Here is a 72,089-nt window from a genome sequence, read left to right as displayed (position 1 = left end):
GCTTTTGATATGGTTCCACATCAAACTCTTAATCTTTTAAGTTGGAAGTATATGGCTTAAAAGGGTGGACTATTCAGTGGATAAGGAATTTCTTGTACGGTTGCCTGCATTGTGTGCTTGCAGCTCAGAAGACCAACAGTATCCTGAGCTGCATCAAAAGAAGTGTGGCCAGTCATACAGGGAGATAATCTCTGCTCTGACACTGTGAAGGCCCACCAAGATTACTGTGTCCAGGCCTGGGGCCTCAGCACAAGAAAGATGTGGAGCTGCTGGTGTGAGTACAGAAGAGGCCTCGAAGATAATCAGAGTTCTGGAGCACCTCTTTTATGAAAACAGCCTGTGGAAACTACATTTGTTCAGTCTGGAGAAGAGAAGGTTCCAGGGATGCCTCATTGTGACCTGCTACTGCTTAAATGGAGCTTATAAACAGAAGGGAGACCAACATGTCTTGTAGTGTGGATAAGGAGGAATGGTTTTAAACTAAATGAAGATGGACTTAGATGAGATGTGTGAAGGCTGCCCAGAGTAGCTGTGGGTGCCCCAACCCTGGAGGTACTCAGGGCCAGGAAAGGGCCATGGGCAGCTTGAGCTGGTGGGTATCAACTCAGCCCATGGTGGGGGGGTTGAAACTGGATGGTCTTTTCAGGTCCTGTCCAGCCAAACCACCCTATGATTCTGTGATAGAACTAAAGAGGCATTGAAAAATACATAAGTAAATAAATAAGAATAAGGAAACAAACAAAATATAATTTACAGGGCTAGCTGCTTGGAGCTGCCATAAAGGGCCTTTTCCTTTTTAGTCTGAGGTAGATTACAAGGAGCTCAGTTACCGAATACATAATTAAATGAAGGCATTCCAACAGTAGAGTACAAATCAGAATTTCTTTTCATACTTTTCTCCAACAGTTTGAATTTGGCTTTCAGATAACCATTTCAATACAGATAATGCAGACAGAATTCTTTACCTCAGATTATACAAAATCAAGTACTTCTTTGGAAGGAATAAAGACTACATCAGCTGATGTTCTGGTTTGATATTCAGAGCAGACACAAGCACATACATCAAGACAACTAATTAAATCAAATGCACCCATATGAAATTTACAGCCTCCTACACAACTGAGTCTAACAAAAATGTACAGCCTACAAGAAAATTTTAAGTGGAAGGATGATAGACTGTTTAATGTTTTTTGTGAAGTAGTTACCCAAATGCTTTTAAAATTGAGATAGACATTAAAAAAAAAGAAAAAATAAAAGTAAAAATAAAAAAAAATGGATTAGAGGATGAGAAGACTATGTCAGTACATTTCCATTCTGTGAAGCATTCATCTACATGCAAAATACAGTGTACAAAGTTTGCCCCAGAAGTAATGCCCCAAAAATATTTATTTCTATGGAAACTACAACAGACACAATGTGCACATTAACACAATTTGATAGAGGCAGTTCTCTGTTTTTCAGCAGTCACTGCCATTATCTATATATTTTCATCTGCTATGAACAAGAATCTGCTGCCGCAATCATAAAAATCTACACTAATGGTGGTGCTGTCACTGATGAAACACACCACCCACCTCCTAACTGTGCTCACATCCTCTATTGGTCTGCAAAATCATTCAGCAAGTGGTAAATTTCAATGGCTGCCATTTTTTTCACATAGAGGAATTCAGTGATGCACCTTTGTTTCATATGTACTTCCATGTCGGATCCCCTTCTGTTAGACTGCTGCTCTGCTGCCGGCTGTCACACAGCAAGGAGATATCTCAGAATATCGGTGGGAAGGTTCAAGCTCCACTGCCATACCACCAGTATCTGTCTCTGATGCTGTGGGGCAATATAATTAAATAGGAGGCACTACTTTCAGATCAGTTTTCATTTATTTAACATACAGATTGATACCACTTTATTTTTTAAAAATTCATCCTTTTGAGCTTTAGTTTCATGAAAGCAGGTGTTCAGTACAGTGCTAGAAATATGATAACAAATGGGATGAGCACTGCTTATAGAATATTTGTAAAGTTTTTCTCTGATGAAATAAGCAGGAAGTGAGGAAGTAGGACATTGTGTTCTATGATTCATAAAGCATGTCTGCATTGCAGACTGATTGAAAACTGAAAACTAGAACAAATGCACCTGCACAGATCTCCAGTTACATCCTATCTGAGAGCAAAAGTAGTGCATATGGGACTAGCTTAGCTGTCTCCATATTGCTCAGCACTGTGCACTGAGAAGATATTAGAGTCAATGAATTAGATAGCTAGAAAAAGTGTAATGTCACCTTTTTCACTCATGGCAAAGATAGTTGTTTCTCAAATACTGTGCTTAAGAACAGGTTGGTATCAAGTGCTAAAAATCTCCCAGTGAATTAAAATATTATTTGAGTAAATTGTTGCATGAGGTTTAATAAGAACAAGGGAAAGGTGTTATATTCGGGTCAGGGCAATCCTAGACATGTACAGACTGGGAGAAGAACCCATTGACAGCAGCCCTAAAGAGATGGACTTGGGGATGCTGATGGACGATAAGCTCAACATGAGCCAGCACTGTGTGCTTGCAGTGTGGAAGGCCAACTGTATCCTGGACTGCATCAAAGAGGGATGGCCAGCAGGGAGACAGAGGATATTGTTCCTTTGTGCTACGCCTGTGTGAGGCTTCATCTGGACTACTTCATCCAGTCCTGGAGCCCCCAACAAAAGAAAGACACAGAGTTGTTGTAATGGGTCTAGAAGAGGCCATAGAGATTCTCAGAATGCTGGATGAAGAATCCTCTCTTATAAAGACAGTCTGAAGGAGCTAAGATTGTTCAGTCTAGAGAAGAGAAGACTTCAAGTATGCCCTATTGCAGCCTTCAACTACAGAGCTCAGAAACAATATGAAGACAGACTTTTTTATGTGGTCTGACAGTGATAGGGGGAGGGAAAATGGTTTTAAACTAGAAGCAAATAAATTTATATTAGATGTTAGGAGGAAATTCTTTTCTTATAGGTTGATGAGGTACTGGCTCAGACTGCCCAGAGATGTAGATGCCCTGTCCCTGGAGGCATTCAAGGCCAGACTGGATGAAGCCCTGGGCAGTCTGATCTACTGGGTGGCTCTGCCCACAGCAAGAGGGTTGGAAATAGATGACCTTTACTGTCCCTTCCAAGCCATTCTATGATTCCATGTCTTATTTGCTCTTTAGTTTCTTCCTTGGGAAATATTTGTTATTATTATTTTCCATATTACAGTACACCATTTTTCTTTTTTTAATTCAGTTTTGCAAATTTTGATCAGCCTCTTGCAAACTCCTCCAGCATGTCCTTGAAAGAAATATTCTCTCCACTAGATCTGAAACAAATCTGTCCCTGATATGCAAGTGGAGGGAAGAAAATAAGATTTTGGGACAAGTAATGAATAAATACTGTTATACACAATTGAGGCTGCAAGTTAAATTATTGCACTGAGTCATTTTTCAGTGCTGTGGCCAAGGTTGCTTTATCAGTCTGTTGATTTCTACCATTAAGCAGAGTCCTGCTGGGAGTTTTCAAAGCCAAGTAGATTAGGATATGCACTTTACATTTCAAATAAATTGGGTTCCCAAATCACTTAGACGTCTTTGGAAACTACTGCCTGACTAAGCTGACATCTTTTCTTGGGGAAAGCAAGAGTAGGTTTTACCTGGGGGGTGACGTGGGGGGGGGAGCGTGGAGATCATAAAAGATATTTGAATAATTGGGGAATAAAGAAGCACTCCATCACCTGGAGCTGGTGGTATGTAAAGAAGAAAGAGTCACAGAATCATAGAATGGAACCATAGAATCTTCCAGGTTGGAAGAAACCCATTAGGATAACCAAGTCTGACTCCTTGCTCCACACAACCAACCAAAAATCAGACTGCATGACCAGAAGTGTTATTCAGAGGCTCCTTGAACTTCAGCAGCTTGGGGCTGTGCCCACTGCCCCAGGGAGGAAAGTAGTTTGATTATTGGTGTAACAGCTCCAGGAATCATGTCCACATACAACACCACTGTAGAGGACAGTATATATAGTGAATCCAGGTTGAAGAACAGTCAGCTGTGTAATTCAGAATATGTTTATAAGACAATCCCTTTTTGATATCACAGTTTTATTTTCCTGTATCCTGCTTTTTCTTCCCCCCACATAATTGTTTCTTGTTCACTTTACGTTTTTCTAATACAAATATGGCTATTTTCCTGATTTATTATTTTTTTTCTCATGAAAGAGCAGAGGGCTGAGACACCTCAGACAGAAGAGGTCAGAGGGAACAGGGGCAGAGGAGGGCAGTGCGATGTGCTCCTATGTGTAAATTCTCATCTTCTCTACTGTACATACAGGCAACCACCTTAACTATTAATCTTCAAGGAGCTGTTAAGTCCTAATTTGAAAGTCTTTCTAGAAGCTGTGTTTTTGTTTTTAATTGGACATATAACAGTTCAAGTGAGGCAGAATACATTAATAAATAACTAAGCACTCACCAGCACAGAGAATTACATTTTACCTGCAGATGAAGTAGAGAGAAAGAAAAATATAAAATGTTAGGGAAGTACAGGGAAGCAGAGCAAAACAGCTACAAGGGAGCCACAAAGCAGAGCAGCCCTGGAGTTCCCAGTCACAGGGAAAAGGACAAGACTAGGCCACAAGCTAGCACAGAAGTGCTGGGGAACAGCTTGGCCTATGCCATGGGGCAATGTAAGTCTGGGCTTTTAACCCCACGTACTATCCATGGTGAGAAGACAACATAAACATAGCAGTAAGTGGTTCCTCTCTGTAAAGAGCTCCTTAAGAACAAACTGATTAGCTTATATGCAAAATCGAACTCAGTGCCTGTTTGAATAGGATGATGAAATTAGTTAGTATCTTTGGGTATGAAAATATCCTGCTTGCCATGAGCCTTGCTTACTGATCCCTTTTTCCTACACTTTCTTTTTTGTGCACTAACTGCCTCTTTTTCACTTTCATTTCTACTGAATGATCAGAAGAGGATTACTGTACTTCTGTTGAAAATACATGTTCCTGATGAAGCATGAAAGAAAGATAAGGTGATCTCACTAACGTCCAGCAGAGTTCATCTGGTTTTGTCAAGCTGTCATCAATCTGGAACTTCCAATCAAAGATATTGCATTGATTATAAAAAGCCCTTAATATCTACCCAGGTTGAATTTTCATAAGAGGATCCTTCTGTCACACCTTCCCGTATGGTTACTTCAGGACAGATTTCTAGCTCAGTGAACTGTTTACTAAGAAAAGCTATTTAAACATCAGAAATTTTCTTTCTGAGAAAATGACCTATTTTCAGACTGTTTTCAGTCTAAACTTGTCAGGAATAAAAAGTTTTTTCTCAGATTTTTTGAAAAACCTTCATCAAATTCAAAACATTATGTTCCTGTGTTCTTATTCCAACCTTTGTAATATTATTCCTGTTGGGTTAGGGGGGTGGGGGGAGGAGAAGGCAGTATTTTCAAATTATAAGATGAAAAAATTCCAGAGAAATCAAATAGACTGCCCAAAATCTTTCTAAAAGTGAAACTAATTCATTCTTGCCTCTCAACTTCACAAATCTGCTAGAACAAGTGATGGAAGTGCTCACCCATAGCTCCTTTTAAAGTCAGTGAATACACAGGAACATTTAGAGCATGATTTCTCTAGTATAGATGTCTGTTTAAGTTTGAGAATAACTGCCTCCAGCATTTTTTTACTTCCCCCTAAGAATTTTAATAGGAGGTTAAGATTATTACTTTTGCTGTAGACATCTCTGTACTGCAAGGTAGATACTTGCATGGGAGGAAAGCCACTGAACCATACTTCAGAACCACACTGTCATTAGAAGAGCTGAGTAGCCTCACTCAAGTAGCTGTAAGTAGGAAGTGGATTTTGTAATGCCTTTTGGTGCACTGACTGACTTTGGACCAATTATTTTCATGTTGGCTCTCCTACAGTATGTGATTATTTATCTGGCACTCTTTCTTGATGCTTGGGGGGGGGGCTGGAAATAGACAACTACCTGCTAATCACTAAAACACTTAATTGGTTATTGTGAACTTATTCTGACACATGGGAATTAGATTGCCACCATCGGCTACTGCATGTGTCACTCAATGTTTTGTTCAATAGTTTTATTCAATTTATGAATAAAAGGAGATGAGCCCTTTTGCCTCTGTTTCTAACAATCAATCCTGCAAGCTTAAGCTGAAATCTGAAAGTCAAGCCAGGTTTTGCACTGATTAAACATTGTGAATATGTGCTAGATAACCTACCACTAAATTAGTCACTGGTTGTCAGTGGTATGCTTCACATATTCTGCTTTGTGGTAGAAATAATATTAGCACAGAGTTCTCTGCTAATGGCACACAGGACCACAGGGGCCACAGCTTTCTCCTACAGCTGTGTTATTTCCACCAATTTCAGGGCATTAAGAGGAATGAAAATACTAATTGAAGGAGCTCCTAGAGGGAGATCAGGCAGGAAATGCCCGTAAGTCAAATATCCAAACTAATTGTAGAATCATAGAATATGTGGAATATATTTTAAAGACCATCCTGTTCCAACACCCTGTAATGGACTGGTTGCAACCCACCAGATCAGGTTGCCCAGGGCCCCATCCAACCTGGCCATGAGCACCTCCAGGGATGAAGCACCTACTGCTTCTCTGGTCAGCCTGTGCCAGTGCCTCACAACATTCTGAATGAAAATGTGCATCCTAATATCTAATTTAAATCTCTCTTATTTTAGTTTAAAGCTAACACTTGTCCTATCACTGTACTCTCTGGTAAAGTGTCCCTCTCCGGCTTTCCAGTACACTTCATTGTGGTCAGCCCAGAACCTTTTCTTTTCCAGGCTGAATAAGCCCAGCTCCCTCACCTTTTCTTCACAGGGGAGGCTCCAGCCCTCCAATAATCTTTGTGGCCCTCCTCTGGACACTCTCCAACAGTTCCAAATCTTTCTTGTGCTGGGACGCAGCACATCTGGATGCAGTGCTCACAGGAGCAGAGGAAAGGGAGGCAATCATCTCCCTTGCCCTGCTGACTATTCCTTCTCATGTGCAGCCCAAAATGCAGTTGGCCTTCTGTGCTACAAGCACATGCTGCTGAATCATGTTGAGTTTTTCATACACCAGGATATTCAAGTCTTTCTCTTCAGGATTCCTCTCTTTTCACCCATCATCCAGCCTGTGTTCATTCTTGGAATTGCCCTGACCCAGGTGCAGGACCTTGCTCGATGAGGTTTTCTCATACTTTTTAAGATCTCTTTAGATATCATCCCTTCCCTGCAGAGTAACAGGAAAGGTCATTCATTCTGCCAGTACCTCAGTTTGGCCATTCTTTGAAAAGGGATAATACACCTTTCTCCAGAGGAACTGGAAGATTTAAAGAGAAATTTGGGAAATGTATTGATAATATTCTATTTACAGTATCTGCGTTGTTGAGAAATGCATGGAGTGTTTTGGGCTGCAGAAATTTTGCAGCTTTTAGGCAGAGACTGCGCATTAATGATATAGGAAGGGAAGAAGGCACTGCTGTATGGCATAGTAAAATATCATGTGACTCTTTCAGCAGCAGAGACTGCCAGGTCTTTGTTTTGTCAAGAGATCTGATGCAGACCTGGACAATCTACATAAAACCTTCCCCCATAACCATTTGTGTGAGCAACCATGTTGCTTCTTTAAAGTTCTTTAAGCTGTAAGTGCAACCCCTGTGAAACACTGACCCAAATACATTTGGATTGTAGTAAGGTAGGCAAGCTGCTAGTTGGTTCTGTTGGCCACCTTTCACATTAGAAAAGCAGACTCCCAGGTGTTTGCCACAGCAGGTAGAACTGGAAGCAACAACACTTTTATGAGACATATAAAATTTGCAGTTTCACAATGCCCAGGGGAAATGGCAGGCAATATTCACCTCAGATCTGCAGGTTTTCAGTCATCTCTCACTTCTTCTCAATCTACTATAAAACATATTAGGTATGTGTATGTTTTACCTTTATCATCTGTTTCAAGGGTGTCCCTCATCTGCCACCAGATATTTTTTCCATATTCTTTACAATCTTGTAATCTATTTCCCAGGAATTCCTGCTGTACTCTTACCACTGTGTACAGTGAAAACAGTCTATCCTCATTAAACCAGGCCACTCAAGTTCCTGCTGAAAGAACAGATGGGCTTCTGTGTCAAGTTACAATAAGTGAAGAAATATTTTAGAAATAGTTATGTTCAATTATATATTATGCATTCTATGCTCAGAACCTACAGAAAGACCACCAAGATCATCTAGTCCAGCCATCAACCCATCACCAATATACCACTAACTTTGTACCTCAGTGCCACATCTACAATTGCCTTGAATGCATCGAGAGACAATGACTCTACCACCTGCCTGGGCAGCCTTTTCCAATAACATATCACTCTTTCTGAGAAGGATATTTTCCAAATATTCAGGCTGACACCAAACATACAGACTTACCAACTTACAGAGATTCATGTAACAACAATATTATGCTAACTGTAGTGGGATAATTCTTTTCATCCCACCGGAAAGTCAGATTTTGAATTAGGAAAGCCTTTTTCTACCAAAAAAAAAAAAAAAAAAAAAAAAAAAGTGTTTAGAGTATTCTATTTTATTTTTATTTTTATTTTATTTTATTTTATTTTTTTCCCAGTGATTTTACTGTGCCTATGCAGTCTGACACTTGAAAAGTATTCTGTTACATATGCTTTGTCACATTCTCTGTGCAACACTATAATGTCACATATTTTTCATCAGGTAAATTCAAGAACCCCAGTTTCACTGACAGAAAAGATTATATGCTAGAGACTGCATTTTGAGATTGAACAGAGGTGAAAAAAGTCATTTGTTGTTTTTCAGTACCAGTACTGAATCATATCTTTGTTTAGTAGCGTACACTGAATTATAGCACTGAAGTCCTACTTGTCTAGTAGAAAATATATTTCTGATTGGAAGAAGTCACTGTTGTTTAGCGAATTTATTTTGAAGCAAATACTTCAAAGACTGAAAGAAGCCAAAGATTCAGGAACATAGAAAGTATTTTCTTTTAAAGATTAAGGACCTGTTCCACAGGGAAAGCATTAACAATACTTGTACAACAAGGACATAGTTTAATCAAGTCATAGCAACATTAAGCCAATTAGAAATGTAAAGATAAAAATGATTCTAATGTTACTGAGACATGAATGAGGTGGCAGAGTAGAAAGCAACAGACATTTTACCTATTTGCACGTGAGACTAAGATTATTAGTTTACTCTTGATCTTTATTTCACATATCAGTGATGCAGATGGAATTGCAAGTTAGCACTTCAAAGTAGTTCTCCTTGTTAACAATGATTGCATGCTTAATTTGTACATGTGATTTTTTCCATACATACAATTGCCTATATGTATTAGTGGACTGATTGCCTTTGTCATCACTGGTTCCACAATGGTATTAAAGGATCATACAACATCCATTCACAATATGTAATAAACTAATAAGAGATAGATTCAATAAAATCAGTGGTAAAGCCTTTATAGAAAGAAAACTAGATATAATAAACCAGTAGCTTTGTCAGGTAAATTATGAAGATAACCAAAATTTTTTGAAAAAAAAGAAAGGTGAGGAAGCTAGGAAAGGTCTTCACTTTTTCTGCTCTCAGACAGTGATCACCCAGGTGAGAGGTAAATAAATTACATAAAACTACAGAGACCATTTTTCTTTTTATGAAATTAAGGCCTTGAAGAACAACCTGGTCCCTACAATAGTCTTCTGTGGAGCTTACATACTATTTGGGTACAGGGGAAGCAGATGAGGTTTCACAGAAGCGAGTGTAGAGTCTTGCACCTGGGAAGGAATGACCTCATGCAAAAGTACAAGGCGGGACATGACCTGCTGGAGAGGAGCTCTGCAGAGATGGACCTGGGCATCCTGGTGGACATTTGGTCATGAGCCAGCAGTGTGCCCTTGTGGCCAAGAAGACCAATGGGATCCTGGGGTACATTAAAAGGAGCAGGTCAAAGGAGGGGATTCTTGCTCTCTGTAATGCCCTGGTCAGGCCTTACCTGTAGTACTGTGTCCAGTTCTGAGCACCCCACTACAGAAAAAGACAGGAATCTCCTGGAAAAAGTCCAGTGGAGGGCTACAAAAATGATAAAGGGCCTGGAGTATCTCCCCTATGAGGACAGGCTGATTGAGATGGGTCCGTTTAGCCTTAAGACAAGAAGGCTGAGAGAGGATCTGATCAGTGTCTATAAATAGCTACAGTGTAGGAGGCAAAGGGATGAGGTGAGCCTCTTTCCAGAGGTCTGTGGGGACAGGCAAGGGGAAATGGCCACAAACTGGAGAATAGGAAGAAGTTCCATACAAAGATACATAAAAACTTCATGGTAGGGATGACAGAGCCCTGGAACAGGCCATGCAGTGGGATTGTGGTGTCTCCTTCTCCAGAGACATTCAAGACCTGCCTGGACACCTACCTGTGTGACCTGGTCTAGGGAGCCTGCTTTGCAGGGGGTTTGGATTTGATGATCTCTGGAAATCTCTTCCAACCCCTACAATTCTGTGATTCTGTGTGAAAGAAAGAAGAATAAAATGTTGATGATCACTGCAGAACATATGGGGTTATGTATCCCAAATCTGGTGCCTCATCAGCTATGCCACAGGTTCTCCTGCTGCGCAGGGGCAGATAACCAGATAATATATTCAGAAGAACAAAGTTACATCTGCTTTCAAGAAGCTAAAAAAATATGTTGCTGTACTCCCAGGGTGAGGGTTGGGGTTAGGAAAAAGGGGACCTTCTTTTTACGGACCTATCCCTTTTCCATTTTGATAAAGACAGTGCTGTTCCAGCACTGGAATGAGCACTCATTTGCTGTCAGCATCCAGGCTTGCTGCTTCTGATGCCTTCAGGGGCTCCCAAAGGATGCTCCTTTTCCATTTCAGGCCTCCAGTCTGACACTGCTCTTCCTTCTAGGTAAGGTCTGCAGTGCACCAACGTCCACCTGAGCAAGAGCCCAGGGTACAGTCTGTTAGTTAAAGCAAAAAACAGCATGAATGGAAACCAGCTAGCTTTGATAAAGTGTCATTAATTTGGAACAAAATCAGCATCACAGTGAAAACTGCTCAGACAACAATCCCTAGCTCTTCAGGTTAGCTCTGTAGGTCGTTATACAAATTCTGCATTGTGAATGTAAGGCTGAGCTTTCTCAGCCCATCTTTTCACTCTGTCTGCTGCAGAGAGTCATAAATGAATGAGCTATGTCTCTCGTTCTGCTATGGTTGTCTGATCTAGTTCAGTGGCATCAAAAGGATGAAAAACTATAAGATCAGGCTGTTCCTCCTTTTCCTGTCAGAGTAAAATTTAAAATCAGTTGTTTGCCTTGTTTCCGCACAAGAGATTTGCATTAATTACTACCTCAAGATCTCTGGCCTCAGCTACTTACATAAACATAATGTCCATAATGCCAAAACAACTGCCTTTGAATATCGCACCTAGCCTTATTGCCTGTGCAGTTACTGTGAACATTTCACTTGGAAAGAAAGGGAGAAAGGGAGAAAGGGAGAAAGGGAGAAAGAAAGGGAGAAAGAAAGGGAGAAAGGGAGAAAGAAAAGAAGAAAGGGAGAAAGGGAGAAAGAAAAGGAGAAAGGGAGAAAGAAAAGGAGAAAGGGAGAAAGAAAGAGAAAGAGAGAGAGAGGGAAAGAGAGAGAGAGGGAAAGAGAGAGAGAAAGAGAGGAAGGAAGGAAGGAAGGAAGGAAGGAAGGAAGGAAGGAAGGAAGGAAGGAAGGAAGGAAGGAAGGAAGGAAGGAAGGAAGGAAGGAAGGAAGGAAGGAAGGAAGGAAGGAAGGAAGGAAGGAAGGAAGGAAGGAAGGAAGGAAGGAAGGAAGGAAGGAAGGAAGGAAGGAAGGAAGGAAGGAAGGAAGGAAGGAAGGAAGGAAGGAAGGAAGGAATTAAAAAAAGAAAAGAAAAAGAAAAAAAAGGCAAAAGGAAAAAGGAAGTGCAGCCTGTCTCTGATCTTTGCTTAGAAATGGGGACAGAGATTATGTGACTAAGCTGTTCTTCTAACCAAGGCTGCAGCTTTAAGGGGCTCCTCAGTGACAGATGGCAGAGGAATACAGAAGTATCACACTCACAACATCCCCAGCCTCATCTGAAATTTAAATAACCTGACTCATTAAAAGATAATGCACATGAATTTATACAATGTACAAAAACTTTTTAAAAAATTACAGAACAATCTAAATCAATGAAAACAATTTCAGTGCTTAATGTTAGCCAGTGGCAGGTCATTAAAGAATATCAGCTTTGGAAGAGAATAGCATTTCTTGGATAATAGTGACAGAGACAGGGGGTTGTCACAGGCACAAACATTCTCTGCTAAAGCACTGAAAGTGTATGGCCACCACCAGGAATAACATCCCCTAAATGATGCAAGACAGATCCAGAAGAACATTATTTTCAGCAGCCACAGGAATATACACCTGCAGTTTCTTGCTCTTGTCTGCTATGTTCTGATAACACCATACCCAGACACTGCAGCAGCTGAATCTGATAACTGCCATTTAAAATATCTTTCTAGTCACATACTCTCTCTCTGCTTAATGTTCACTTTACTCCTCTTTCAATTCTACCCAGGATTAATAAATTATTTTAATTTAACAAGGCCCAGGGAGTGTTGTTATTTACATACACTTTAATGCACCATAGGAGTCAGTAGCATTTGCCATAGATTGCATTTGGATAACTGACAAACGTAGATATTAAGACACACTGCCTGAATCAGTGTGCCATAATTTATGTTTCTGGCAAATTGAGATAAACAGGATTTTCAGGGCAGGGGAATCATCGCACAGTAAGCAACTCAAGATCCAAATGTTGATTTTATTTTGCTCTGGAAAAGCACAGCAACTTGCTTGTGGTGAACCCAGCCTGGTGGCTGCTCTTCTCTGCAAAGGTGGTGCCTGTGGAAAAAGGAAGGGGTACCGTCCTGTGGAACTGCTGAAGTGTCAAATGCAGGGAGTGACACGGCCAAGTAAAAGTGCACCGGGTTCAAGCAGAGGTGCCCACATCTTTACGAGACCAAGAACATGGGGAAGTGAGGGAGATGGAAAGCAGGCCCTTGCTCCTGTCATGGTACTGTGATAAACATTTCTGAAGGAGACCTCACAGATCAGGGCAGACACACCTTCAAAGCCATTTTCTCAAAACTGCAAAATAAAATTCTAGACACGTTACAATAACAACAATCAATGTTAAAAATATATAAACATCCTTTAAATGAGAAAAGTTATTAGATATGTCAACAACAGGGAAAGAAAAGTACAGAAATTGTACCTGATTTTAAATCCCAGTTTCTACAACTGCCTCTAAGTGATGTTTCCTCCTACACTGAGCTTCCTGCTATTTTTTTCCTCTCTCTTCCTTAGACTATTTTTATTATTAACTCTGATTCAAGAGCCTAATCTAACTGAGTGTTCAGTTCTTCACCATTTCCAGTCTCTGAGGCAGAGTGTGTCATGTCATTACTGCTTCAGAGGAAAGTATCTGTTACAGAAAAGTCATTTATGTTGTTGACGGCTAGAGAAAAGAACAAAGAAGAAAAAAGAAGTCAGAATACTTTCAGGGGCACGTTAGAAATTTACTATCAACGTGTAGGAAATAGTGGGTTGAATGGTATCTTGGCTGTGAGTCATTTAAAATAATGGCCTCAATTTTGTCTGGATTCTGAATTAACAGAAATAAAATTGCATATCACTGCTGACAGATTTCTCAAATCTGATTTCTAGGAGTGGGGGCAAAAGGAAAAAAGAAATATTTCAGTTAGTATCTATAAGGGTTGTTATGGAGCAATATTAGGTAGGTAACATACAAAACAGCACCAAACAACAGGTACAGCGTGTCTTCTTAGGAGGCAAGATGTGTGTGCTCTGCCTCTCCTGACTTACTCTTACAGGCTGTGAGGATGTATTACACATCACAGGTTTGCTGAGACTCTGAAAGAAGAGCAGCTTGTCATCACAGCAAACTTCCTTTGACTTCCATAATTAATTTTCTGTTTGTTCCCTTTTTCATAAAGGACAAAGCCTAGGTCCAATATACACGTAGGTGTTCTTACATATAAGCTACCAGATTTAGCTCAGCTTTTACTCACTACTGGAAAGCTCACCTTCAGAGGTCATTGAAAGCCTTGTGGTACCCAGATGACAAAACACTTTTCTAATCCTGACCTGAATTAGCAGCCAAGAAAAGCAAGTCAGAGGCGTGGTTCTTGTGGCAGATGGCAGGGAGATAAAGTCACAAGCTGCAGGTGCCAGGTGAGTCAGGTAAATCTTGGGTCCCCACGGCCCTGCAGCCTCCTGCACACATACATACCAGCTGAGGGAGAAATCAGAGTGTGCCACAGGAGCCTGTCAGTGAGCAAGCAGGCACCTCAGCTGTTCCAAGCAGAATGAGAACACTGATAAAACAAATTGGAAGCATCCCCTGCATCCAATAGAAAGCACTTAGTGAAACAGGGAGACAGCTTTATTTGTACTTCAGAAAATATTGGATATTACCATACTTTTTCACTGTTCTCCAGCATCTCAAGTAACTGCAAGCACAATTCTGAATTTGAATTCTCTCTCACACACAAAAAAGCATATGTCTTTTCTTCACACACAAAAAACCATATGTCTTTTTTTGAGTGTTTTTTGTTGTTGTTGTTGTTGTTGTTCTTAGTATAAGCCAACTATGGTAAGGCCTCTGAGCACTTAGCTTTTAGCCTGCTGTGTTTATGTGCGTGTGAGGAAAAAGAGCTCCCAACTTAAAGGTTTTTACAGTGATTCATAGCAAACATATGGCTATTTTGCATCCGGGCACACCTGTTTTCTTTCTTCCAGTGTTTGATCAGAGCTATCCTGCTAAGTTTCTAAACAAGGGAAAAAAAAAAAAAAAAAAAAAAAAAAAGCAACAGAATTAGCATATTCTTCTTATCAGTTGGGCAGACACAGCTCATCTGGAATTGAGGAATAACAAGACTACATAAGCATTATTAACTTACATAAGAATTTTAGGTTTAGATACTGTTACATGAGCACAAACTGAATACTGAATACAAAGCCACTTAACTCAGTCTCTCTCTAGACAGGCTTTAAGCACTGAGAGTAGAATATAACAAACAAACAAACAAACAAACAAAACGGAGGGAAAACAACAGACACAGGAAAGAAAAAAAAACACCATGATACGGTTTTCTCCATTCTCACACAGACTTCAGTAACCAGCATTACAGCAAAGTTATTGAAGTAATTGCTAGAACAGTGTTAGAAACCAGACACAACTCTTATGTTCGGAAGGGATGATAGAGAATGAGTACAAGTCATTGTACAATAGTGTAGACTGTAAGTCTTCATTTAGTGTTTACATTCGGTAACAGGACTATCCGTGTTGTCTCTAGGTATATTCTGAATCCCTGCTGGGAACCAAATACATATGTGAATATGGTGCACTTCGACTTATTAGCTTTGTAATGGATTAGACCATGGCTACACTGAATAACTTACCAAATAAAATTTTAGGGAAAGTCAGCATTTCATAGGTAACTTTTCTTTAACTTTCACAGGAACAATATCAATATATTGAATGATTTTATTCACTATCATATTAATCTCTATAGTATTAATCTCACTATCTTGAGAGCATCTCAGCAGAGAAGCACCTGGGGGTCCTGGTGGATGAGAAACTTAACATGAGCCAGCAGTGCGCTCTTGAAGCTCGGAAGGCAAATGGGATCCTGGGCTCCATCAGGAGAGAGGTGGCCAGCAGGGACAGGGAAGTGATTCTCCCTCTTTACTCTGCTCTTGTGAGGCCCCATCTGGAGTACTGTGTCCTGGTGTGGAGCCCTCAGTACAAAAAAGACAGAGAAATGTTGGAAAGGGTCCAGAGGAGGGCCATGAAGATGACTGGGAGCTGGAGCACCTCCTCTATGAAGTCAGGCTGAGGGAGATGGGCTTGTTCAGCCTGGAGGAAAGAAGACTGCGGAGCGGCCTCATTGCAGCCTTCCAGTACATGAAGGGAGCCTATAATCAGGAGGGGAGTAAACTCTTTGAAAGGGCTGATAATAGCAGGACAAGGGAAAATGGTTTTAAGTTGAAAGAGGGAAGATTTAGGTTGGATGTTAGGGGGAAGTTCTTCACTAGGAGAGTGGTGAGGTCCTGGAACAGGCTGCCCAGGGAGGCTGTGGAGGCCCTGTCCCTGGAGGTGTTCAAGGCCAGGATGGATGGGGCCCTGGGCAACCTGATCTAGTAAACGTAGAAGTTTGGTGGCCCTGCCAGGCAAGGGGACTGGAGCTTCATGATCCTTAACGTCCCTTCCAACCCAGGTCATTCTGTGATTCTGTGATATTAAACCAGCAAAATCCAGAATTCAGATCATGTAAAATACAGCATAAGCTGTAATGGAAAAGAAGAAGGAAACAATCACTTCTCTTTCCTTGTTGGCCACCTCTCTTTTGTTGCAGCCCATGATACAGTTGGCCTTCTGAGCTACAAGCACACAGTGCTGTATCATGTCCAGCTTTTCATCCATCAGGACCCACAAGTACTTTTCCACAGGGCTGCTCAACAAGTTCTCTCAGCCTGTACATGTTTTGGATTACACTGATGTAAGTGCAAAACTTTGCACTTGGATTTGTTGGATCTCATTTGGGTAACATGGACCTACTTCTCAAGCCTGTCCAGGTCCTTCTGGACCAACCCTTCTTTCTGCTTTATCAACTGCACCACTCAGATTACTATGATCTGCAAACCTGACGAGGATGCACTCAATCCAATTATCTAGGTCACTGATGTAGTTGTTGAAGAGCACTGGTCCCAAGATTGACCCGTGGGGAACAGCACTCACTACTGGCAACCCCACATACACAGACCCAAATCCTCTGTCTGTGACCATCCAACCAATTCCTTATCCACTTTTGAAGCCATCTCTCTCCAATTTTGAGATAAGGATATAGTGTGGGACCATATCAGAGGCCTTGCAAAAGTCTAGCTTGCTCTTCCTTTGTCCACTGATGCCATCATTTCATCATGGAAAGCCTCCAGATTGGTCAGGCACCATCTGCCTTTGGTGTAGCTGTGCTGACCATATGAGATAACCTCCTTGTCTTGCATGTGCCTTACTACAGTTTCCAGGAGTATCGCCTCAGACAGAGATGTGAGGCTCAGCACCACATAATTTTAAAGGAACAGCACACCTTTAAAATGTAAATTCTAGTAACCTGCCCACTCCCTTCATTTAAGTTAAATGGACACATTTCACAACAAAGAAAGCTAGAAAGTCATGTCTGAAAAGAAATAGAAGTATCTGATTATTCTTAAAGTTACTCCTATTTTCTTATCAAATGCAGATAGTTACCTGAGCAGTCACTTTGCAGTTCTGTTCCTTTGCTGAATGTTGCCTTTTTTCTTTTTTCAAACTCATATATAAAATCCCTTCTTATAGAGGTATGATGGAACTACAGTTTCTTTCATCAGGTTGAACCGAAGCCCGCAATCCACAGCAATTCACCTTTTACTAGGAAGTGTTAGAAGCTGCATATGACCTCAACATTTTATTTTTTTTTTTTTATGTATATATACATATATATAGAGAGAGAGAGATTGCAATTTGTATCTGAACACAGCGTCACTTTGAGAAACAAAATCTTTTTCTTACAACTGAACAATAAATATGATTTAAATGATTCAAAATACGCTTCATTTATTCTTTAAGCACTAGCATTCACAGAAACTCAAAGCAATTCTCTTGATGCTGTCAGTCACGTACTTTATAATCACAGTTATTTTAGCTGCTAACAAAAGTGATTTGCAAATGCTTTTCAAATAAAATTGCCCAGTCGCTTTGCCTTCCTGTGCATGCTTATCACTGTTTATGTTCTTGTGTATTTATTTGGACTGTGGACAAGTGTGAAAAGTGTTCCTGCAGTGTCCCAGCAATATCAAAAATAAAGTTTGTGCTGCATCTTTAGTCAGTTACTCTCTTTTAGCAAGCTTGTCAGGACACAAATTACACTTTACAGAGCTCCACACACAATGGTCCAGATGTAGCCTGGCACTACTTAATGGATCACCCACTCATTGCCAGTTACAGTGGAAGAGTACTATTCACAGTATACTACTTGGATCAGTGTTTTCACTTAAGGTATTCTGTAGGTTCTTAAGGATAAGCAGTATATTTATGCATGGAAAACAAAAGGAGTAAACAAATGACTTGATAAGTAATCAGGACTTGTCAAAAAATACATAGCTGTTACTGCAAGATGTTATTTGTTGATACAGAGAAGAACACATTTCGCTTTTCGGAAAACAAACTGAGTACTCAGAATTGCAGTTCTGATAGATTTCAGTGAAAATCTGACCTTCAGATATGGATTTTTAAAAATTCATTTTTCATTTGCTAACACAGTAGAAACAAAGAGTTTTGCTCAGAGAGAAGCCAAGGAATGACCCTGTATTCTGGCCCATCTAATTCCTTTTTTAATAAAGATGTTAATTTATTGTTAATCTGTTACGATAAACAGCAGGAATTGTCCCTTTTTTTATTTATTTTTAATCTTGTTCAATAATCATGCCTGCTTTATAAAACAGCCCACCAAAGAACTTTGCAAGGTGAGGTTACACCAGTTTCCCACAACTCTCTTCAGTACCTCCGGCACCCTTACCTCCCCTCCGTTGGAGCTGAAGAGCTGCCTCACAGAGGAGGGATTTGCTCTGGTGTCACTGAGGACACACGACAGAGGTAATGGGCTTGCAGGAGTGCAGCTGAGGACAGATTTTTGACCTGCAGAATCTTTCCTACTGGTCATGTTATGTGTGATGGAAAGATCCCAGTCTGGCTCTGACAGATCACACCAGCTTGTCAAGGTTGGCAGCTAAGGAAATAAAACCTTGTTTATTGTAAACCGGGCACATTTTATAAGGATTGATTGAGACATAATGCACACAGAAACCCAGAGCACAGTGTTTAAGAATCGTATCAAACAGCACCTTAATTTAAAAGAAGCATTTGGGCTTATAACCTGCCCTGTTTTTCATTCACCTTCAGTAAACATTTTAATTTGTGTGCCCAGCTTTTAATTGGTACAGCATGTGGAATTAATATAAGCCATTATCAGCTAAATCAGCATGACTTTTCTGTGAATTAAAATATGCCACTGTATGAAGGAACGCCACTCTCTAACCTCTAAATCCGATAGCAAACCAATAGCACACTCGGTACACTGCCATTGGGTTAATGGCATTGAAGTTCAAAAAATTAAGGGAAGAACAAAGCTGCTGGTGGGTGTAGTCTTAATGGTTCTCAGTCCCCTATGGAAATCTATTCACAAGAAGAAAAGAAACAAATACTTTGGGACCCCAGGAGGTTTGAAATGAATTTCTGAAGAGTGGTTATGGACAGAAATGACAGCAAATAAAAATAAAATAGTAATAGTGAAATAATATGAGCTGTATCACAAAGAATGAAATCAAAATACCAAAAATTATAGCACCTTTCTACCCAAAGTTGGGCTTGAAATGTCCTTACAGAGATACTAGGGTGGGTGGTTTTCAGTGAGTGGAGAACAAAACAGTTCAAGACCTCATTTGGGAAATTTCCTGCTTGCCTGTCTTATATAACTAATAAGAGGATTACTTGCTTCAAAGCTGGATTTTTTCATCCTGCTGGGCTGACCAGGGCTGTCAGTTCACTGATGGCTTGGCTGATAAAATGGATTTAGATGTCAGAAACAGATTTTTCATAATATAAAGTAGTTCTGTATTATGAACAATTTATAATTCACAAAACTAACAGCAGTGATTGGCAAAATATGGTAATGTGGAATTCGATAGCTAACTGAAGTAATTTTTTACTTCAATTATAACAGCACCAAGATGCTACAAAAAATAGCTATGGTTTCATAGAATCATAAAATCACTAAGGTAGAAAAAGGCTTAAAATATCATCCAGTCTAACCATTCACCTATGACCAATACCTTCCACTAAACCGTGTCCTTCAACACAACATCCAGTTGCTCCTTGAACACCTCCAAGTACAGTGACTCCACCACCTCCCTGGATTTCATCATATGAAAGCCTCGATTATGATCTACAGCTTCAAACTGCAGGACAAGTGCAAGGTTTTGCACTTGGGCTGGAAGAACCCCAGGCACCTGTACAGACTGGGAGGAGTGATCCTTGAGAGCAGCTCAGCAGAGAAGCACCTGGGGGTCCTGGTGGATGAGAAACTTAACATGACCCAGCAGTGTGCTCTTGAAGCTCGGAAGGCAAATGGGATCCTGGGCTCCATCAGGAGAGAGGTGGCCAGCAGGGACAGAGAACTGATTCTCCCTCTTTACTCTGCTCTTGTGAGGCCCCATCTGGAGTACTGTGTCCTGGTGTGGAGCCCTCAGTACAAGAAAGACAGAGAACTGTTGGAAAGGGTCCAGAAGAGGGCCATGAAGATGACTGGGGGCTGGAGCACCTCCTCTATGAAGTCAGGCTGAGGGAGATGGGCTTGTTCAGCCTGGAGGAAGGAAGGCTGCAGAGCGACCTCATTGCAGCCTTCCAGTACATGAAGGGAGACTGTAATCAGGAGGGGAGTAAACTCTTTGAAAGGGCTGATAATAGCAGGGCAAGGGAAAATAGTTTTAAGTTGAAAGAGGGAAGATTTAGGTTGGATGTTAGGGGGAAGTTCTTTACTAGGAGAGTGGTGAGGTCCTGGAACAGGCTGCCCAGGGAGGCTGTGGATGACCCGTCCCTGGAGGTGTTCAAGGCCAGGATGGATGGGGCCCTGGGCAAACTGATCCAGTAAATGTGGAAGTTTGGTGGCCCTGCCAGGCAAGGGGACTGGAGCTTCATGATCCTTAAGGTCCCTTCTAACCCAGGTCATTCTGTGATTCTGTGATCTGTGACTCCATAAAGCCAGTTATATCTGAAAATAATGCTTTATTAAATAATTTCTCCATTGCATGGATGATGTATTTGCATTTGCAAGGCAAATACATTTGCAACTACACAAGCACAACCAGCCTTATAATATTTTATAGGCACATGGAGGTATGAGATATACTCGGCATTAAATAACAATTTTATTTAAGAAAAATGTGTAATATTTAACAGAAATGAGTTGTTCTTCTTTTCAGCTTTTTAAGCACTTGGATAAGATGATACAAAATGACTTCATTCATATCCACCGTTTTGATAGAGCAGGTATTTATTAGTGCCATGAGTTTTACCACTGTTGAGTGAGGCTGGCATTGAACTTAGTCTACACAAGTACCTTACCACAGTACCACTTCATAAAGGTTAGTCAGGTTATTCCTCTGGAGGTGCTAATCAATTTCAACTCCACAATGTAGATACACGCAGCTTTCTGATAGTAGCTTATCTATATCTACTCTCCTAAGCAGATACAACCAACCTATGCCATTCAGGCAAGTTGTCTCACTGAAGAAGCCATTAACTAATCCAGATTCTAGCTACAGAATAAACTGCCAAAACTGCTCAGGCTAACACTGTTACATGACTCACTTACAGGCAATGCAGTGACTGAGCTGTTATCATGGTCTGCTATTCCTGGAGCTCTCCATCTTTCCCACAGTGAGAAAGGTGATGAGGGTCCAGGCAAGACAAAGATTTTGGTCTATGACTCAGAAGGTCAAGCAGAGGAACGTCCCCATCCCCTCTATTTAAACAGGTGATTTTATCCCCATTGAAAGTTGGGTCATACTATAACTCTTCTAGTGCTTAAAAAAAGTCCCGAACAAACAACCCACAGTATACATGCTCACTCTTTGAAGTTTACTTAGGTAACTATTTTAGAAAATTAAGCTAATTACAGTCTGGAGATTTCAGACTTATCCAGTGTCATCATAACAAACCTCCTAACTCCTTTCTACCCACAATCTCTCTCCCACAGCCCAAATCAGTCAAATTTATGTGCTCAGTAGCTAGAGGTTATCTCACTATTACTCTCTAGCACTAGGCATCTGTGAGGGCATGAAGTCTAAGCTCAGCTCAGGTGGTGCCTGTGCTCATGTCTGAAGTTTTTTGAAGACAGCTTATTATTTTTTAAAAACTTTTCCAAACATTTTCAATATTCAGTTACATTTCTTTTTCTCTTTTCCAGGTAAACAGAAAAAAAATTATCCATTTTACTTTGGAAAAGAAGGTACTTTGACAGTAAGGTAAGTTGCCAAGTTGAGCACTATAAGCCCAGTAGGCTTTCATTGTGGAGAGATTCTTAAAATGTCAGTTTCTCAGAGTTCATATTGTTTTATCTCCAGTTAGATCATATTTATTACTTTTCCTGAGGCTGAAAGATGCATTTTATTTCTTTTCCTTACATATATGAAGCATGGTTGCTAAGGACAGCATCTCTGTTACTTGAAATCTGTGCTTAAACAGGCTCAGGTTTCAAAGTGACTAACTTCCTCCTACAAACCTGTGTCTCCTGTTACTTAGTTGGGTCTGCTGCTGCTGAAGGTATCAGTCCAGTTCTCTCACCTGGGGGACCTCATGCTTCACACCTGGCACAACAGGCCAGGGCTGCTAAGGATATTTTCTGAGCTTTGTGTTTGCCCCACTGTGTTGGTGTCACATTAAATTAGAAACTGTCTTATTAATTACATTTTGCCAACTTGTGTGCTGGATAGTTTCTCACAGGCTGTCAAATCTCACATCTTCCCACAAAGAGTGGAAAGGAAGAAAGGATCACAAATCACAGGCTATGACACTTCCAACTATTGATTAAAACATTAAGTTTAAAATTACATCTTTTTTACCTGTAGCTAGAGTTTTGCAAATTGCAATTCTGTCACAGGATTTAATAGGACAGACTGATGACTAGGGCTGAGGTGGATAGGTTTGAAGCATCAGATAAATGTCTCATCTTTGTCATAGATCTTGCAAGGAGCTGAATTTCCACTGACTTCATCGGAAACAATGTTAGCCTTACGTGTGGGTAGAACAGGTGTTACCTATGAGAGCACATCAAGACTGGCAATACAAACATCCCTGCAAACAACATCCTAGCCTCTGTAGCCTGTGTAAACAGTGCTGCTTTGAGTTTGCTTTCGTGTCACACACTCACTGTTTTAATCCAACATCTATTATCTGTGGAACTGTGGTGAAACTTGTGATCCAGAGATTAGGGACAGTTTGTAATCCCAACAGTGAACTGGAAAGTATTTGTTCTTAACTCCGTAGGGAACTAATGTTCTGTTTGTAGTGTTAGGGAAATCTGATTGTCCAAAGTAAGAACTTCCCTTCATGTTTGGGGCAGAAAATTAAATTTTGAGAGCTATGATCCAAAAGTCCCTTGTATGAGTACACCAGCCAAGCTGTAATTACAAAGCACAGGATTAGGGTTTTGTTTTTCTTTTTTAGTTCTTTTAAACAGAACATATTGGAGATTTTGTCTTGTGCTTTGCAGTAGTATGCTTTTTCCCTGTAATTCCTCTTTGTCACTGAAATGAAGTATTAATATTGGTGTATAAAGCAGGACAGAAGGAAAATTTATAATGTGTCTTTTATGTATGTGCAAGTATACCGTCTTGTTCCAAAGAGCTAAGTGTGAGTCTCCAAAGGCTACAATAATGGACATGTGGTTGAGAATACCCTGATTTTTACTATCTAGAAACAGTAATGGATAACCTCATCTGGTGTGCACCATTTAATTTTGAATTAATCTATGATTAGACAAGCCAAGGAGAACATAAAGACAGCAACAGCTATGAGGCTTGGATTTTTGTAACATTCAGAAAGAGACAAAAGACGGAGATGAGCCATAACAGTAGAGTTCAAAAATGAAGGAAAATGAAAAAAAAAAAAAAAAAAAAAAAAAAAAAAGAGTTCAATTAATTATTCCCTACGCCAACCAATGATAAAACAAAGAGCAATTACTTTAATTTCAAGTACTGAAAACTTGGATAGTGCATTAGGAAAAACACCTTATTCCATCTGGAATTATAATTGAGTTCTGAAACTAATCAATTAGAAATACAGTAGAATCTTCATTGCTGAAAAAATCATTTTTAAGACTTCAAAAGGCAAATGATTCAAGGTATCCTTGATCTTATCTAAATGCTTGGATGAAGACATTCTCAACAACATATGTGCCAAATACTTATTTTTACTTATTTATAAGTACTTATAATACTTATATTTACTTATATGTCTCTTCTAAAAGCTTTCAGAACGGAGGCCAGGATCTTCCAGCAGAGAGTAACTGCTCTGACTAATCAAATCTAGCACAGTCAAGAGGCACAAAGAAAACAAAAACACTTCATGTATTTTAGCAAGAAAATTGGGAGAGGCAGAATTTTTAATTAACTGATCTGTAATATAGTTCCCAGAAGAGGGTGGGAGAGTAACAAGCAAACAAAACATATAAAGATCTTGAAATAAAGTACTTTATAAAATATATGTATATATACATGCTTAAAAAAGATAAACAATGTAAATACACTTTATTGTTTGTTTGTTTGTTTTGGGGGGAGAAATTAATCTTAGTGACTGTTGCCAGGACTTTGACATGTTTTTATCTGATAGTCTTACAATTAAATTGAAAGAGCACAATATAAATGAAACTAATGCAAGCTTTTAGCAAAACAACCTAAAAAGTGGCCTCAAAGATGCATGACTGCTGTCAGTGTAGAGGTGATTCAAACAAGACATGGCAAAAACACATATTTTGGATTCCAAATCCACTAAGTATAGGTTTGGAAGAAAACTGAGTTAGGTGTTGCACAAACTTTCTAATATACACATGGAAATAATGCCAAGAACACAGTGGATTTATCAGCACTGGAATATTTGTGGAACATGACCTAAAAGCCTCAATGAACTGCGATAAGTATGCTTAAGAACAGCAGAGCATTTTGGTTTTTCCCATCTATTCCTATATGTCTGAATGCATTTATCTTTCAGAAAAGAAAAATAATTTTATAGTCATAGACATTTTCTCACATTTTCTGTAGCTTCACCAATCTTCTGTTAAACAAGATGAATTCTAAACTAATTCTAGTAGGAATGACTACTAAAAATGACACCAAAGTTAAGTGGGGTACTTTTGGGAAATTATGTAGTACTACTCCAGATGGACAAAAAACATTAAGAAACTTTTTCTTATAATAAGAAGAAAATATGATAATGAAAGGTTCTGTTAAGTCATTCACTAGAGAAGAAAGATAACTTTTTAACAGAGTTGAACTGAAAATGTAATAATGGATTGATTATAGAATAACGTAGCTTCTAGCAAGACCACAGAGTATAAACAAGACAGCTCTCTTTACTCCAGTCAAATAATTAATTTGGGGTGTATTAAACATAGCTTTTCAAAAATACAGTCAGTGTCTTGAGATTTATAGGAGTCAGGTCTTCTCTGGGCTCTGCCTCTGCTGGCTCACAAGAAACAGTGGCAGCTACTATGATTTCCTGAACACGTGTTTTCTGATGGTTTGTATTTTACTCCAGTTCTCCATTCTTTGTTGGTATACAAAGGACACAGCTAAGGAAGCTGACCATGTTGCTTTTACAATTGTTAACAGTCCCATAAAGTGTTACAGAGTGCAGTGGAGTATTAATACACAGGGATAAACCTGAACTTCAGAGTACCTATTTCATGTTACTATACAGAAGCAAATAAAAAATATATAATAATAATAATTATAATAATTATTATTATAATAATTATAATAATAATAAAAACCTTCACTTTTCTATAGCAAAGCTGAGGCTTTTTTCAAAATTCAATAAATATCAAAGTTTACCAGCATTTCCATGCATATATCAACGCCTGTATTTAACTCTTTCTGTATGCTGCACAGGTTTCTTCAATGCATGGCTTTCATATCTGCATCAGCTTTTGAGCTTGTAAACTGAAGCACGATGGGAACTTCATTAAATACATGCCTGTAGAAAGTAGAAGATACTACTTTGCCACCTCGATAAATTATGGATAACCAAGTACTGTCCAACAATAATATTTTTTGTGCTCCCTCTGATACAGATCAAGAACAGAAGTGCAAGCCAACAGCCATGGAACTGGCAGAAGTGTAGCGTGTTAAACTGACACAACTTTCTACAAGAATGAATGAACGAGAATTCTGCTGTCTATCTCCAAAATATTTGTCAATTTGAAGGCTCATAAGTCTTCAGGAAGAACAGTACAAATACTTTCATATTTTACACATGACAAACTTGTTAATATATTCTCCCATAAAAATATTTGACCTCATTCTTCCATGTACAGGGAAACTTCAGCAGAGAACGTATGTTTATCTTTTGTTCTGTAGCACCATTGCAGTGTATAAGAAATGGAGTAAAGGAAAGCACCTAAACTGACCATCATCGTTTTTTTTGTTCACTGGCAGGGGAAGGAATTTTCTTTCTATTCTACCCGACTAGACAAGAGAAAATAAATTAAAAAGGGAGAGTCAGATGAGGTATATAGTAGAGAATCAGTGTCGTCTTTTTCAGCGTCACATAAGGATGGCCAGATGGAATCTGCAGGAGTTGCTTTAAGGACAACTGACCAGAGGAGAAAAGACAAGTATTAATGTTTATTGTCTTCTATTTTATGTAATGCCCTAGGACTGAAATCTCCTAGGATTGCAAGTTATCCTTTCTAGAGAACATGAAAAGATAAAGACATACGCCATCTGTACTCAATGTATTCTTTCATGAACTTATCAAATTCTCCACGTTCCCTATAGCTGTTGCCCTCTCAAGCAAGACACAGCAGAATCTGAAGCTTGTAATCCTGATATAATGTTCCAGGAATTTCAGATGGGGACAGGATCAGTTGAGCTCTCAGCTTCTCATTGGTTCACTCCCTCAGCTCTCCTGAGGCCATGCCATATCTTTCACAGCTTCTCTGTAGCCTCTGAATCTCTCTGCTTATCTACGTCCACCTTTGACAGGCTATATGCTTCACCCAGACAAAGTGGCACTGATTTTTGTAAAACACTATGATAAAGACAAATCCTTTCAGTTCTTTGCAGTGGAGATGGTTCTATTGCCTGGCCAAGGCTCTGCCAAAAAGCTTGGGAAATCCATTTTGAAGATCATGTAAAATGTCTGGGAGGAGGTTGCTCTCTGCCACAGTCAAAATGAGGCTCATGTCTCTTACAGTCCTCATCATGCATGGATCACACTCACCCCCCACTGCACGCACAGCTTCTTAGGAAATATCTGTATTAGAAGAGATAATACTGACAGCACCTAGCTCTGCCATCACAGTGTTGTTAGTAACTGTACACACTGTTTGTCACAGCTCCTTCTAGTCAGATAAAAAACAAATTCTGACAAGGCTGATGGCTGCAGGCACCTCTGGATAAAAATCCCATCAGACATTAGTGTCCACCACCTCTCTGAAAGGAATGCAGACCTTTCTCGTCCTCACTCTCATAGGCTTTTTGATAAACTCCCAGTAATAAAGTATAATGAAGTAACTGCAAAATTTCAGTTTAATCACTTTGAAGATATAGTGGAGCCTGATACATCTGTCATTCTAACAAGTTTTAATTGCAATATGAAATTTAAAACAAATATTTGACATCTGCTTTCTACATGTGCATGCATTTTTGTTGTTGTAATGGTGGTGTGTTTTCTTTTTTACTAAAGTATTACCATTTCATTAGTTACTATGTTCATATTACTCATATTATTTTCCTCCTATTAAACTAAAATCAAAATTCTCCTTCACTCCAAAGAACAAAGTGTAGTGCATAGATTTCCGCTTGGACTGACAAGGCAAAAGATGAAGCAGTTCATCTGCAGCAGTCCTGTTTTTATGTTTACTTTTCCCTTTTTTGACATTTCATTACATATGTAGAAGTAATAATTTGTTTACAATGAAAGCATTTCATGGGCTACAAAACTTGCAGAAGGGAAGCCAACCATTCCCCCCCCCCCCCCCTTTTTTTTTTCTCATATAGGCAACATCTTTTCAGAATATAAGCTTCCTAAAAGAAGGAAGGTTTTAAGTAGGAATATTTCCTTCACTTCAACCCTAAACACGCACATGTAAGACAGTACAAACACATTTTCTCAGTTAACATTTTCCTACAAGGACTCGTCACAAGTTGATGATCCTCAAAGGAAAACAGTGAAGAGACAGCATCCAAACGGAATTCTCTGCAGATAAATCTGGAGCAGAAATAGTTCAGACATCTCATGATCTGAGAAGGATGGGAGTGGAATTTGCTACTCAGAGCCTCTCCTCGGACTGTTCCCACAGTTCAGAGATCAGCCACAGCCACCCACCAGTCTCTCACACTCAGAGAGGAATTTCTAGTTGTCAGAGCTGTGCTGAGTAGGGCTACAAACCACCTAACTGTGCTGTCATGCTCTCTCAATTAAGTGGGACCTTCAGTTTCACATGGGCTCCTGTTTTTTACTTAACTTTGTATAATCAGGGATTAAACTTCACATTTGATGTAAATCTGGTTCCTTTAAGTGCTGGGACTCCATTTGAGCTTGCTGTAGTTGAGGTAGACAATGGCAAAGCACACATCTTCCTAGGACTGCCATCTCTACTCCACCACTACTCATCTAATTCCTATTGTCCTTTCCCAGATGAGCACAGGGAAATCCCAGAAGGCCACACACAGTGTACCTCCTACTCCAGCTGTATGAGAATCTTCATCTCCCCAGCATCCTGCAGCCCTGCAGCAAGGACAGCTCCAGCTGTGGGCATGCATGGTTTTTTTTATTTTATTTTATTTTATTTTTTAAACAAGCTCAAGCTGAAAGCTGCTCATGAGCAGAAAAGCACATGCATCTCCTAAGGCTTCAGTACATCTGTCAGAGCAGAGCTAAAATAAGGTCCAGTATTTTGGCTTCACTACGCTATAGAAGATTGTTTGGCATTGTCTTCCTGAGTTTGTGAGGGCAGACCTTCACTGTTTTTTCATTATTATCATGGTTTAAGAGGCCAGTTAAAGATCCTCAGAGCTTTTAATTTTGAAAAATTGTTTTGTTCCCCTCCACACCCTTCCAGATAAAATGAAAGTAGCACAAGAAATATTCAGTGAGAATCACAGCTCTATCTGTGCATGCAATATGGTGATGAAAAACTCCTTTCAGTTTAAGCATCCTTATTGGAGACGTCTGTAAGCTTAAGATACACTTTCCAGGCATTTCAACTTGAAAATTCTAAAACTTTTCATCTTCCATACAACTGAGACTTTTTAAAAACTGCTTTAAAAACAGGCTTTTGCAACTACAGATAAAAGAATTTCCTCATACCACCTATCTTTACTTGAAACATCGGAGGTGCCTGAAATGCTGCCTTCATGGACACACTGTGGAATGAGTTCTTACTTACACATGCACTACAAATTATTACTTGAATTTGCTGCTTTAAAGCCATTCACATTGGTGCTGTAGTGTAGATCCTCAGGCTCTCCATAAATAATGCTACAAGGTCAGGTACTGACTCTGCATGTAGCAGAACATGACCTCACACTTCATTCAGGCATTATCAAACCTCATGGTGTGTTGCAAAGCATTTTACTTCTGTGTTCACAAGGATAAAAGCACTAATGCTAGGAGACATTTCAATGATGTTTCTGTTTTTAATTACAAATAAGACAGTTGCTCAAAGTGGGGATATTCACGATCGTACTGAACTCATCACTTTAAAAAAAAGTTTTTGCTTATTATTATAAACCAATTTCCATTTTGTCAAGAAGATTACACAGCAAAAGTTAGGACTCCTTTCTCAAAGTGGGAGAGGAATTTACACTTTGATTTCAGGCCAGTTTGGGACAGATCTTGTTATTGGTTTCAAGGAAAACTCCTGAACACATCACATAAAGTAAATAAAACATGAGAGCACCAATGGAATGTCACTTGTTAAATTTGCTGAATATATATATGTATATATTTAAACTGATTTGCACAGCATCACATCTCATAACTATCTGTGTGCATGTTAAGGTATAAATGAGGATATAATTTCTGTTATACAGCCATTGCTGTCTAAAGTATTTTGAGAATGCTACAGGAATTTGGAATATAAAACATTTTAAAACCACATGAGTCTATTATGACAAATATCAAAGGTTGATTTCTGAGGCTGTCATCTTTCCTGGCAGTTTAGCCCTGAACTAGGAATTACTCAAACTGCAATCCTATTACAAAACATTTCCAGGAAAAATGTCTGTGCCTTTTTGGATGATAAAGAAATCTTCTTAAAATGCTGCTCACATACCTGTAGAACTAATGATATATTAATTCTTATATCTAAGAATGACCACATCTTCTGTTTTTCTTCTGTCTCATTTACAGGAATGAGAGTGATGTTAAAATGAACTGGCACACTGGTTAGCTCAAAGAGTGAAGGAACACTGCATTGAGAGATCCTAGGAAATATTTTGACATTGAAAAAAGCACAGGCATTTGGCAGATAGCACTCTTTTCTTCAGTTACCTCTACTCTGGACTTTAAATTCAGTGAAGAGATGATATTTTTAATCAGTTTTCATGCCTTAATCCAAAAAGGAGCATTTCCTTTTTTTCAGTATGGATTAGTTACAATAGTTTTTAGCAAAGAGATTAAGCTAGATAAAAAGCAACTTACTGCCAAGTAAACTCAATGTTTGGCATCAGTTATCCCAACCAACAAATTTTGTGTTGATCTGTTTATGACTAATCTCTTGTCCTACTTTTCCATATGTGAACTCAGAAATACCTATCTGAGATTATCCTTCACAGGTGCAACCTTCAATGACCCAAAATAATGATGGAGAAACATCTTTCTGATTCCTGAGGCCTTTATTCTTCCTTGTCCCCAAATAACATTATCCTGAGTTCACATGTAACTGCTTTCCAGCCACCTATAGAACCAAAATATTCACGGAATGTTCTTAAGTCAAGGAATAAAAGGCTTCGCACTGCAGAAGTAGCACAAAATTCAACACTGCACTGTTCTTTCATTTCTCTGGGCTATTCTTAGTCCCGAGGTGATATTCTGAAGAGCACTAAAGACTTTAAATGAAATGCTTCATTATTCCTTTGATGGTTGCCAACTGCCTACTACTTCCTTTACTACCCTGGAGGTAACCACATGAAGGAGAGACAATGTGACAGCCTTGATCATAGCAGAATGGACACATGGTGTGTACTCTAACTCTACAATGAACAGAGCATTCAGAAGTACTGAAAATATGTAACTAGTTTTATCCTTTTCTCAAAAACATCTCTCTTAACAATATATACATTACACTGCACTTCAGCAGTTTACTAAAATATAGATTGAAGTAATGCAGTAGTTGTCAATACACAAAGCAAAAAAATTCCCCCCCCCCCAAAATACATTTAATAAATACTGAATGATTTTTTTGAATATATTCTATTAAGCTTCGTTTCCTACACAAAGCATAAACACAGCATTTGACTATCTCATATTCTCCCTTGCCCTAGTCTTCCAGTTCTTATATTGGCACCTAACTACATTTTGTTCTCATTCACATGTTTTCCACTAGTTCACCAAGAAACTACTCAGAGTATGATCCTCCTCCACCTGGAGTATGCTGAACAATTTATATTGACTTAAAGGATGGTGACCAAAGAGACCCTGTAACAAAACAAAAGCAGTCCAGTCAGTCTACAGTCAGTGGATCCCAAAGCAGACCTTCTATTTCCAATTTCAAATGAGCCATATGGGAGTGGCAGTGTTGTAAGCAAAATGTAGGGAGGAATTCTGAAGTGCTCAGAATGGTAACTGAGAAGCTGCAAGAATTCACCCTGCCATCAGCACCACATCTCATGACTGTTCTGCAGTTTCTCACTGCAGCAGCAGCCAGCCATGAGGAATATTCACAATTTTAACAAATCTGCAAAACACCAGTTCTCAAAGAATTGCTCCATTTGACTGCAGATAAAGTCAAAATCAAGTGATTTAAGATGATAAGGTTTTCAAAGTATATTTCCAGCATTTATCAGAAAGATATAATATAATCAAATTTATAGCCTACTTTTGAAATTTGTCTATGTAATGAATTCCTCCTTTGTCACTCTTGGTACTGAACATATTTTCAGTAGGAAAAAAAACAAAACAAAACAAAACAAAACAAAGCACTAATCTCTGGAAAGGTTTCAAAGAGCAGCCGATGAGATCATACAATTTTGGGAATGAAATCTTACCCTGTGTCCACGTAGCTAACTGAGGAAACATAGGGTAAGGTCCAACTTTTTGTTATGTTTCCTGTTCATATGTCAAACACAGATAGATTTTCATAAGATCCCTCTCCAGTTACTGTTATTTTTGCATAGTTTTTCCATAATCACTGATAAATTCTGAAATGTTTCCTTTATTCATTTCAAGATGTCTTCTTTTATACTTAGGAAAGTTAATATGCATGCAGAAATAACAATAACTTCTACTTAGCTTGCAAAGGTCAGTAATACTGTAAGGTAATAGGAAAATCTGCACCAAAGATTTACAAATCATGATAAACAACCCTGTCAAAAATCCATACACCGAGACCCTGCAAAAGAAAGCAAAGGTCCAGAGCAGCAATTGTCTGCACTTAGCAGCTATTGACTACTGGTAATGAAGTGATTGGCAACAACTTGTACATCTACGTGCAATGTCTAGGCTAGGTTATGGCACCCTGAGGCACCTAATCCTGGTCAGTGGAAAGAGATAAGTGATTTAAAGGGGAAATTTTCCTCTTCATTGCAATTTCCTCCATAAATCTGATGGCATTTCTCCTTCAGGTATCACACTGTGTGCTTAAAGTTAGCATGAACATGTGCTTGGCTTTAAAAAATCTGGATTGATCACTAACTTTGGTTTTTCGTGGGTACTTTAATCACAAGTGCTGTTTGCAACAGACATGGAAACTACATAAAGCACATCACAGCCAACAAAAGCCTCACATCTATAATCTTCAAAGGCTCTTAGAACTGGAACAAATGATTCACAGTTCCTATTGCTGCATCATAATCATGCAAAGCTCAGTTCTATGTAGTTTGGGTTCAGAATGAAATTCAACGTAGGAACAAATTAAAATTATGCTTAAGTAACTTGAATGTATTCAAAATCCAGAATTACAACGTAAAGGTCATAGTTTAAGGATGCAAACCCACACTTTCTTGAAAATATAATGGAAGAATTTTCTTGAGTGACCCAGAGCAAAACTGTTTACAACTGCTACAGTGTGAGCTGCAAACATAAACTGTGCAGCTTGTGCTTTCTTTTCTGCACAGCATAAGAACAGGAAGCAGAAATACAGGCCATGGAGGCTAACATTTGGCTCCAAATATCTCAGAGTTCATTGCCTGCCATGCCACATCAGCTGGAAAGCACCTGAGACTTCCCTGGCAACTTGCCTGCCAATGCTCCTTTTATTAGTGAACAGGAAGAAAAGAGCCACCGCTTTTGTTATTTTTATTTCCAGATCAGCTACAAATAGTTGGAAAAATGAAACATTCTTACCCTCACTGTTTCCTTCTCTCTTTTAGTGGCAATGAAGCATATTAGTCCATCTGAAAATAAGAAGCTACTTGGCACAAAGGCAAATATTTAATAGCCTGAAGTGAAGCCAAAGAGTTTTCTTCTCAATTTGTATCTCTGTTCCTTCTGCTTTTAAATTGTTGTGGTTGCATCAAGGTCTATAAACTGATTTTATTTTTTCTTCAGCCAGTTATGGAAACATGGGAGTCACAGGAAAACACCTTCTATGACTGATAAAGTGACCTACAGATGTGGGAATCCTATCCTGAATCTCTTCTCAGAGAAAAATTAACCACTTCAAAGTATAAAATAAAATAAACAAACCAAAAGATTTTTATCATCTAAGAGTCATCTTATTTTCACAGATTAGGAGATGATAATAAATACTACGAATAAACACAATTAAAGTAATAATTATTTTCTTCATTTCTTTATTTCTTTGGCTGAAAGTTGTTACTCAGACCATCTGTTTGCCCCAGAATCACTGAATGAATGGAATAACGTCAATTCCATCAAAATATAAGTCAGTATACAGTGCTATTCAGGATAACACTGATACTACATGCCAGCTATGGATTATCAATTGTTATTAATACTTATAGTCATAGAGGACAAAATTATCTGGGCATATTCGTTTATTCCATTAGTATCAAAAACACTTTCCTCTGAAACTGTCTGAGAAGCATCAAAGTAGACTTGAACGCATCATGCCATTAACATGCCACCTCTGTTTTGAGCTAGGTGTAAGAATCACATGACTGCAAGATGGCGGGTTTTGGTTTGGTTCAGTTTTGTTAGTTTTTTTTTTTTTGTTGTTGTTGTTATTGTTTTTAAAATTTAGTTAATTATATCATTTGTGTGTTTGTTTAGAAGATACTTCTTAGCCCCACAAACAATATATACAGATAAATAGATAAAGGCATATATAAAACCTCTAATGAGAAATATACAGATTTATTAAAATACCTGAATGAGGATTGGACAGAATTATTTTTGCACAGCATATTGTTACCATCCAAAGTTGCAGTGCTTTCAAATTCCAGACTAACAGCATGACGCTGCATGTTTATCCCAGTTTCTACATATTTTGCTTTCCTACTTTTGATTTGAAAAATAGACAAAGAAACAAACAAGCAAAGAAGATATCATTGAATAAAATCATTTCAAAATAGTTTTGGCAGCCTGCTTACTAAATAAGTTACAGTTCCTGCTGTCATAAATAATGCAACTCCTTTAAAACACTGCCTGTAATAGGACGATAAAAATGGCTGTGAAGATTATTTGAAGGTATGACTACATAGCCATGCTAGTTTCATGAAGCTGTTATTCTAAGAACAGCTGCATTTCAGAGTTGACAGAAAGCACATATTCAGCTCCCTGATAAATTATATGTCCCAGAAAATGTTGTAAGTACCAATGTTTTCTCAAGCATTTTGGATATTGAAATCTTTATGAAATACATTACTAAAGAAAATGTTCCTTCTAAGATGTAAAGCCAGAAAACAAATTTTAATACAGTATCACAATCATTTCATCTCAGTAAAGAGTTCCAACTTATAAAGGTTTTTTCTCAAAATAAATTATCAGAGTTTGATCATGGAATGTTAGGATAACACCGAACTTTCAGGCATTCATGACTACTTCCTGTGCTGCTGACAACTGTAGTATTATTGTTTGTAGGAAAGTCTCAAAATTACCAGTGTCACTGTATGAAACTTCAGATACCTGCCAAAATTCATTTATTTGGACTTCTGTCATTCAACCCATCAACCAACATTTCACCAAAGCCAGAGGTTTCTGGGATACCACAGAAACTTTAGGAAGAATGGAAGAAATGAACACATGAAAGTTAGTGATGTGTGAGGTGCATGGCTGCAATGCAGGAAGATGCAATGAATGAGTCTATGATTGAATAGAGCAGTGGAAAATCTTTAACAAAAGAATTCACAGATTTTGCAAGCAGTACTTAATTTTGAAAAAGCATTGCATTTGCACATGACATTTTCTCACAATTGCCATTGAAAATATGAAGAATGACTGGCAGCAGCTAAAGGAAGAAAACAGCAACACAGAGACTCAGTGCAGATGCATTATTAGAGCTAGGTTGATTTCTGTATTTTGTGGGCTGTGACATTAACCAGTGGGCTACTTAAACTCCCATTTTGAGAACAATTGGTTTGGAATGTAATACAGTGTTATTCAGGTCCTAGAATAAATTTTGAAAAAACTGATTTGTCCAAAGTAATCCCCGTTTTACCTTTTTTGCACAAATGCTATTCCAGCACGGGAGGAGATATTACAGAAAATAGTCTGATCTCTCCCAACTTTCTATCATTTGACATTTCAGTTACCTGCCTGGAGAAATAAGGCTCGCTTCACAGCTCTCACATGCTCACCACAAACTTCAAGAAATAAAATCTCTTATTTCCCTGGGCCATGGTGTATTACAGCTCTCCAAAAGATACAATTCATGATAATTGTTTGTGAGGGGCGTGTGGCATACATGAATGACAAGTCAAATCCAAGTAACTGAGTGACATGCCCTTTTCCCAAAGTTAAAAATAAGGCCTGAGAGAATGCAGCTGGTGTAGCTTCATTTAGAATGTCGCACAGTAGCTGAGACAATCTAATCATTTTTTGTATGAAAATTATTATAGAACATAGAACAAAGCATAGATTCATAATTATTTCAAATTCTTCTGAAAGCACTTCAAACCACAGACCTCAAATTCCATCAAATGAGGCACTTACACTTTTCCTTTTCAGAACCACCCACCTTCCCTCATCCTACTCCTATCAGAGAGAATTAAACTCTGAAAGATTGCACATGATTCATAGCCTACTAGTAGCAAACCAAACATTATTTTCAACACAGACATACTGAGGATGCTGCTGTTATTTCATTGTAAATGTCTTCACTTTCATACACAAGTCTTACTTATTGTTGAACATGAATGTACAGACATTTTCCAAAAAGAACAGCAGCACAAAGACCATTAAAAAAGAAACAGAAATAGACCCACGGTAGAAGCTAATGGAGAATATTTCTCTGAAACTTTTGTCAGTAAATGGACATAGCTAAGGGAGATATTTATATATTAAAGTATGTAAAACTTGCTGTGATATTTAGAGCAACAACTCAGGCTGGGAGAAAAGTGCTATACTCTCTAAGATACTTTCTCAGATGCAGCCACTCAGGCAGCAGGATCACTTAGTGAAAGCCAGCCTCCTTTTGCAGTCCTGGAGCTCTCTTATGCAATGTACCAAGGGATACATTAAACATACATGTAGCACTTATAAAACAGAATTATGTAACTGAATAATGGCTAAACTCTCCAGTCTTCAACATTTCAGCCCTGTATGTGAGAAAAGCTACAGAAGCTAACAGACACATTTTTTCTGAATGAAAATTTTAGGGTTTTGCTTTGTCACATCCATTCTCATGCTTGAAGTCACTGAAACAGTAAGGCTAAGGTGGAGGAGCAACTGTCATACTCAGATTGTTGGAGTCTACCCATCGTACATGGAAAAAAAAAGATGTTCAGTTTAAATTTCAAATCTCACTAGGAGAAAGCACGAAAGGAATGGAAGAGGAAGGAAAGAGAGGTGGGTATCCCAGTTTTTATACATTAAATATATTTCCTTGGCACCAAGTCTGCTTGGCACTGGAATTGCTTTTAAGGATCTTGATGGAAACCTGCTGGGTATGGCAAAGTTATGCAGGGACATTTGTTAAATTAGACTTCTCTTACTGAACTCAGATGCCTTTGAAAAACAAAACAAAACAAAACAAAAAAAATGCATAACCCCTCTGCTTACATTAGAGACTCAAATATAGGTGATGTGTTTGGAGAAATTTCTTATGAAATCTTTGAGCAGAAAACATGCAGTTTCAATGCAATTGGCTTGGAGTTCCTACCCCAATGCACTATGCTTTCTGCTTTCTAGCTAAGTGCGATTCTAAAAAAAAAAAAAAGAAAACAACAGCCACAAAAACAAACAACAACAACAAAAAGAACTAAAACAAAACAAAAATCAAACAAGAATTCAAAACATGTTTTGTAGCAATGGATTCATCTTTATAACCACAAGCCAATACCATTCCCAATAAAACGTTCTCACATATAGCCATAGAATGTCTTAGGTTGGATAGGATTTTAAAAATCATCCAGTTCCAAACCCCTTCCATGGGCAGGCTTGCCACGCATTAGATCAGGTTGTCTTGGGCCCTATCCAGCGGCACTCAGCTTCATACAATTTTTTCTGCAATAATTTGGGAATAGAACTAAAGCAACTTCTTTTCTTGCAGGCAGAGAGCCACAGGAACCACGTGCCTATCTGCAAGGAACAAGGAGCAGCACTCCTGCAGAATATGCTCTCTTTATCAGAACTTATTCAAAATGCAAGACAGCTGTCAGAAGGGGAACTTCTTACTGTCTCGTTTTACTGGATGGGCAAGCAATTGTTTTTTTCATTACAGGTGAAGTGATAAATACTGAAGCCAGAACTCCAGATATTTCCACCTATTTATTTTAAGTATTTTCAAAATGAATGCTTCTACAGTAATCTGCACTGATGTCCTGAGTCTAAGTCATCCTCAGTGGCTATTTTATCTCCACCGTGGAGATTACAGAAGCGCAGACATAAAATGAGCTAAAATTTACAAAACAATATAGTAAATACTGGTGTGTGTGTATTTTAGTTTGGGACATTACCTGCTCTTAGATGCTGAAAATGTATTCAGTGAGGCTACATTCTATGTCACGTAAATGATGCGATATATTTTCTTGTAAGTACTTACATTTTTAATTTAATAAATAATAATAATAATAATAATAAAAACCTCAAGAGAGAAAGATTTTTCAGAGAAAGAACTACAGGCCAAGCTTAATGGATATTCACTTCCAAACTAATAAGAAAAGTAAATAAATAGAAGAAAAGGAACAAAAAGAGGCACTGATTAGCATCCTGGACACAAGGAGGTTCAAGGGAAAGTGAGAACTGCTGGCAGTCAAGCTGAGCAAAATCTACCTGAGAAAATTAAAACAGGGAGTACCTCAGCCATAAACACTGAAAAGTCTTTCTCTGATGCCAAGTAGTGTAAAGTAAAAGTATTTTTAATATGATCCAAAAAGAAAATGAATATTTTACCTTAAACTGAATTAAAGTCCTAAAGAAAAGGCAGTCCTGAAGCCAACAGCTCAAATGCTGAGATACCTCTTGATCAGCTTCTGGAATGGATCCAGGATGCATGCAGTAGCAGGAAGCAAACTCAGTGACCTAGAAATTCCCTTCCCATCCTGTGTTTCTTGAAAAACAGATATTTTATGACAAATACGGTGGCCACAGAGTTGTAGACAATGACGATTGTTAAAGTACTTCATTATTAAAGGGTTAAGGTATTAAAAAGAAGTAAACAAGACTGAGGATTTTGTGCTCAGGGACTCAAGCTTACTTGGTTGCTATGGCAGACACAGCAGGAAACACATGTCAAAGTTTAGAAATGTACTGACTAAGAAAATGTAAAAGTGATCAAAACAAGACATACATTTCTGTTTCTGAAATCAAGTGATTAGCTGAACAAATGTAACCAAAATCCTTCCTTGTCCTTTCTGCAGATGGTTAAAATTTCTCAGTCAGGCAGTCCTCTGCCATTGAAACAAGGACTTGGTTTTGTTGTCCAGAGGCACTGCTTTGCTTCTACAAACAGAGAGCATGAGAAATGGAACAGCACCTTCCTGATGATTTGCTGTCTGATAGGACATCTATTACCAGGACTAGAGACTTGGTTTGAATCTATATCCTTGTAGCCCAACAAAGAGAGACAAAACTCTAACCTTTTTATTCTAGGCATAAAAAGTAAAGGTTCCTAAATTAAACACAGGACTGGTCCCAGACAGCAAGCAACTAGATCACTTATTCAGGCAGCCTTATCCAAGGCATTTGCTGGTCCTAATGTCCTTCCACTCTCTATTATGTTTCAAGGAAAAATCTATGGATCTGACTGTGTAAGCAGAATAGAGGGCTAAGAATGTGGGAACGTGAGCTGTTGCACAGTCTGAATAAATAGGCATGAGTAACCTGCATCCTTAAGAACTACTCACATCAGCAACATCCAGCAGAGTCAGACAGGACCCCAAGATGGATAATAGTATCCCTCTGCCCCAAGATCTAATATAAAAAAGTCTATTCCCCAAAATGCATCTTAAAAGACAACAGATTTCCCAAGTGGAATTCAGAGCACATTGCTACTGCTGACTCATTACATCCACTGCTCTTATAAAATAAAAAGTCGCTTTGGTCACCTTTCAGCATCAAAGAGGCTATAGTGCAGCCCTCTACAGACATACTTTGTTAGCTTTAAATTAACTAGCTCAAATGTTGATGGAGCTTTTGATGGCAGGCTGCAGCTTCATGAAAACTAATAGCATGGGTGTTTGTCTTACCTCTCAGCTGAATTCTGCAGCCCTGCTAAACTCTATACCGTCACATTAAAGTTGCTCAGGTACCATGGCTAAGCAATGTAAAGTCCTTTCAGGTCTATACCTTTATAGTTCAAACTACTATAGAGTTCAAACTTCTCTCAGAAGTTGCTCACAACCTGTAAAAATAGTTTTGAAGTTGCAAACAGCAACAGACAAAAAAAAGATCAGATGCACAAGTACATTCTCCTCTATGACTTCTGCAAATGTGAGTGAGTTCTAGAATCATTTACTACTTGGTTATTATTTTAGTATATTTTTTTTTATTCTGAAAAGTTTAGCAAATTCCATATGCTCTATGTACTTTATTTTCAACATTATTTTTCAGAACAGCCATTTATTTAAACAACTTTAAATGTGAGTGCATGGGCAGACAGTCTTCTGATCTTTTCCACTTCTTTCAAAAAATTCACTCTTACAATAGAAAACATGTGCAAAAACTAACACGAGTATCAGCCCAGAATGCCTTGCTCTTTACCTATCACTTTACTTATGAAACTAAATGAAACACTATTGTGATCGTGCACCAAATATATTTCTAGGATGGGAAGGATGGCCCCATGGTTTCAACACACAGCAGCAGTCACTAAGAGCAATAATAGGTAGGCCTGAAACTAATTAACTTACACAGATATAAAAGAAATAAAAGAGGGAGTAGAGAAATAGATAAATTGCCATGAGGTATGACAACAGGATGACTGTCACCCATGAAAGGATTCACTGTAAGGCCTTAGTGCACAGAGCACGGATAGCTAAAGTAATGTAGCTAAGGCCAAGTATGTGTTAGACACATTAGACAATAAACAACTAATAAAAAAATGCCAGATAGCATCTCTCAGTTGCTGTTTAAAGGTTTGTTCATAGGGCTGAGATGGCATTTTTGGGCTGTTACTCAACAATGCACAGCATTATGCTTGTGACTTTCTATATTTCCTAACATAAAAACAATAATAATAAAAATAAAACGTTTGCAAAATTGGTCTTGAGTTCAGTTTGTTCTTAAAAATAGCCACATGACTTAAGGTCCTATCTAGCAGGCAGCATGACTGCCAGAGAAGTCATAAGCAACTATGCAAGAGCTGAGATTTTGTAGGAATCCTGACATGTAATCTGCAGGAGACAGGACAGGCAGGACATAGAGGAAAAAGTTTGGGGACTATGTCCTGTTCAGCCCTTTCTATGACCTTGAAGCTAGTTCCTAGTCATAAATTCTAGCAAAAATATGGAGGCATATATTTATGATGAAGGCTGACATTTCTTGACCAACGTGACAAAAAAGACAACCAAGATACCCACCTCAGAGTCCTTACAAGGTTTTCCAACACTGAAAATAGGACTAAAGGAAATTAAACCAAAAATATGTATACATTGTTTCACTAAATTTCCCTGATAGTGGGCTTGTGCACCAAAAAGACCTCTGTGAAACTAGACAATTAACTGCTTCAGATTCTGTTGTAGATTGAACTGCCCTTTATTGAAATAGCTTCAGTAAACTCATGTACTTTCATAAAACAATAATCTATCCGGCTTGTGCACCGAATCATAGAAACACAGAATCACAAGATCGGAAAGGGCCTACAAGATCATATAGTCCAACTGTCCTCGCCTTATTATACTGACAGAAAACCAATAAACCATATCTCCCAGCTCCCTATCCAGACACCTCTTGAACACTGCCAGGGATGGCGAATCCACCACTTTCCTGGGCAGCCATTCTAGTGCCAGACCACTCTCTGAGAGAAAAAGTTCCTTCTTATGTCTAGTCGAAACCTCATCTGATACAGCCTGTGGCCAGTTCCTCGGGTCCTGTTTGTTGTCTGAGAGAAGAAGCCAAACCTCTCCTCACCATAACCTCCCTTCAGGAAGTCGTAGAGTGCAGTGAGGTCTCTCCTGAGCCTCCTCTTCTCCAGACTAAACAATCCCAGCTACCTGAGCTACTCCTCGTAAAACTTGTGCTCCAGACCCCTCACCAGTTTTGTTGCCCTTCTCTGGACACGTTCCTCAATGTCTTTCTAGTAGCGAGGGCTCAAAACTGAACAAAGTACTTGAGGTGCAGTCTCACCAGTGCTGAGTACAGGGGGATGATTACTCCCCTGCTCCTCTTGGCCACACAAATTCTAATGCAGACCAAGATGCCATTGGCCCTCTTGGCCACCTGGGCACACTGTTGACTCACGTTCATCTGAGCATCAACCAACACCCCCAGGTCCCTTTGCTCTTCACAGTCATCCAGCCACTCAGCCCCAAGCCTATAGCGCTGCATGGGGTTATTGTGGCCAAAGTGCAGGACCTGGCACTTGGCCTTGTCGAACCTCATCCCAATCACCTCAGCCCAGCAATCCAGCTTACCTAGATCCCTCTGAAGGTCCTCCCTGCCCTCGGTCATATCAACACCACCTCCCAACTTGGTGTCATCTGCAAACTTACTGATGGTACGCTCAGTCTCCTCATGTAGGTCATCAATAAAAATATCAAACAAGATGGGCCCTGTCACGAGCTAGCAATGCAATGCAGGGTCCTTGTGCCAGGAAGATTTATTTACTTCTGTGATGAACATGATCATAACAGTGTCTCTCTCACTCTCATCCTTCTAAGCAAGCTTTTTTATGTTCTAAGATGCGCATTCAGTACGTTTCCACTAGCAATCCACTGGCTAGAAAGCAAGCAAGTTTCCATATGGATATTGGATAATAAAGTGGAAAGAAACACTGTGGAAAGGCTGAGCGCCATTGCTGTGGCTGGAGTGCAGCAGATGATGATCGCCCATTGTGATGTCACTGGCACCATGACGCCTGCGTGAGGAACAGCGACACACGCAGCATGTCACTAAGGTGGATTGTGACGTCCTGGCCCTCACTGCTTGTAGCCGGGCACAGTCTCTGTCCCTCTCAGTCTGGCTTGTGCCTGCACTCCAGCCGAGCGTGTCTGTGAGGTTTGGAGCGAGCAGCAAGGATAGCCTTGGTGCTGGTCTCGTGCTCTGGGAGCTGCTGACAGCTGCTCTCAGTGCTCGTCCCCAGAGCCACCGGAGTTTCTTCCCCGACCTGCCTGGCTCGGGCAGTCGGGGCACCCAGAAGGCCGCAGCAGCAAAGGGAACTGGTAAGGGGACACCTCACCCTGGGCAGCTGGGAGGGTTTCCTTGGCGAGGAACCTGGGCAACACTTGTTCCTCCCCTGCCGGCGTCAGTGAGTGACCGTGGCCTTTTCTTCCTTTCCTAGCGTGACCCCTGCTGCTGCAGCAGCGGCGTGAGGAGCAGCCCCTCATCCCCTGCGCTCTCCTGACCACCATCGCAGCTGGACAGCATGGCTGCAGAGTTGGATCATCACTGTCCCATTTGCCTGGACGCCGTGACCGATGCCAGCTTTGTCATGCCGTGCCTGCACCAGTTTTGCTTTGGCTGCATCCGGCGCTGGGCCCAGAGCAGGCGCAAGTGCCCCCTCTGCAAAGGCACAGTGAGGTCCATCCTGCACTCTGTGCGCTCAGACTACAGCTTTGCAGAGTTTGTCTTCGGACGGCGTGGGAGGGCCAGAAGAGCACGCCAACGCCAAACAGGGGCGGTGCCCACAGGGGCGTCCCCATTCCTCCTGCCCCCATCTGTGTTCCGGCCCCTGCTGCCCTGGCTGCGCCAGGAGCTGAGGCAGCTCTTTGGGGCTGACCGCAGGGCAGCCTCTGAAGCGCAGCGCCTTGTCATGTCTGGCCTGTGCTTCTTTGGCCTGGACGAGGCAGCGCTGACTGAGCGGCTGCTAAACTCCCTGCAAACCCAGGCCGTCAGCTTTGTGCGACGGCTCATTGTCCGAGCTGCGCAGCTGTGTGGTGGGGATGTGCAACATCTGCCTGGCCCGGAGGCCTCCCATGCTGCCACAGGGCAGGAGAGCAGCTCTGCAGCGGCCCATGGCACAGCTGCCTCCGCAGCACGCCTTCCTGAACCGCAGCCCTCCTGCAGCACCTGGGAAGCCAACGTGGACGAGGAGCTTCCTGTCCCCTCAACCTCTGCTATCCGTGAGGGTCCCAGCCAGCCTCCATCCAACCCGGCTGCGGTGCACGTGGTCCAAGAGGCAGCCCAGGAGGAGCCGGGGGAGGCAGTGCCAGGTCCCTCCAGTGTCAGCACGGGCAGGGAGCGCTCACGCAGGGCGCCTCGGCGAGCCCCGAAGAGGAGGGCCCACAGCTCTGAGGCCTCTGCACCTCTGGCCAAGAGGCCACCCCGCAGGCGGCGCTAGGACTCCACCCCAGCAGCTGGCCAGAACACGGCCGGGCCTGCAGCTGGGCCACAAGCAGCCCTCAGGGGCTCGGACTGCGTCAGACCACAGAGTCGAAGAACGGCCCAGGTTGGAAGGGGCCTCAACTATCACCAATCTTCAACCGTCCCTGCCACAGGCAGGGCCACCAACCTCCATATTTATTAGACCAGGCTTCCCAGGGCTCCATCCGCCTGGCCTTGAACACCTCCGGGGCAAGGCATCCGCAACCTCTCTGGGCAGCCTGTTCCACCACCTCACCACTCTTAGTACAGAACTTCCCCCTGACATCCATCCTAAATCTTCCTTCCCTCAACCTAAAACCATTTCCCCTTGCCCTGCTCCTATCCACCCTTCCCAAGAGTTGATTCCCCAATAAAATTACATAAAAATTATCCACGTTGCCACCAGTGCATCTGTCAGCGCCGCGCACAGGGCAGGTCTGACCACTGCTGGGCCTGGAGGCCTCCCATGCTGCCGCTACCGTTCCCTGGGCCCCTCCCACAACACACCGCAAAGGGAAATGTGGAGAAGGGAGGCACTGCTTTAATTCTACGCAGGGCATGAGGTGGGTCATCTCCACTAACCAAGCCGTCACGGTGCTATCTAGGTCAGGCTATGTCCGTGACAGGAAGGCAGTAGGCCCGTGGGCCCCCTGACCCCTGGCAAATGGGAAGGAAAATGGATAGGGGTAGGGAGATGGATGCTGGGCTCAGAGAAACAAACAGAGAAGCGGCAATGATCTGAGGAAAACATATTTTACTAATTACAATCAAATCAAAATTGAGGCTAATAAATCAAGTAAAATAAGAGAGAAAGAGAGGTTTCTGAAGACCAAGAAGCCTACTTTGAAACTGAAGGCGACACGGCTTGGAAGCACACTCACACTTGCTGCCAGGCAGTGAGAGAGAGAGAGATAGAGTCAGCAGCACTTCCGTGACATGTTTCCCTCTCCGACCGCAAAGTCCTCTGGGACTTGTACTTCTTCTTCTCCGTGCTCCACATGACGTTATGATGTGGAATACCAATAGCAAAAATTACAAAACCATGACACAAGCGCACCCGTGTCTTTACGCTGTCCTCCGTTTACAACCCAAAAGGTTTCACTCCACTCCTAGTGTAAGGCGGTAGCACGATGAACAACGCAGGAATGGTATCGCAGTAGCAAAGTCCTACTCTACAGCAAGTGGGGATATGCTCACATACAGCAGCCACGGGCAGAGAAAGAAAGGAAAAAAGTCCGCTTTCCTTTGCAAGGCCTCAGGTAGGCAGGGTGCACAGAATCACAGAATTGTAGGGGTTGGAAGGGACCTCCAGAGACCATTGAGTCCAACTCCCCTGCCAAAGCAGGTTCCCTACGCCAGGTCACACAGGTAGGCGTCCAGGCGGGTCTTGAACATCGCCCTCCTGAACCAGACGCCTCTTGATCACTGCCAGGGACGGCGACTCCACCACCTCCCTGGGCAGCCATTCTAGTGCCTGACCACTCTCTGAGAGAAAAAGTTCCTTCTTATGTCCAGTCGAAACCTCATCTGATACAGCCTGTGGCCAGTTCCTCGGGTCCTGTTTGTTGTCTGAGAGAAGAAGCCAAACCTCTCCTCACCATAACCTCCCTTCAGGAAGTCGTAGAGTGCAGTGAGGTCTCTCCTGAGCCTCCTCTTCTCCAGACTAAACAATCCCAGCTACCTGAGCTACTCCTCGTAAAACTTGTGCTCCAGACCCCTCACCAGTTTTGTTGCCCTTCTCTGGACACGTTCCTCAATGTCTTTCTAGTAGCGAGGGCTCAAAACTGAACAAAGTACTTGAGGTGCAGTCTCACCAGTGCTGAGTACAGGGGGATGATTACTCCCCTGCTCCTCTTGGCCACACAAATTCTAATGCAGACCAAGATGCCATTGGCCCTCTTGGCCACCTGGGCACACTGTTAACTCACGTTCATCTGAGCATCAACCAACACCCCCAGGTCCCTTTGCTCTTCACAGTCATCCAGCCACTCAGCCCCAAGCCTATAGCGCTGCATGGGGTTATTGTGGCCAAAGTGCAGGACCTGGCACTTGGCCTTGTCGAACCTCATCCCAATCACCTCAGCCCAGCAATCCAGCTTACCTAGATCCCTCTGAAGGTCCTCCCTGCCCTCGGTCATATCAACACCACCTCCCAACTTGGTGTCATCTGCAAACTTACTGATGGTACGCTCAGTCTCCTCATGTAGGTCATCAATAAAAATATCAAACAAGATGGGCCCTGTCACGAGCTAGCAACGCAATGCAGGGTCCTTGTGCCAGGAAGATTTATTTACTTCTGTGATGAACATAATCATAACAGTGTCTCTCTCACTCTCATTCTTCTAAGCAACTTTTGTTATGTTCTAAGGTGTGCATTCAGTACGTTTCCACTAGCAATCCACTGGCTAGAAAGCAAGCAAGTTTCCATATGGATATTGGATAATAAAGTGGAAAGAAACACTGTGGAAAGGCTGAGCGCCATTGCTGTGGCTGGAGTGCAGCAGATGATGATCGCCCATTGTGATGTCACTGGCACCATGACGCCTGCGTGAGGAACAGCGACACACGCAGCATGTCACTAAGGTGGATTGTGACGTCCTGGCCCTCACTGCTTGTAGCCGGGCACAGTCTCTGTCCCTCTCAGTCTGGCTTGTGCCTGCACTCCAGCCGAGCGTGTCTGTGAGGTTTGGAGCGAGCAGCAAGGATAGCCTTGGTGCTGGTCTCGTGCTCTGGGAGCTGCTGACAGCTGCTCTCAGTGCTCGTCCCCAGAGCCACCGGAGTTTCTTCCCTGACCTGCCTGGCTCGGGCAGTCGGGGCACCCAGAAGGCCGCAGCAGCAAAGGGAACTGGTAAGGGGACACCTCACCCTGGGCAGCTGGGAGGGTTTCCTTGGCGAGGAACCTGGGCAACACTTGTTCCTCCCCTGCCGGCGTCAGTGAGTGACCGTGGCCTTTTCTTCCTTTCCTAGCGTGACCCCTGCTGCTGCAGCAGCGGCGTGAGGAGCAGCCCCTCATCCCCTGCGCTCTCCTGACCACCATCGCAGCTGGACAGCATGGCTGCAGAGTTGGATCATCACTGTCCCATTTGCCTGGACGCCGTGACCGATGCCAGCTTTGTCATGCCGTGCCTGCACCAGTTTTGCTTTGGCTGCATCCGGCGCTGGGCCCAGAGCAGGCGCAAGTGCCCCCTCTGCAAAGGCACAGTGAGGTCCATCCTGCACTCTGTGCGCTCAGACTACAGCTTTGCAGAGTTTGTCTTCGGACGGCGTGGGAGGGCCAGAAGAGCACGCCAACGCCAAACAGGGGCGGTGCCCACCGGAGCGTCCCCATTCCTCCTGCCCCCATCTGTGTTCCGGCCCCTGCTGCCCTGGCTGCGCCAGGAGCTGAGGCAGCTCTTTGGGGCTGACCGCAGGGCAGCCTCTGAAGCGCAGCGCCTTGTCATGTCTGGCCTGTGCTTCTTTGGCCTGGACGAGGCAGCGCTGACTGAGCGGCTGCTAAACTCCCTGCAAACCCAGGCCGTCAGCTTTGTGCGACGGCTCATTGTCCGAGCTGCGCAGCTGTGCGGTGGGGATGTGCAACATCTGCCTGGCCCGGAGGCCTCCCATGCTGCCACAGGGCAGGAGAGCAGCTCTGCAGCGGCCCATGGCACAGCTGCCTCCCCAGCACGCCTTCCTGAACTGCAGCCCTCCTGCAGCACCTGGGAAGCCAACGTGGACAAGGAGCTTCCTGTCCCCTCAACCTCTGCCATCTGTGAGGGTCCCAGCCAGCCTCCATCCAACCCGGCTGCGGTGCACGTGGTCCAAGAGGCAGCCCAGGAGGAGCCGGAGGAGGCAGTGCCAGGTCCCTCCAGTGCCAGCACGGGCAGGGAGCGCTCACGCAGGGCGCCTCGGCGAGCCCCAAAGAGGAGGGCCCACAGCTCTGAGGCCTCTGCACCTCCGGCCAAGAGGCCACCCCGCAGGCGGCGCTAGGACTCCACCCCAGCAGCTGGCCAGAACACGGCCGGGCCTGCAGCTGGGCCACAAGCAGCCCTCAGGGGCTCGGACTGCGTCAGACCACAGAGTCGAAGAACGGCCCAGGTTGGAAGGGGCCTCAACTATCACCAATCTTCAACCGTCCCTGCCACAGGCAGGGCCACCAACCTCCATATTTATTAGGCCAGGCTTCCCAGGGCTCCATCCGCCTGGCCTTGAACACCTCCGGGGCGAGGCATCCGCAACCTCTCTGGGCAGCCTGTTCCACCACCTCACCACTCTTAGTACAGAACTTCCCCCTGACATCCATCCTAAATCTTCCTTCCCTCAACCTAAAACCATTTCCCCTTGCCCTGCTCCTATCCACCCTTCCCAAGAGTTGATTCCCCAATAAAATTACATAAAAATTATCCACGTTGCCACCAGTGCATCTGTCAGCGCCGCGCACAGGGCAGGTCTGACCTCTGCTGGGCCTGGAGGCCTCCCATGCTGCCGCTACCGTTCCCTGGGCCCCTCCCACAACACACCGCAAAGGGAAATGTGGAGAAGGGAGGCACTGCTTTAATTCTACACAGGGCATGAGGTGGGTCATCTCCACTAACCAAGCCGTCACGGTGCTATCTAGGTCAGGCTATGTCCGTGACAGGAAGGCAGTAGGCCCGTGGGCCCCCTGACCCCTGGCAAATGGGAAGGAAAATGGATAGGGGTAGGGAGATGGATGCTGGGCTCAGAGAAACAGAGAAGCGGCAATGATCTGAGGAAAACATATTTTACTAATTACAATCAAATCAAAATTGAGGCTAATAAATCAAGTAAAATAAGAGAGAAAGAGAGGTTTCTGAAGACCAAGAAGCCTACTTTGAAACTGAAGGCGACACGGCTTGGAAGCACACTCACACTTGCTGCCAGGCAGTGAGAGAGAGAGAGATAGAGTCAGCAGCACTTCCGTGACATGTTTCCCTCTCCGACCGCAAAGTCCTCTGGGACTTGTACTTCTTCTTCTCCGTGCTCCACATGACGTTATGATGTGGAATACCAATAGCAAAAATTACAAAACCATGACACAAGCGCACCCGTGTCTTTACGCTGTCCTCCGTTTACAACCCAAAAGGTTTCACTCCACTCCTAGTGTAAGGCGGTAGCACGATGAACAACGCAGGAATAGTATCGCAGTAGCAAAGTCCTACTCTACAGCAAGTGGGGATATGCTCACATACAGCAGCCACGGGCAGAGAAAGAAAGGAAAAAAGTCCGCTTTCCTTTGCAAGGCCTCAGGTAGGCAGGGTTCACAGAATCACAGAATTGTAGGGGTTGGAAGGGACCTCCAGAGACCATTGAGTCCAACTCCCCTGCCAAAGCAGGTTCCCTACGCCAGGTCGCACAGGTAGGCGTCCAGGCGGGTCTTGAACATCGCCCTCCTGAACCAGACGCCTCTTGATCACTGCCAGGGACGGCGACTCCACCACCTCCCTGGGCAGCCATTCTAGTGCCTGACCACTCTCTGAGAGAAAAAGTTCCTTCTTATGTCCAGTCGAAACCTCATCTGATACAACTTGTGGCCAGTTCCTCGGGTCCTGTTTGTTGTCTGAGAGAAGAAGCCAAACCTCTCCTCACCATAACCTCCCTTCAGGAAGTCGTAGAGTGCAGTGAGGTCTCTCCTGAGCCTCCTCTTCTCCAGACTAAACAATCCCAGCTACCTGAGCTACTCCTCGTAAAACTTGTGCTCCAGACCCCTCACCAGTTTTGTTGCCCTTCTCTGGACACGTTCCTCAATGTCTTTCTAGTAGCGAGGGCTCAAAACTGAACAAAGTACTTGAGGTGCAGTCTCACCAGCGCTGAGTACAGGGGGATGATTACTCCCCTGCTCCTCTTGGCCACACAAATTCTAATGCAGACCAAGATGCCATTGGCCCTCTTGGCCACCTGGGCACACTGTTGACTCACGTTCATCTGAGCATCAACCAACACCCCCAGGTCCCTTTGCTCTTCACAGTCATCCAGCCACTCAGCCCCAAGCCTATAGCGCTGCATGGGGTTATTGTGGCCAAAGTGCAGGACCTGGCACTTGGCCTTGTCGAACCTCATCCCAATCACCTCAGCCCAGCAATCCAGCTTACCTAGATCCCTCTGAAGGTCCTCCCTGCCCTCGGTCATATCAACACCACCTCCCAACTTGGTGTCATCTGCAAACTTACTGATGGTACGCTCAGTCTCCTCATGTAGGTCATCAATAAAAATATCAAACAAGATGGGCCCTGTCACGAGCTAGCAATGCAATGCAGGGTCCTTGTGCCAGGAAGATTTATTTACTTCTGTGATGAACATAATCATAACAGTGTCTCTCTCACTCTCATTCTTCTAAGCAACTTTTGTTATGTTCTAAGGTGTGCATTCAGTACGTTTCCACTAGCAATCCACTGGCTAGAAAGCAAGCAAGTTTCCATATGGATATTGGATAATAAAGTGGAAAGAAACACTGTGGAAAGGCTGAGCGCCATTGCTGTGGCTGGAGTGCAGCAGATGATGATCGCCCATTGTGATGTCACTGGCACCATGACGCCTGCGTGAGGAACAGCGACACACGCAGCATGTCACTAAGGTGGATTGTGACGTCCTGGCCCTCACTGCTTGTAGCCGGGCACAGTCTCTGTCCCTCTCAGTCTGGCTTGTGCCTGCACTCCAGCCGAGCGTGTCTGTGAGGTTTGGAGCGAGCAGCAAGGATAGCCTTGGTGCTGGTCTCGTGCTCTGGGAGCTGCTGACAGCTGCTCTCAGTGCTCGTCCCCAGAGCCACCGGAGTTTCTTCCCCGACCTGCCTGGCTCGGGCAGTCGGGGCACCCAGAAGGCCGCAGCAGCAAAGGGAACTGGTAAGGGGACACCTCACCCTGGGCAGCTGGGAGGGTTTCCTTGGCGAGGAACCTGGGCAACACTTGTTCCTCCCCTGCCGGCGTCAGTGAGTGACCGTGGCCTTTTCTTCCTTTCCTAGCGTGACCCCTGCTGCTGCAGCAGCGGCGTGAGGAGCAGCCCCTCATCCCCTGCGCTCTCCTGACCACCATCGCAGCTGGACAGCATGGCTGCAGAGTTGGATCATCACTGTCCCATTTGCCTGGACGCCGTGACCGATGCCAGCTTTGTCATGCCGTGCCTGCACCAGTTTTGCTTTGGCTGCATCCGGCGCTGGGCCCAGAGCAGGCGCAAGTGCCCCCTCTGCAAAGGCACAGTGAGGTCCATCCTGCACTCTGTGCGCTCAGACTACAGCTTTGCAGAGTTTGTCTTCGGACGGCGTGGGAGGGCCAGAAGAGCACGCCAACGCCAAACAGGGGCGGTGCCCACCGGGGCGTCCCCATTCCTCCTGCCCCCATCTGTGTTCCGGCCCCTGCTGCCCTGGCTGCGCCAGGAGCTGAGGCAGCTCTTTGGGGCTGACCGCAGGGCAGCCTCTGAAGCGCAGCGCCTTGTCATGTCTGGCCTGTGCTTCTTTGGCCTGGACGAGGCAGCGCTGACTGAGCGGCTGCTAAACTCCCTGCAAACCCAGGCCGTCAGCTTTGTGCGACGGCTCATTGTCCGAGCTGCGCAGCTGTGTGGTGGGGATGTGCAACATCTGCCTGGCCCGGAGGCCTCCCATGCTGCCACAGGGCAGGAGAGCAGCTCTGCAGCGGCCCATGGCACAGCTGCCTCCCCAGCACGCCTTCCTGAACCGCAGCCCTCCTGCAGCACCTGGGAAGCCAACGTGGACGAGGAGCTTCCTGTCCCCTCAACCTCTGCTATCCGTGAGGGTCCCAGCCAGCCTCCATCCAACCCGGCTGCGGTGCACGTGGTCCAAGAGGCAGCCCAGGAGGAGCCGGGGGAGGCAGTGCCAGGTCCCTCCAGTGCCAGCACGGGCAGGGAGCGCTCACGCAGGGCGCCTCGGCGAGCCCCGAAGAGGAGGGCCCACAGCTCTGAGGCCTCTGCACCTCCGGCCAAGAGGCCACCCCGCAGGCGGCGCTAGGACTCCACCCCAGCAGCTGGCCAGAACACGGCCGGGCCTGCAGCTGGGCCACAAGCAGCCCTCAGGGGCTCGGACTGCGTCAGACCACAGAGTCGAAGAACGGCCCAGGTTGGAAGGGGCCTCAACTATCACCAATCTTCAACCGTCCCTGCCACAGGCAGGGCCACCAACCTCCATATTTATTAGGCCAGGCTTCCCAGGGCTCCATCCGCCTGGCCTTGAACACCTCCGGGGCGAGGCATCCGCAACCTCTCTGGGCAGCCTGTTCCACCACCTCACCACTCTTAGTACAGAACTTCCCCCTGACATCCATCCTAAATCTTCCTTCCCTCAACCTAAAACCATTTCCCCTTGCCCTGCTCCTATCCACCCTTCCCAAGAGTTGATTCCCCAATAAAATTACATAAAAATTATCCACGTTGCCACCAGTGCATCTGTCAGCGCCGCGCACAGGGCAGGTCTGACCTCTGCTGGGCCTGGAGGCCTCCCATGCTGCCGCTACCGTTCCCTGGGCCCCTCCCACAACACACCGCAAAGGGAAATGTGGAGAAGGGAGGCACTGCTTTAATTCTACACAGGGCATGAGGTGGGTCATCTCCACTAACCAAGCCGTCACGGTGCTATCTAGGTCAGGCTATGTCCGTGACAGGAAGGCAGTAGGCCCGTGGGCCCCCTGACCCCTGGCAAATGGGAAGGAAAATGGATAGGGGTAGGGAGATGGATGCTGGGCTCAGAGAAACAGAGAAGCGGCAATGATCTGAGGAAAACATATTTTACTAATTACAATCAAATCAAAATTGAGGCTAATAAATCAAGTAAAATAAGAGAGAAAGAGAGGTTTCTGAAGACCAAGAAGCCTACTTTGAAACTGAAGGCGACACGGCTTGGAAGCACACTCACACTTGCTGCCAGGCAGTGAGAGAGAGAGAGATAGAGTCAGCAGCACTTCCGTGACATGTTTCCCTCTCCGACCGCAAAGTCCTCTGGGACTTGTACTTCTTCTTCTCCGTGCTCCACATGATGTTATGATGTGGAATACCAATAGCAAAAATTACAAAACCATGACACAAGCGCACCCGTGTCTTTACGCTGTCCTCCGTTTACAACCCAAAAGGTTTCACTCCACTCCTAGTGTAAGGCGGTAGCACGATGAACAACGCAGGAATAGTATCGCAGTAGCAAAGTCCTACTCTACAGCAAGTGGGGATATGCTCACATACAGCAGCCACGGGCAGAGAAAGAAAGGAAAAAAGTCCGCTTTCCTTTGCAAGGCCTCAGGTAGGCAGGGTTCACAGAATCACAGAATTGTAGGGGTTGGAAGGGACCTCCAGAGACCATTGAGTCCAACTCCCCTGCCAAAGCAGGTTCCCTACGCCAGGTCGCACAGGTAGGCGTCCAGGCGGGTCTTGAACATCGCCCTCCTGAACCAGACGCCTCTTGATCACTGCCAGGGACGGCGACTCCACCACCTCCCTGGGCAGCCATTCTAGTGCCTGACCACTCTCTGAGAGAAAAAGTTCCTTCTTATGTCCAGTCGAAACCTCATCTGATACAACTTGTGGCCAGTTCCTCGGGTCCTGTTTGTTGTCTGAGAGAAGAAGCCAAACCTCTCCTCACCATAACCTCCCTTCAGGAAGTCGTAGAGTGCAGTGAGGTCTCTCCTGAGCCTCCTCTTCTCCAGACTAAACAATCCCAGCTACCTGAGCTACTCCTCGTAAAACTTGTGCTCCAGACCCCTCACCAGTTTTGTTGCCCTTCTCTGGACACGTTCCTCAATGTCTTTCTAGTAGCGAGGGCTCAAAACTGAACAAAGTACTTGAGGTGCAGTCTCACCAGCGCTGAGTACAGGGGGATGATTACTCCCCTGCTCCTCTTGGCCACACAAATTCTAATGCAGACCAAGATGCCATTGGCCCTCTTGGCCACCTGGGCACACTGTTGACTCACGTTCATCTGAGCATCAACCAACACCCCCAGGTCCCTTTGCTCTTCACAGTCATCCAGCCACTCAGCCCCAAGCCTATAGCGCTGCATGGGGTTATTGTGGCCAAAGTGCAGGACCTGGCACTTGGCCTTGTCGAACCTCATCCCAATCACCTCAGCCCAGCAATCCAGCTTACCTAGATCCCTCTGAAGGTCCTCCCTGCCCTCGGTCATATCAACACCACCTCCCAACTTGGTGTCATCTGCAAACTTACTGATGGTACGCTCAGTCTCCTCATGTAGGTCATCAATAAAAATATCAAACAAGATGGGCCCTGTCACGAGCTAGCAATGCAATGCAGGGTCCTTGTGCCAGGAAGATTTATTTACTTCTGTGATGAACATGATCATAACAGTGTCTCTCTCACTCTCATTCTTCTAAGCAACTTTTGTTATGTTCTAAGGTGTGCATTCAGTACGTTTCCACTAGCAATCCACTGGCTAGAAAGCAAGCAAGTTTCCATATGGATATTGGATAATAAAGTGGAAAGAAACACTGTGGAAAGGCTGAGCGCCATTGCTGTGGCTGGAGTGCAGCAGATGATGATCGCCCATTGTGATGTCACTGGCACCATGACGCCTGCGTGAGGAACAGCGACACACGCAGCATGTCACTAAGGTGGATTGTGACGTCCTGGCCCTCACTGCTTGTAGCCGGGCACAGTCTCTGTCCCTCTCAGTCTGGCTTGTGCCTGCACTCCAGCCGAGCGTGTCTGTGAGGTTTGGAGCGAGCAGCAAGGATAGCCTTGGTGCTGGTCTCGTGCTCTGGGAGCTGCTGACAGCTGCTCTCAGTGCTCGTCCCCAGAGCCACCGGAGTTTCTTCCCCGACCTGCCTGGCTCGGGCAGTCGGGGCACCCAGAAGGCCGCAGCAGCAAAGGGAACTGGTAAGGGGACACCTCACCCTGGGCAGCTGGGAGGGTTTCCTTGGCGAGGAACCTGGGCAACACTTGTTCCTCCCCTGCCGGCGTCAGTGAGTGACCGTGGCCTTTTCTTCCTTTCCTAGCGTGACCCCTGCTGCTGCAGCAGCGGCGTGAGGAGCAGCCCCTCATCCCCTGCGCTCTCCTGACCACCATCGCAGCTGGACAGCATGGCTGCAGAGTTGGATCATCACTGTCCCATTTGCCTGGACGCCGTGACCGATGCCAGCTTTGTCATGCCGTGCCTGCACCAGTTTTGCTTTGGCTGCATCCGGCGCTGGGCCCAGAGCAGGCGCAAGTGCCCCCTCTGCAAAGGCACAGTGAGGTCCATCCTGCACTCTGTGCGCTCAGACTACAGCTTTGCAGAGTTTGTCTTCGGACGGCGTGGGAGGGCCAGAAGAGCACGCCAACGCCAAACAGGGGCGGTGCCCACCGGGGCGTCCCCATTCCTCCTGCCCCCATCTGTGTTCCGGCCCCTGCTGCCCTGGCTGCGCCAGGAGCTGAGGCAGCTCTTTGGGGCTGACCGCAGGGCAGCCTCTGAAGCGCAGCGCCTTGTCATGTCTGGCCTGTGCTTCTTTGGCCTGGACGAGGCAGCGCTGACTGAGCGGCTGCTAAACTCCCTGCAAACCCAGGCCGTCAGCTTTGTGCGACGGCTCATTGTCCGAGCTGCGCAGCTGTGTGGTGGGGATGTGCAACATCTGCCTGGCCCGGAGGCCTCCCATGCTGCCACAGGGCAGGAGAGCAGCTCTGCAGCGGCCCATGGCACAGCTGCCTCCCCAGCACGCCTTCCTGAACCGCAGCCCTCCTGCAGCACCTGGGAAGCCAACGTGGACGAGGAGCTTCCTGTCCCCTCAACCTCTGCTATCCGTGAGGGTCCCAGCCAGCCTCCATCCAACCCGGCTGCGGTGCACGTGGTCCAAGAGGCAGCCCAGGAGGAGCCGGGGGAGGCAGTGCCAGGTCCCTCCAGTGCCAGCACGGGCAGGGAGCGCTCACGCAGGGCGCCTCGGCGAGCCCCGAAGAGGAGGGCCCACAGCTCTGAGGCCTCTGCACCTCCGGCCAAGAGGCCACCCCGCAGGCGGCGCTAGGACTCCACCCCAGCAGCTGGCCAGAACACGGCCGGGCCTGCAGCTGGGCCACAAGCAGCCCTCAGGGGCTCGGACTGCGTCAGACCACAGAGTCGAAGAACGGCCCAGGTTGGAAGGGGCCTCAACTATCACCAATCTTCAACCGTCCCTGCCACAGGCAGGGCCACCAACCTCCATATTTATTAGGCCAGGCTTCCCAGGGCTCCATCCGCCTGGCCTTGAACACCTCCGGGGCGAGGCATCCGCAACCTCTCTGGGCAGCCTGTTCCACCACCTCACCACTCTTAGTACAGAACTTCCCCCTGACATCCATCCTAAATCTTCCTTCCCTCAACCTAAAACCATTTCCCCTTGCCCTGCTCCTATCCACCCTTCCCAAGAGTTGATTCCCCAATAAAATTACATAAAAATTATCCACGTTGCCACCAGTGCATCTGTCAGCGCCGCGCACAGGGCAGGTCTGACCTCTGCTGGGCCTGGAGGCCTCCCATGCTGCCGCTACCGTTCCCTGGGCCCCTCCCACAACACACCGCAAAGGGAAATGTGGAGAAGGGAGGCACTGCTTTAATTCTACACAGGGCATGAGGTGGGTCATCTCCACTAACCAAGCCGTCACGGTGCTATCTAGGTCAGGCTATGTCCGTGACAGGAAGGCAGTAGGCCCGTGGGCCCCCTGACCCCTGGCAAATGGGAAGGAAAATGGATAGGGGTAGGGAGATGGATGCTGGGCTCAGAGAAACAGAGAAGCGGCAATGATCTGAGGAAAACATATTTTACTAATTACAATCAAATCAAAATTGAGGCTAATAAATCAAGTAAAATAAGAGAGAAAGAGAGGTTTCTGAAGACCAAGAAGCCTACTTTGAAACTGAAGGCGACACGGCTTGGAAGCACACTCACACTTGCTGCCAGGCAGTGAGAGAGAGAGAGATAGAGTCAGCAGCACTTCCGTGACATGTTTCCCTCTCCGACCGCAAAGTCCTCTGGGACTTGTACTTCTTCTTCTCCGTGCTCCACATGATGTTATGATGTGGAATACCAATAGCAAAAATTACAAAACCATGACACAAGCGCACCCGTGTCTTTACGCTGTCCTCCGTTTACAACCCAAAAGGTTTCACTCCACTCCTAGTGTAAGGCGGTAGCACGATGAACAACGCAGGAATAGTATCGCAGTAGCAAAGTCCTACTCTACAGCAAGTGGGGATATGCTCACATACAGCAGCCACGGGCAGAGAAAGAAAGGAAAAAAGTCCGCTTTCCTTTGCAAGGCCTCAGGTAGGCAGGGTTCACAGAATCACAGAATTGTAGGGGTTGGAAGGGACCTCCAGAGACCATTGAGTCCAACTCCCCTGCCAAAGCAGGTTCCCTACGCCAGGTCGCACAGGTAGGCGTCCAGGCGGGTCTTGAACATCGCCCTCCTGAACCAGACGCCTCTTGATCACTGCCAGGGACGGCGACTCCACCACCTCCCTGGGCAGCCATTCTAGTGCCTGACCACTCTCTGAGAGAAAAAGTTCCTTCTTATGTCCAGTCGAAACCTCATCTGATACAACTTGTGGCCAGTTCCTCGGGTCCTGTTTGTTGTCTGAGAGAAGAAGCCAAACCTCTCCTCACCATAACCTCCCTTCAGGAAGTCGTAGAGTGCAGTGAGGTCTCTCCTGAGCCTCCTCTTCTCCAGACTAAACAATCCCAGCTACCTGAGCTACTCCTCGTAAAACTTGTGCTCCAGACCCCTCACCAGTTTTGTTGCCCTTCTCTGGACACGTTCCTCAATGTCTTTCTAGTAGCGAGGGCTCAAAACTGAACAAAGTACTTGAGGTGCAGTCTCACCAGCGCTGAGTACAGGGGGATGATTACTCCCCTGCTCCTCTTGGCCACACAAATTCTAATGCAGACCAAGATGCCATTGGCCCTCTTGGCCACCTGGGCACACTGTTGACTCACGTTCATCTGAGCATCAACCAACACCCCCAGGTCCCTTTGCTCTTCACAGTCATCCAGCCACTCAGCCCCAAGCCTATAGCGCTGCATGGGGTTATTGTGGCCAAAGTGCAGGACCTGGCACTTGGCCTTGTCGAACCTCATCCCAATCACCTCAGCCCAGCAATCCAGCTTACCTAGATCCCTCTGAAGGTCCTCCCTGCCCTCGGTCATATCAACACCACCTCCCAACTTGGTGTCATCTGCAAACTTACTGATGGTACGCTCAGTCTCCTCATGTAGGTCATCAATAAAAATATCAAACAAGATGGGCCCTGTCACGAGCTAGCAATGCAATGCAGGGTCCTTGTGCCAGGAAGATTTATTTACTTCTGTGATGAACATGATCATAACAGTGTCTCTCTCACTCTCATCCTTCTAAGCAAGCTTTTTTATGTTCTAAGATGCGCATTCAGTACGTTTCCACTAGCAATCCACTGGCTAGAAAGCAAGCAAGTTTCCATATGGATATTGGATAATAAAGTGGAAAGAAACACTGTGGAAAGGCTGAGCGCCATTGCTGTGGCTGGAGTGCAGCAGATGATGATCGCCCATTGTGATGTCACTGGCACCATGACGCCTGCGTGAGGAACAGCGACACACGCAGCATGTCACTAAGGTGGATTGTGACGTCCTGGCCCTCACTGCTTGTAGCCGGGCACAGTCTCTGTCCCTCTCAGTCTGGCTTGTGCCTGCACTCCAGCCGAGCGTGTCTGTGAGGTTTGGAGCGAGCAGCAAGGATAGCCTTGGTGCTGGTCTCGTGCTCTGGGAGCTGCTGACAGCTGCTCTCAGTGCTCGTCCCCAGAGCCACCGGAGTTTCTTCCCCGACCTGCCTGGCTCGGGCAGTCGGGGCACCCAGAAGGCCGCAGCAGCAAAGGGAACTGGTAAGGGGACACCTCACCCTGGGCAGCTGGGAGGGTTTCCTTGGCGAGGAACCTGGGCAACACTTGTTCCTCCCCTGCCGGCGTCAGTGAGTGACCGTGGCCTTTTCTTCCTTTCCTAGCGTGACCCCTGCTGCTGCAGCAGCGGCGTGAGGAGCAGCCCCTCATCCCCTGCGCTCTCCTGACCACCATCGCAGCTGGACAGCATGGCTGCAGAGTTGGATCATCACTGTCCCATTTGCCTGGACGCCGTGACCGATGCCAGCTTTGTCATGCCGTGCCTGCACCAGTTTTGCTTTGGCTGCATCCGGCGCTGGGCCCAGAGCAGGCGCAAGTGCCCCCTCTGCAAAGGCACAGTGAGGTCCATCCTGCACTCTGTGCGCTCAGACTACAGCTTTGCAGTTTGTCTTCGGACGGCGTGGGAGGGCCAGAAGAGCACGCCAACGCCAAACAGGGGCGGTGCCCACCGGGGCGTCCCCATTCCTCCTGCCCCCATCTGTGTTCCGGCCCCTGCTGCCCTGGCTGCGCCAGGAGCTGAGGCAGCTCTTTGGGGCTGACCGCAGGGCAGCCTCTGAAGCGCAGCGCCTTGTCATGTCTGGCCTGTGCTTCTTTGGCCTGGACGAGGCAGCGCTGACTGAGCGGCTGCTAAACTCCCTGCAAACCCAGGCCGTCAGCTTTGTGCGACGGCTCATTGTCCGAGCTGCGCAGCTGTGTGGTGGGGATGTGCAACATCTGCCTGGCCCGGAGGCCTCCCATGCTGCCACAGGGCAGGAGAGCAGCTCTGCAGCGGCCCATGGCACAGCTGCCTCCCCAGCACGCCTTCCTGAACCGCAGCCCTCCTGCAGCACCTGGGAAGCCAACGTGGACGAGGAGCTTCCTGTCCCCTCAACCTCTGCCATCTGTGAGGGTCCCAGCCAGCCTCCATCCAACCCGGCTGCGGTGCACGTGGTCCAAGAGGCAGCCCAGGAGGAGCCGGGGGAGGCAGTGCCAGGTCCCTCCAGTGCCAGCACGGGCAGGGAGCGCTCACGCAGGGCGCCTCGGCGAGCCCCGAAGAGGAGGGCCCACAGCTCTGAGGCCTCTGCACCTCCGGCCAAGAGGCCACCCCGCAGGCGGCGCTAGGACTCCACCCCAGCAGCTGGCCAGAACACGGCCGGGCCTGCAGCTGGGCCACAAGCAGCCCTCAGGGGCTCAGACTGCGTCAGACCACAGAGTCGAAGAACGGCCCAGGTTGGAAGGGGCCTCAACTATCACCGATCTTCAACCGTCCCTGCCACAGGCAGGGCCACCAACCTCCATATTTATTAGGCCAGGCTTCCCAGGGCTCCATCCGCCTGGCCTTGAACACCTCCGGGGCGAGGCATCCGCAACCTCTCTGGGCAGCCTGTTCCACCACCTCACCACTCTTAGTACAGAACTTCCCCCTGACATCCATCCTAAATCTTCCTTCCCTCAACCTAAAACCATTTCCCCTTGCCCTGCTCCTATCCACCCTTCCCAAGAGTTGATTCCCCAATAAAATTACATAAAAATTATCCACGTTGCCACCAGTGCATCTGTCAGCGCCGCGCACAGGGCAGGTCTGACCACTGCTGGGCCTGGAGGCCTCCCATGCTGCCGCTACCATTCCCTGGGCCCCTCCCACAACACACTGCAAAGGGAAATGTGGAGAAGGGAGGCACTGCTTTAATTCTACACAGGGCATGAGGTGGGTCATCTCCACTAACCAAGCCGTCACGGTGTTATCTAGGTCAGGCTATGTCCGTGACAGGAAGGCAGTAGGCCCGTGGGCCCCCTAACCCCTGACAAATGGGAAGGAAAATGAATAGGGGTAGGGAGATGGATGCTGTGAATGGTAAATATACTCTCCTTTGCCGCATTCTCCCACCCCAGAGGAAAATACCTTCCCTCCCTATGTTCCAGTCAGTTTGTGTTTCCCATGCAGTTCACTTGGGAACATGGAATTCTAAGGTATATTCTGGTCTTCTGATCACAATCATATTAGGTTTATAACAGATTCAGCTACATTGAACACTAATTTTCATTTTGACAAATTGAGTGTTAATTTATCTATATTAAATAGATGAATATGTATGTGTTAATCAGCCCTACATCTGCATTGCTTAAATGTAAGCACTGGATTATCTGCTTTCAGACCTGTCTCCTAAATTAATGCTTTAAAATAGTAGTAATATTAATAATAATAGTAAACAAGAAAGACAATTTTTCCAACAAGACATTGTGAACCTCCAGGAATTCCCCAATTAAGTGATAAGGGAGTGATCAAGCAGATATAATAATATAAAATACTATATTATACTAACATTCTTATAGCAGCATCAAGGTTACAACATCTGCCATGTGCTTGTTAGTAGCCCAAAATTGTGCAAGAAAACAACAGCATCTGCTGCCATAATTCCTTCCAGCTACTCATTTGCAACTGTGGCTTCTGATGGACAGAAGCATCCAAATGATGATTTTACTGCTGTAAAAGTTAGTTTGACATGCTCCTTTTCTTTGCTTCTTGTGAATGCCTGTGTAAAAATGTCAGTAACTGTTGTTGTTATTTATATGTTACAGAAGGCTATGAATATTTCATTATGCAGACAAATTAACATCATACTACAATTACAGATTCCTCCCCAAATGCAGTCTATTTTGGATCTGGTATTCAATTTCCTTTCTGACAGCAGATAATAAGTACTTTTCTGAAAGGAATTACCATTTCAGAACTCGGTGTTCTTTACCTAGGAATTCTGAAAGAATTTTGCATCTAAACAGTGCACAGAAGAAAATTTATCTACTTGTACTTTAAGCATTAGTTGTCAGATCTACACCTACTTGAAAACACAGGCATGGCACTAAAAAAAAAAAACAAAACCATCAGAAAGTAAAGAAACAGTGTGGGGAAAAAAAAAAAAAAAAAAAAAAAAAAAAGTTTAAACAAGTTTCCAGATCTTAAAAGACTTAAAATACAGCTTTTTGGAGGATTATTATGACATTTGTCTTTTTCTCATTTAAGGTACATTACGTGACATTTATTCCTCTCTTAAGAGACAGGTACTAAAGACTTCAGCCCTTCTTTATTAAAGTTACTGACTTTGAAACATGCAGTAGTCTTGAGAAATTACAGATCTACAAAATACGTAGTTATGTAAAACATATTTGGAGCCACTGATGGATATTGCTTTATTGATTAAATCACTGAAATTAATGAATGACACAAAATAGAAATAAAATAAATACTCTCAGTAAAATGAAAAAAAAAAAAAAAAAGATATAAAGGATTTTTGGTTTTGTTTTTTGCATTTGTAGTTCTTTTGGGTTTTGTTTGTTTTGTTTATATAGATAGGTGGATTTTTTGGTGATCTTCCCTTTTCCAGTCTGTGCCAGAGTGTGATCCAATTAGACTTTGCAGTATTTTTGACTATACTATGGCACTTGTTAAATTATGTGCTGAGAGCTGGTAATAATTGTGTCAAAATGGACAAAACATTTAAGTATATTTATTTTTCTATAGCTTGGGCTCCTATGGAAACAAGATTTATGCAGCCATTCTGTGTGTTATTCCAGTTCCCTTCCTGACAAGATTATCTTTGAAACCCTTGGCCACTTTCAGCTGAACTGCTGGAATCAAAAAGGTCACAAGGTTAATTAAGCTCCTAGTAGCACTGCTGAAACAGCTGGGTAGATATATTTTCAAAAAGAATGATTTTATAGATCTATTGCTCCAGAGAATAACAGCAATACCAAGAGTGCTGAGTGCTTTCTTTCTGGAAGCAACAGATAAATACAACACACAGCCTTAATACAAATTGGTTAAGTAATCAGTCGATGAAGAGATATCACAGGAATCCAGATTTCCTAAGTTCTGGTGTTCATGAATCTACTTGTTTATTGTTTAGATCAGTAATGAATTACCATGAGCTTAAACAGTGTTAGTTTTACACTGAAATTGTTCATACCTGTATACTACAATGCATTTAAATGAAATCCATATATGTTCACATCCTCTTCTGTCCCAAATTAGTCTTGTTCACAAGTCATTGTAATTTATTTCAGCTATCTTGAGTATAAATGTACCATCACCCTCTGCTGGAAATAGTTTAACTTACAATCAGACATGAGTGAAAATGCTAGATACAGAATGAAACGTAGGCACACAGAGCTAAGGCTTCAAAAACTGAATAGTTTTTGGATTGTGGTCATTGACATGGGATGCAGGTAGTCGCACTGTGCACCAAGACTTCTCACCTAGCATCAAGTCAGTGTTGGAAGCACATCAGAACAGCAATCACAACCAATGCTGAGATGGCAGGTGGAAACTCCTAGAAGCCAAGTAATTGGAAATGGTAATGACAGATGTGTTTCCTTGGTCTTGCTTCTCAACAGTTTTTTGTGTTTTGTTTTGTTTTGTTTTTTATTATTTTATTTTATTTTATTTTATTTTATTTTTAGCTATATTTTATTGCTGTTGGTGGTGTGTCTGGGGCTCACTGATGTTGGAAGGATGGAGCAAAGGTCTGAGTATTTTGATTTTGTGAATGAAGAAACAAATGCTGCTGATACCACAAGACTTAAGATCTCCACTTGGTGCAGTACAACACGAGCTCTGGGAGCTTGTGATGTGCTCTACCATCCCTTTAGCTTCCTAAGTATCAAAAGGAACAACACAGCCAAAACTTCTGACATGAGATTATTTTTGTAGAAGGAAAATCTGCAGGATCAGGCTACATCTATTTGATGTCATTTGATTACCTGCTAATATGAAAACTCCATGAAACAATTCCCACTTTTTAGCTATTTTTATAAGTATGGTACTTCAGTCAACAATTAAGCAAGATCCTTAGTCTCTAAAGCACGTGTAAAGGACTTCCACTTTCTTAGATCTCAAATATTTGAATTCCTGTTGCTTTCCTTATGTTTATTGTTGGTTAGTTTTATTACAAACAGAGTTGTTCTCTTACCCAGTGATTAAGAGCTGGAGTAAGCAAAGAACTCTTGATGGTTCTAACATAGTCCACAAAAATAGAAGTTATTGACAAAATTAGATGAAAATGTGAAAGAGAAAAGAAGAAAAGAGAAAAGCTAAAAAGAGACTAAAGAGAAAGCCAGCTGCTCAGATACCAAGGTCAAAAGAGCTAAACGAAGAACAGATGGTAAAGACTACCTTTGGCCATCTAAATCAAGCCCAAGCGATATACTGCCCAGCTGTGCAGAAGAGTGGAAATACAGATAGATTCAAGTGAAGAGAATAATGTCTGGAGGGTTCTAGCAATGAACTTCTTTTAGATGAGCAGTGTTAATGGACCACCACCTCTACTTCTGGGAAGGTAGTTTCTTTTTTTTTTTTCAGACCTCTGGAAAAAGATGTAAGATTAAATTAGATTTAAAAAACAGTTGCATTTCTGTTTCTAAAAATAATATAATGTTACATGTAAAGTAATGAAGTGCTTTCAAATGGAAAAATACATTCAGTTCTGGTCACTGTCTCAGAAAGGATTAACTGTTACATGCATCAATTCAGAAATATGATGAAAAGATAGCAAAAACACAATCAGCGTGACACATAGGAAGAAAAACAAGAAGTTTACATTTTAGTGGCACATATTAACTTATTTTTCACCAAGTTGTGTCAGTGTACTAGCCACTGGTTACTCCCAATTGTAACAGCCTACCTTGACAGAAAATATTTAGGTATCTCAACCACTTTCTGGTGTGGATATTTATGGAAAATATCGTTGACCAAGTAGTGAGATGAATCTTCTCCCAGCCTCTCACAGGGCCTCAGGGAAACCACAGATAACAGGTTCAAAACAAGAGAAGGCAGTTTGCATAGTGTAAATATAGTCATGGAATCATAGAATCATAGACTTATTTGAGTTGTAAGGGACCTTTAATGATCATCTGGTCTAGCTCCCTTGTAATGAACAGGGGGATCCCTACAGTTCAGTCAGGTGCTCAGAGCCTGGTCCAGCCTGACCTTAAAAGTCTCCAAGGACAAGGCATCCACCACCTCTCTGGGCAACCTGTGCCAGTGCCTCCATATTGTAAAAAACTTTTTTCTTATATCCAATCTAAATTTCCCATTTTAGTTTGAAACCATTTCCACTTGTCCTGTCACAACAGACTGCTAAAGAGTTTGTCCCCTTCTTTGTTACAGCCCCATTAGGTACTGACAGGCTGCTATCAGGTCTCAGGTCTCCCAAGAGCCTTCTCTTCTCCAGACTGAACAGACCCAGCTTTCTCAGCCTGCCCTTTTACAAGAGGTGCTCCATCCCTTGGATCATTTTTGTGGCCCTCCTCTGAACACAGCCCAACAGGTCTCTTCTACCTCATGTGGGCAAAGTTCTGAGAGCTTTCTCCTGGCCTTTTCAAGGGTGGATTTCAGTCTATTCTGAAATCCACCCTATTCTATTCTAGAGGATCTTAGGTGTCACTGTCATGAAAATCCTTGCCACAGAATGTTGCAGTTCACTGCATCCTCCAGCTCGCCAGCAATACTGCCACAGGAGGATATACAGGATGCTGAATACTGTCTTTGAAAAGTAGCTGGACAGAATAATAGAGGAAAACTAGAGAAAGACCATGAAATATGAAGACGTCCACCTCTAGTTTGATGGAAATATTTCACTGCATGTTCTTCTTCCTTTCTCCAGGCAACCACTACTAAGATGGAGGCAGAATATTAAGCTAGACAGGACCTGATTTGATACAGAACCATGCTTCATAAAACCAAAGCAATGGGATTTGCTTCTTACTCAGACTCTAATTCTTCTGTAGCTTAAAAATTTACCAATGCATTTGTAGAATTCCCTGCATATCTAAATACCTTATTGTGCTCAGACAACACTGTGCAACTCTCCTGTAATCCTTCTTCCCTCCAGGTGATGCTCTCTCAGAACACTGTTGCAAGCTTATTGCACCATCTTCCCTAACTCATGTGCTCTCAGCTACTCAGTAGTCCAGAGGCAAGAACTCTGTGACCTAGGCAAAGAAGATAGGATACCGTTTCTTCCTCAGCCTTCTTAAGTGAAGGCTAAAACACAGCCACTAGATGGAGCGTGAATTGCACTTCATTAATTCACCCAAAGAAAACATTTTCCATTCTGTGACATAGTCTGAGAATGAAATCCATACTTGTTGCTGATCAGGGTATTCTTAAAACAATAAATGTGGGTCTGAATGCGTGTAGGCAGAGGAGAATTGAGCATATGCTTTTTATTCACTAGATGAGATCTTTATCTACTGAACTAACAAGCACAAAAAGACTTTGTCATAACTTTTCACCGCTTTGAAGGAGAACACTGAGTGCTTATCACCTTTCTGCATAAATCTTAGAAATTTATCCTAAAAGATGATTCTGAAAATTCAATACAGAGGCAACAGTGATCATGGACAGTAGAACAAGGTGCTTCAGAACTCCTTTAGATATCCCTTTCTGAAACATTCCCTGCTGTCCAGAGTATTGTCTCAGCTGGCATCAAAGTTCTGGAGGTTTTAGTTTCCTATTCCTGACTGTGGATATCACACACCTTTCTCTTTCTCTCTCTTTTTTTCTTTCCCTCTCTGATTTATCTAAGTTATGCCACATTTTCTTGCCAGAACAGTGGAGCAAAGAGATACAAGAAAACTCTTGTTCACATTGCTATAGCTTTGGACACTCATTATTACTAGCTACAGCTACAGTTCCCAAAGACTCAACAGTGACCCCTGAAAAAAGCTGTGGGTCACTCTTGCAGGTTATGCAACAGTCTTGCGCTCAAGGGAAATGTTCATATGAATTTTCCTGATTATGCTTCCATCAAAATAGACTTAATTTTCACCGTTGAAAATAACCTGGTACATTCTGACTGCACTGGAACAAAATACTCTAAAAGTCCTTAGCCAATGGATTTATGGAAGACTGATTTCCTCAGGTGGCACAAATAGCAGCTGGAAAAGGACACATGCCACAGTCTAAATCACAAAAGAAATAATGAAACTACCAGCTATGGCAAAGAACTATGCCACAGTGATAATTTAAAACAAAAGAAAAAATAGTTCCCTTTCAGAATACCAAGACTGAACTGAGAACTGGACATCCAGAAAGACAGGCTGGAATGTAAAACTAAATTGGAAGAGACAGAATGAGGTAAAGGAGTAAACTTGGGAACTGTCTGCAGAGGGAGGCCAGCTAGAGCTCTCACAATGTTTCCTTGCAATCCTTCAAATACTAATAGTAGGAAAAGAATACAGATAAAGCAGTACTTCTGAATGTTTATGAAAGAACTCAAATAAGGAAGAAGAGAAGATAATTAAAGGAGATTCCTAAGCGGCAGTCAGAGAAATAGCAGAAAGTCAACAAAAAGAGTACATATTTTTCAAAGAATGAGAAAGAAGAATATAGAAAGATAATAGGATTATCTGTATCAAAAAAAGTTGGTTGACTAATTAATGGATAATAGTTCATTTTATTGTTGCATTTATAGGTACTTCTGAGAGTGGGTTTTTTGGATGTTTTTTGTTTGTTTTTTGTATTTTATGTTGGTGTTTTGTTTTGTTTTTTGTTTGTTTTTTTATAGTATCAATGAAGCTGAAAATTAGAAAGAAAAATGTAATTAAAGAGGTTCTGGAAAATTCTTACTAGAAGTTGACTTGTATTTTCAGAGAAAAAGCCTGCTGAATTATTTAGAGCTATTTCACTGTCTTCCAGAAATCTGTATGGCTCAAACATGTCCATAAGTGCTCACGCTTGACATTCCTGTATAGGAATACATGCTACCTTTAAACAATGCTACCTGTTAAATAATGTCCTGATTATGCAAAGTTTTAACTATTTTTAACTATATATTTCTAATTTCCATGCTTCATTTCCTTGACATATTCCTATAAGCCATGCTTTATACACAAATAAGCTCTCTTCAGGAACAATTTTTAAAAATCAGCAGCTGTTATGCCACCATTTAGTCACTGCAAAATTCAGGCTGTTCCCTCATCCAGGTATGATGCTGTCAGTTCTATTTTCTGGCTTTTGTCTTTCTCTCTAGTGTATGCAGCTCAGGAAAAATTCATTTCCGCCCTCCCACAGGCCTAGCAACACTGTACCACAGTCCTTTGTCTTGAGAAAATGATGAATAATCACTAATCAACAACACAATCACATTTCAGCATAAAAGTAATGCCTATTTCAGCTCAGCAGTTTGTGCTACCCGCATATCACAGCTAAAATATATCATATGGTTTTAAGTAGGAAAAAGGGTGGGAAGTTATAGATATCTCCAGTTTTTCCATAAATATTACATAAAAATATATTTTCCTCCAATCATGCATAAGAAAATTGTATCAGGATCTAGTAAATTGAGACAGAAGACAACCCAGCAACATATCAAATAAAATTCAGACTGTTTTAAGATACATCTCCAATTCGTATGTTATGTATCGTGTTCAGACAACTTACATACCACCTATATTTTTATGCTTAATTAACAGAGACACATAAAAGCCAGTTACTCTGTTATAACTTAATTCTCAAGTCCTATCTGGAGGCCTATCTGGGTCATTTTTACTAATACTAACCAAAGAGTAAGTCTTACGGTTTCTACACTAATCTTCTCTAGCTCAACTAACAATATCATAGCTGTTACTGTCAGTAAAATAAAGGTGGTCTTCTTGTTTTTCAGTGAATCGTTTGAATAAGAAACACATTAGGCCAGTGCAATGTGATTAATCATCTGGTAAACAGAACGCTGGGTTAATTATGATCTATTTGTCTTCAACAGTTATCTCCTTCAAAATTTTCCTAAAAACAAATGATTAGAATATTGTAACCAGTCAACAAACACCTAAATCCTCTCACCTCCCTTCCTTTTTACCTGGCTACTGCATTTCTCAGATCTTGGGAGCTAAACTAGACAGTTGTTTCTTCAGAAAATTCCAATATCCATGACCTTTGTGAGAAGGAGCTAGACGGATCCCTTTCAGTCAATTGTATCCCTTTTCCCCACTCACTTTCTGATAAAATCCATGCCCTTGTCTGTTTCCTTAAAAATACATACATCTGTCTTCATTTTAAGAATAGCTCCGATTATTTACTTAAAAAAAAAAAAAAAAGTTATTGTCTATTTCTTCCTGCCTGGAGTCTCTTCAGTCTTGGCCCATACTTGCTTCTCAGTACCCTCACTTGCTTTTTTTTCTCGCTGCCTTTTCATGTTTATATGAACAGAAAATACTATTTGCTTTAGTTTCCTTTATAAGGTTAAATTCAGCTCAATTTATGACAAATTTCATTTTATCTCTACACATTCTGACCTTCAAGATGTACCTTTTTCTGCCAATCAGATATTTACTTTTTTTTTTTTTTTTTTTTTTTTTTTTTTTTTTTTTTCATTTTTGTGTTTGGTTTTTCTCAGGAAATAACTTAATCAAGGAAGCTGGACCTGCTTGGCTTCTCACAGGCAGCACTCAGCGTTTTACAAGATCATATCATGCAGTGGAATAAAATGGCATAAACTAACTGTAAAAATGAAGGCTTCAGATGAAAAGAAGGTTTGTGATCCATCAAAAATATTATGTTCTGAAACTCTTTCCTAACAGAAGCTGAGCCAAAACCTTGAATTCAGTTTAGAAATAAGATTTCTCACTTTGTAGAAGTTATATTATAGATCATCTGCTACTCAGAATTGAGTTTTCCTTATTGAAAACAACAATATCAGTTCTGAAATGAATATTTATATGAAGCTGTATGCTTATGACTTATTGTCATCTCTTACAGTAGGATAATAAGCATCTCTCCTGTACATCAGTTCTCAGAGGATCACAGTCTTAAGGAAGCTGAGCTTTATCAAGCTGCTATGGCTACACACTGATATTCAAAACCTGGCACAGGATTTGCATATCAGACAAGACTACAGGAACTGCTTATATCTCTATCTCTGTTCACCTTGTCCATCCCATAACAATGCAGAAAAAGTAAATACAGACTGGCATAGAGGAGCATGACTTATACATGTATTACATATCTTCATTATCACATTGTGGACTGAGTCTGGGGAGTTCTCTGGGCCAAATTTTCACACTTTGCTGTCTGATTTCTTGCTTGTAAGCATTTCAAATCAATGAGAGTTTTGGGACAAGGAACATATTCCCCATCGGCAAATGATAGGCATGAGACAGTATAAACAACAGACTTGAAAATAAATATATCTTGCATGAGACTGAGACACTTGTTCTGTTCAAGCACTGCTTAAGAAGTACACATTATTTGGGATTTGCTGCTTCAAATAACAATTACTTCAAATCCACAGATTCTTGGAATTCACACATGAGTCTCTATTTGAGTTTGGAACAGATATATTTAACAGACTTATAATAGATAGATAATAACACAAGGGTAAAAGCAGAAACTTTCACTACTCCTCTCCTTAAAATACACTTATTCAGAAGTCAATACAGGAGGTGTCTGGTTAATCATAGACAAATGTGATTCGAAAAGATCCATCCCTGTCCCCTACCCCACCTCGCCTCCTCCCCAAAGCCCCCCCCCCCCCCCCCGAGTTCTGAATGATCAGACCTCTTTTCTACAGTTTTGATTCAGATTCTCTTCCAGAGACATAAAAGGAGCAGTTTTATCCTTGAATCTTGTACTCATTTTTGCAAGTCTTTCAGGAACCACTGCAGCACACTGTAAATTGAATGCAGTGAGAACACCTTGTTCTTAGATTACAGCATGGGTTGCACTTAGTGTAACAGATTGCACAAACAACAGCTTTTAAAATCTGTTGTTCTGTTTGAAATCCGTGCCAGAAAACAAAATTTGGGGAAAAAAGAAAAAAAAAAAAAATTCCTTGAGAACATCAACTATTAATCTTTATTAAATATAAGTTATGCTTTACGATTCACTAATGGATAATGCAGATATTTAAGCTATTTCCATTAAGGATTCAGAGTATTCCTAAGGCAGATCTTGCCTAACAATAAGCCAGTTCTGAAAGTTATTACTCAGTTCTTGCAGATCTAGTTACTTTGTTCTATGCTGAACTTTTCTAGAGAAATTGAACTTTATCTGTCCTAACTGAAATCGTTCATGTTCATGTTACCTAGGTGTGTATACTGACTATGATCAATAATGTGGTCTGTACAGGATGAAAAAGAGGAAGAAAAACAAAACACATTTTAGGATGTTTTCCTTTCTCAAATCCCAGTGATATTTTTGAGCCAGGAACAAAATGAAAGGAGGATGGGACCTTGTTTTAACCTAAGCTTTTTAAAAACTCCATTGTTTTCAAGTGTTTTGTTCCTAACTGCATGATTACAAAGTTGTATTGAGTTTCTATCAAGCCACATACCGCTAGAACCAGACATGCTGAAGCTTTCCTTTCAATACCGCTTTTTTTTTCAATATAGCTGTAATTATTCTTACCATTTCCTGACACCAAATTTAGTATATAATTTACTTGCTGTTTTTCCCAATATATACAATTTCTCCTGAGAAATCAAAAAAAAAAAAAAAAAAAAAAAGCAGCCGAGGTTGTTCTCAGCAGTACTAGTGCAGACAAGTAGGACTGCTATTTTCATACATCATACCAGTCAGTTGTAATTAAAAAGTTATTGCATATTTTAAGGATTTCAGAGAACTTCTAAGTCATAGCTGCCTGAAAATATCTACTAAAGGGAAAATGTTAATGTTTCATTGATACTAATATGCCACGTGGATGGAGAGGCTTGGTAGATTTGCTCAGAAGACACATCTGCAAGATACAACACTAGTATTAGAGGATCTTTGGTTTCATTTACCATATCAGAGAAAGACCTAATTTGTTGTTTTTTTTTTCTTAGAGCAAGCTAAGTCATGTTCACTCCAAAATATGTCCCACGTGAAGGGAGGACTTCACCAGCGGATTGTGATATTCTCAGCAACAGAGATGTCTGAGATGTCTAAGACTTGTTTCTAAGTAAAACAAATTCTCTTCTCAAAAAAAGAAAAAACAAACAAACAAACAACAAATACAGCAAGTGCTTACTGTTGGTATTTCATTGTTACCCATCAGTCAAGATGTTTTTGTTTGTTTGTTTGTTTGTTTAACAAAAATCTATCAGGTCTTTTACTGTGGTAAATAAATTTAAAATGTTT

Source organism: Excalfactoria chinensis, chromosome Z (genome assembly GCF_039878825.1).
Source record: "Excalfactoria chinensis isolate bCotChi1 chromosome Z, bCotChi1.hap2, whole genome shotgun sequence".
Taxonomy (NCBI): Eukaryota; Metazoa; Chordata; class Aves; order Galliformes; family Phasianidae; genus Excalfactoria; species Excalfactoria chinensis.
Note: the sequence above shows the minus strand (reverse complement) of the source record.